Source organism: Tamandua tetradactyla, chromosome X (assembly GCF_023851605.1).
Source record: "Tamandua tetradactyla isolate mTamTet1 chromosome X, mTamTet1.pri, whole genome shotgun sequence".
Classification (NCBI taxonomy): domain Eukaryota; kingdom Metazoa; phylum Chordata; class Mammalia; order Pilosa; family Myrmecophagidae; genus Tamandua; species Tamandua tetradactyla.
In genome coordinates this window covers 24,967,944-25,027,769 of record NC_135353.1, presented here as the reverse complement: position 1 = coordinate 25,027,769, position 59,826 = coordinate 24,967,944, and the positions used below count along the sequence as shown (strand labels likewise).

Genomic DNA, 59,826 nt, shown 5'->3' with positions numbered 1-59,826 from the left:
TGCCATGCGGGAGAAACCGGGTTCGATTCCTGGCCCATGCACTTCCCAAACAAACAAACAAATGAAAAACAAACCATACAAACAAAGAAATAAAAAATTCAACAAATGGTGCTGCAATAAGGGGATACTCCCATGGAGAAAGAAAGAAATGTCACCCCCACCATTCAGCATATGAAAAAAGAAAGAGAGAAAAATAGTGGCTTCATAGAATTATCTGGGAATTATTTACAAGAAAATAGAAAATGACAGCCTATAATCCTTATTAATATAGATGCAAAAATAATTATCATAAACTAGCAAATTTCACCTGGCACTATGTTAGAAAGATTATACACCAGGACCACTGGGATATATAGCAAGAATACAAGAGTGATTAAACATAGGAAAAGCAATTAATATACCATGCTAATGTTATCACAATGTGATAACCTGAGTAAAATGGAAAATGTTTATTCCACAGTATTTGCAACCTATAAAACCACCTTGGCAGACATTGAAGCACTTTTTTAATAAGTATGAAACTCTCCACATTTTCTCTAGCACTTGCATCTTTCTGCTTATTATTTATTTTGAATCTGTAGCGTTTGTTGAAATGTTTCCATATAGCATATATTGTATTCAAAGTAAACAATCCATGTTTCACAATATCCTCACTTAGCAATACAATCATCATCACCCTCAATTTTAGACAATTTCCATTGCTCCAAAGGGAAAAATAACAGATAGACATATCCACAGCAAACAGAAAATCCCCAACTCCCCTTAACTGTTGTCTCCAACCCCCCTCCAATTATTTACCCCAGTATTGTCGTGGGCCTAGTGATGCATTCCTGTAAATATAGATCATACCATGCAGAAAGTAGTTTTCCCCACATACCGTTCTATTACTGACTTTCGGGTCAAGTGTTGTGCTTTTGGAGTAGTTCATTAAATAACTCACTTATATTTGTAGTGCTAATCAGTGAGGGTACATGGCTCCAACAACCCCTTCCAATCATATTCTCATTCACTAGGGCACGATTACTCATAAACCCACTAATGAACTACTGTCACCTCTATCCATTCCCATACTTTCAAATTCAAACTCATTTACTAGTCTGTACATTTTAGGTAACGGTTCCCCCTTATGTAGCTTCTGTCTATCTCTAGGTCCCCTATATTTTACATTTTAACACTCCGCATTGATCTTTTCCAGAGGATTCATATTAGTGAGATCGTACAGTATCTATCCATTTCTGTCTGGCTTATTTCGCCTAGTACTACGTCTTCAAGGATCATCCATGTATTCATATGCTTCAGGACTTCATTTCTTCTTACTGCTGCACAATATTCCATCATATGTACGTACCACATTTGTTTCTCCATTCTGTCTTGATGGACACATGGGCTGCTTCCATCTCTTGACAACTGTGAATAATATCGAGGCATTTGTAAGCATTCTTCTTACCCCGGAAGAAAACGTGGCTGGTAAATGAGAAAGCCAAAGTAGAAAGCAGGTCTTTGCACGAATTACAACCCAACAGCGCGGTTCAGGCTCCAGGAGCAATACTACTCAGCTTCTTAGCTACACTGGAACCCCAGTGAATACACTGACTGAGCCAAATTAGACCAGTATAAAAGTTTCATAATGAGAGGGCTGCAGAGGCGGGCCCCGAACCAAAAAAAAATGGTAAGAAAAATCCAAAACATACTGCAGGGGCCAAAAGAGAACCCCCTCGTTTTACTTCAGAGAATTTTTGAGGCTGTTCAGCCAGATACTGACACAGACCCAGAACATCCCGATAACATGAGACTACTAAGTGTGACTTTCATCAACCAGAGGGCCCCAGACATCAGAAACAAAAGTGCAGAAATCGGGGGCGGGCCACGGTGGCTCAGCAGGTAAGACTGCTTGCCTGCCATGCCCGAGGACCCGGGTTCGATTTCTGGTGCCTGCCCATGTAAAAAAAAAAAAGAAAGAAAAGTGCAGAAATCGGAAGGAGAGCTAGGAATGCCAATCTCACAGCTAATTGAGACCGTCTTCAAGGTTCTCAATAATAGTGATCAATTCCAGGAAACACAACTGAAGCAGCGATGGACCTAGTAGGCTGGTTTCTATAATGGGAATTCATTAAGTTTCAAGTTCACGGTTCTAAGGCTGTAATAATGTCCAAACTGAGGCATGCAGGGAAAGATTCCTTGATTCAGGAGAGGCCGATTCATGCAGAACACCTCTGTCAGCTGGGAGGGCACGTGGCTGGGATCTGCTCATCCTTTGGCTTTTGGTTTCAAACAGCTTCCTCAGGGATGGTTTCGTTCTGCATCGCCAAATGTCTCTTTGTTGGCTCTGAACTCTTTCCAAAATGTTGTCCCTTTCAAAGGACTCCGGTAAACGAATCAAGACCCACTCTAAACGGGCAGACTTCCTATCTCTATCTAATCAACCGCTCAGACCCACTATTGGGTGTGTCAGTCTCCCTGGAAACAATCTAATGGAGTCCTATTCTATGATATTGAATCAGGATTAAGGAAAGATGTCCTTCTTGGGTACATAACAGTTTCAAACCAGCGCAGGTACTTTTCTCCTTTAGCCAAAACATCACCATTTCCCACCAGGTACCCCAGATATTTATCCTGGGTGAAAAAGACCTGGGGACTTTCTTATCGGGAAAGGAGCTGCTCACTTCGTCTTAATTTGAAAGCTAGGGGTGCTATCTCCAAAGCCTCCAGCAGTAGTAGGACTTTCTGGAGCCTCAAATAACAAACCATTCTTACAGACCCTTGAATGCCAGATGGGAAATACATCTCTAAAACGCAGTTTTGTCTACATGCCTGAATGTCCTGGGCCTCTGCTTGGTTGAGACCTCTAGTCAAAGAAAATGCACAGGTGTTATACATCTTTTGTCAAATTTGTTCCCATGATTTTCATATTTTTCATGCCATTGTAAATGATATTTTTATTTTATTTCAATGTCTTCCCATTTATTGCTAACATACAGAGATACAATTATTTTAATATAATGATCTTGTATCCTCCAACCTTGCTAAACTTATGTTGTTAGTTATAATTGTGGTTTTGAAGGTTCCTTAGGATTTTCTAGATAAACATTTCAACCAGGAGCATATAGGGTTTTCCTTCATCCTTTCCAGTTGGGAACTGTTTCTTTTTTTTCCCTCCTTGTAATGGAAAAGATTAACGTCTAAAAAATACAGAATCTTCCACTCATGGTACACATCTACGTCTACTTAATTTTTTATTTGCTTTTATCAGAATTTTGTAGATTTCTGCATTTAGTTCTTGCACATTTTCTTAGATTTACTATTGTGCTGTTTTAAATGATACTGCTTTTGAAATTTTCCAACTTCTTGTGCGTTGTTCATATATAATAAGATATATTTTAGTATATTTATCCTGTATCCTGTATAACTGCTAAACTTAGGTCCTGATTCTATTAGCTTTTTGTAACATCTTTTAGGATTTTCGGTGTAGACAGTGAAGTCATCTATGAATACAGTCCGCTTTATTTCCTTTCCTTTACAAACTGTATGCTTTTTCATTCTTTTTTCTTGTTGAACCACTGCCTGTGACATCCAGCATGATGGTGAATCACAGTGCTGAGAACAGAGATCCTTGCCTTATGCCTAATCTTATGGGGAAAAAGTCAATACTTCTATTCCAAGCTTGCTGAGAGTTTTTATTAGTAATTGTTGTTGAATTATATCAAATACTTTTTCTACATCTCTTGAGATGTTTTTTCTTCCTTAATCTGTTGATCTAATGATTTGCATTCATTGGTATCTGAATTAAAATTTTCATTTTGACTTAATTGTAGGTTCACATGCAGTAGTGTGAAATAATATGGATACTCTTTTACCATTCACCCAATACTAACATCTTACAGAAATACTGTGCAATATTTATTCAGGATGTTGGCACTGATACAGTCAAGATCCAGAAGAGTTCCTTTATCACAAAGAGTCCTTGTGTTGCCCAAGATCCAGAACCACACTCATCTCTTTCCTCACAGCCCTGACCCTAACTACTGGAAACCACTAGTATGGTCTCCAATTCTGTAATTTTGTCATCACAAGTATGATATATAAATTAAGTCGTTCAGAATGTAACCTTAGGGGGTTGGCTTTTTTTTACTCATCATAATTCTCTGTATGTGCATTCACAGTGATGCATATATCAGTAGTTTATTCTTTTGTAATTGTTGAGTAGTGCTCCATGACAGCTAAATTAAGTGGTTAAAGTTAACGTAGAATGGAACCACTGAAGGATGTTTCAGAGAACAGAAGGAATAACGTGGATATTGGTGAGCCACCAGGAGCCCTGGCACCTGAGACTTGTTGCACAATAGCATGGGTGAGGGTACACTTTATACAATTTACAGCCCCACCTGGACTCAGGCCGAACGCTGCCCTGCAATGGTGACGCCACCATCCATCAATGATGATGCCACCTCCCACTCTAAATAAGTGGTTGTATCCTGCCTAGCCCCCAGCCCCGCCATGCTGCTGCCCCAGAGGCTGCTAAGGACACAGGAGACCTCTCTATCTGAAGTGTCCTCTGACAGAACACAAAGGGAAAATTAAAGTCCCTATTTCCTCCAGACCGCCTTTCTCAGTTTCTGTGGGGGCCACTTCCCCCTTCCTCAGTCTCTACTGCAAAGTCACCCTCTCCTGCCACTGTGGGGAGTGAAGCTGTGCGCCCCTGCTCCTCTGAGGGAGGCAGTATTCCAGACACACTGTCTGGCAGGGGCCTTGGAGAATCAGGCCGGCACTCGGCCCCTCCCTCATTCCATGGGATCTCTCCTCAAACCACCATTCTTGAGTGGCAGTTTACGGACTGGGCACCAAACGGTAAAGATCTGATTCAAGGTCGAGGGGCTTGTCTTCTTCAGTCTTTAACAAGGTGCACATTCTGACAGAAACTTTTCCCATATACCTGGCATTTAAAGGGAATCTTTCCTGCATGAGTTCTTTGATGTGCATGGAGGTTTATGGTATGACTGAAGCTTTTCCAACACCAGGAGCATCTATATGGTTTTATTCTTTGGTGTGTCATTAAGTGCTTATTTAGATATAAACTACAACTAAAACCTCTAAAACATTATTGACACTTATGGGGTTTCTCTTCCGTGTGAACTCCCTGGTGCTTAATAATTTCCACCTAACTTCCACCTAACTGTGGAGTCTAAGTACAGCAGAAGTGGGGCTGCCACAGGGCTTCTTCACTTCACTGAGAAGCCGGTCTCCCTCAGAAATCGTCTCCAGGCCCACCTCCAGGCTAGAATAGGCCCAGAACCAACTCCCTCTGTGGATGCGATGGAAAATACCAACTCCAGGGCCTTGGGCTTCTAGCTTAGCCCTTAGGGGCGCAGGGTGTCCTTACTGCATCTGCCCCATAAAAGGCAGCTACCAGAGGTGTGAGGTCCTAGCATCCTCCTGGGGAATGGCCATCCCTGGTTGTTGTGGGGCCCACGAGAATATGCACGTTGGTTGGGACCGCCTCCCCACTGTGCTTGCTCTCTATGCTCCCTTCCTTCCTGGGGGCCCTCCAAGAGAACTGGCGCTGTCACTCACGGGCTTATAGGATGCCTCCTCCTGAAGGAAGCCGATTGTTTCCCATCAGTCCCTTGCTAGATCAGAGCCACAACTTCAATTTTTCAAAGCTATTATGCTCTGCAGGAGCTTCACTCACAACTATGTTCCTGTTTTATTCCTCTCAGCCAGGCATGTTTTAATCTTGTGAAGTAGCCGACATCCACAATTCCCTTCAGAGAACCCACGAAAATCATGCCTTCCACCAGTGGATATGTCTGTGACTTTCCACAGGGTGTGGAGTTGCCAAGAGTGAAATAGTTCATCTTCCAAGAAGGAGACTTCCAAACATCCTGTAGAAATGAACTGAAGCAAAATCAAACCAGAATCCCAGCAAGGACCACTAAGAGGGACTGATTGCAACTACGAACCTATCTCAGATCCAAAATTCCTTTTTAAGTGCAAATAAGTAATATTTCATATAGATGGTTCTGTTTACTGTATATTCTTTAATTTCTTATTGGTTGGATAATAGTTATAATTTTTGTAGTTTAATGTTCGCTTGTGCACTCCCTAGTGGTGGGAATCATTTTTGCTATAGCCAGAAGCTGCAAAAATTCATAAAAAATAGTTTCCTTTGTTTTAATGATTATAATTCTGTTACAATGTAGCCTCCTTGGCTGATAAAGAAGTGGAAAAAGAAGTTCACTGCAAAAACACCTCAAACCAAATTGAACTGAATTTTAGAAAGCTGTACAATCCCCCTACTAAGTATATAACCAAAAGCATTGAGAGCAGGAACTTGAACAAATCTTTGCACAATGATCTTAACAGAGGCACTATTCACAATTGCAAAAAGATGGGCACAGCCCAAGTGTCCTTCAACACTTGGTGTTGATACACAGTGATGGATTCAGTGCTTAACACCCTGCAACTTGAGTGAGTTGCAAGTAGAACCTGGGAAGTCCCTTCCCATTGGCTTTGCACTTGACTATTGGAATGTTGAGCTTTCCAGCTCTTTAATAGTACTCAGTCTCTAGGGTTTATGTAATGCAAAGGTACATCAGAGGGAGATGCAAGTGTATCAGAAGCATCCTGATACATAGTGGAAATGCTGAGACCTAAAGATTTAAGATATTTAATAGTATTTAATGAATGGAGAAACAAAGTATTGAATACACATACCGTGGAATATTATTCACCCCTAAAAAAGGAATGAAGTCCTGATACATGCAACAGCATGGACAAGCCTTGAAGACATATGTTGAGTTAAAGAAGGCAGACATAAAAGGAAAACTATTGTTTGATCTCACTGATTTGAGATCATTAGAAGAAGCAAATTCATAGAGCCAGAATCTAGAATATAGGTTACCAGGGGAAGGGAGGGGGTGGAGCTAGGGAATGGGGAGTTCAAATTTAAAATATACAGGGTTCCTGTTTGGAATAAAAGAAATGTTTTTGTATTGGATGATGGTGATCGTAGCACAACATTATAAACAAAATTAACAGCACTGAAATACATATCTGATTATGATTAAAGGAGAAAATGTTAGTCATTATATATAGTAAAAAAATAAATTTTGTTAAAGAAATCCATGGGGCTACATTGCACAAAGAGGGAATGCTAAGTTAAGCTATGGATTTAATGACTAGTACAATTATAAAACCGTGCTGTCGTCAATTGTAGGAAATGTTCCACGCCAAAGCAATGGGTTGTTTGAGGGGTGGTATTTGGAATTCATCTGCATTTCCCTTCTAGCGAATGAAAATGAGCCTTCATGTACCTTTTAGCCATCTGTGTTTGCTCTTCAGAAAAATGTCTATTTATATCTTTAGCCCATTTTGTAATTGGGCTGTGTGTTCTTTTGTTGTTGAACTGTATGATTTCTTTATGTATTCAGGATATCAAATCTTTATCTGATATTTGATTTCTAAATATTTTCTCCCATTTAGTTGGCTGCCTCTTCACCTTTTTGAAAAGTCCCTTGAAGCCCTGAAGCATTTGAATTTGAGGAGTGCCCATTTATCTTTTCTTTCATTCCTTGTACTTTCGGTGTGAAGTTTAAGAAACTGCCTCGTATTTATTACGTTGAAGATGTTTCCCTATATTTTCTTCTAGGAGTTTCATGGTACTGGCTCTTATATTTAGGTGTTTGATCCACTTTGAGTTGATTTTTGTATAAGGTATAGGTAAGGGTCCTCTTTCATTCTTTGGACTATTGATATCCAGTTCTCCCATGTCCATTTAATGAAAAGACTATTCTGTCCCAGTTCAGTGGAAATGGGGACCTTGTCGAAGATCAACTGACCATAGATTTCATGGTCTATCTCCACACTCTGGATTCAATTCCATTGGCCATACTTCTACCTTTGTGCCGCTATGGCTTTATAATATGCTTTAAAATCAGTAAGGGTTAGTCCTCCTCTTTTGTTCTTTTTTTTAAGAATATTTTTAGCTATTCAAGGTCTCTTTCCCTTCCAAATGAATTTGATAACTAGCTTTTCAAAGTCTTCAAAGTAGTCTGTTGGAATTTTGATTGGTATTGCATTGAATTTTTAGATCATTTTTGGTTTAATGATGTCTTAACTACATTTCACCTTTTTATTCATGAGTACGGGCTGCCTTTCCAGTTGTTTAGATCTTCTTTTTTTGTTTCGGCAATTCTTTGAACTTTTCTGTGTACAGGTCCTTTACATCCATGGTTAAGCTTATTGCTAGAGAGCTGATTCTTTTATTTGCTATTTTGAATGGAATTTTTTCCTTAATTGAGTCCTCAGTTAAGTCATTGCTTGGGTATATAAGTGTTACTGTTTTTTGTACTTTAATCTTGTATCACACCACTTTGCTGAATTTGTTTATTAGCTCAAGAATCTTTGTCATAGATTTCTCAGGACTTTCTGAGCACAGCATCCTGTCATTTGTAGGTATTAAAAGTGTTACCTCTTCCTTTCCTATTTGGATGCCTTTTATTTATTTTTCCTGCCTGATTGTTTTAGCCATTTAACATTCTAATACAATGTTAAATAACAGTGGTTACAAAGGGCATCCTTCTCTTGTTCCTGATCTTAGGGGGAAGTCTTTCAGTCTCTCACCATTGAATACAGTGCTTGCTATGGGTTGTTCATATATGCCCTGTATCATATTGAGGAAACTTCCTTTGAGTCCTACCTTTTAACATGTCTTTATCAGAAAAGGATGCTGAATTTTGTTGAATGCTTTTGCAGCATCAACTGTGGTGATCATATGATTTTTCCCTTTGGATTTGTTAAGGTGCCATGTTGTATTGATTGATCTCGTGTTGAAGCCGCCCCCTTGCATTTCTGGTATATTTTCCACTTGGGCGTGGTGTATGATTTTCTTAATATATCAATGGATTCAATTTGATAGTAGTTTTTACTGTGATTTTTGCATCCATATTCATGAGGGAGATTGGCCGATAGATTTTCATTGTTGTAGCTTCTTTATTCAGTTTTGTATTAGAGTGATATTAGCTTCATAAAATGAGAGAGGTAGCCTTCCTTTTTCCTTATTTTTTTGGAAGAGTTTGAGCAGGATTGATGTCAGCTCTTTTTGGAATGTTTGATAATATTCCCCTGTGAAGCCATCTGGCCCTGGGCTTTTCTTTCTAGAAAGGTTTTTGATCAGTGATTGATTCTCTTTACTTACGATTGGTTTGTTTAGCTCTTCTAATTCTTGAGTCAGTGGCAGTTGTTCATGTGTTTCTAGGAATTTGTCCATTTCATCTAAGTTCATAGTGGCCTCTTATGATTTTTTTTTATTTCTTCAGGTTCTAGGGTAACAACTCGCCATCTCATTTCTGATTTCATTTATTTTCAACCTCTCTCTCTCTCTCTTTTCAGCCTAGCTACGTGTCCATCGAGTTTATTAGCTTTTCTGGAAGAACCAGCTTTTGGTGTTATTGATTCTTTCTATTTTATTTTCCATTTCATTTCTTTCTATTTAATCTTTGTTATTTTTTGTCTTCTGTTTGCACTGGGGTTAGTTTGCTATTCTTTCTCTAGGTCTACCAGGTGAGCAGTTTAGACCTCAATTTTTGCTCTTTCTTCTTTTTTAATATAGGCATTTAGGGCAATAAATTTCCCTCTCAGCACTGCCTTTAATACATCCCATTAGTTCTGATATATCGTATTCTCATTTTCATTCATTTCCAGAGATTTACTAATTTTTATAGCAAATGCTTCTCTTACGCACAGATTCTTTAAGAGTGTGTATTTAATCTCCATATATTTGTGAGAGGTCTGCTTTTTTGATGCTTATTGATATCGTTTTTCATTCCGTTTTGAGCAGAGAATGTGCTTGGTATAATTTCAGTGTTTTTAAATCTCTAAAGACTTCCTTTATGCCGCAGCATATCATCTATCCTGAAGAATGTTACATGTTCGCTAGAGAAGAATGGATTTCCTGGTGCTTTGCGGGTAAAAATCTATAAATGTCTGTTTGATCCAATCCATTTTTCAAATTGTTTAAGTTCTCTCTTTCCTTGTTGATCCTCTATCCATTTGTTCTATCTGTAAAGGACAGTGGTGCATTGAAGTCTGTCACTATAATTGTTGAAAGAGCTATTGCTCCCTTCAGTTTGGCAATAATTGTCTCATGTTCAATGGAGCTCCTTGGCTGGGAGCATAAACATTTATGATTGTTATTTCTTCTTGGTGAATTGTCACGTTTATGAATATGTAGTGTCCTTCCTTGTCTCTTGTGAAGTCTTTACCTTTAAAGTTTATTTTGCCTGATATAAGTATACCCAATTCTACTTTCTTTTGGTCACAGCTTGCATGGATCATCTTTTTCCATCCTTTCACTTTCAATCTGTTTGTATGGATGGGTCTAAAACGAGTGTCCTTTAAGCAGCTGATAGATGGATCATATTTCTTAATCCATTCTGCCAATCTGTATCTTTAAATTGGTGAGTTTAGTCCATTAATATTCAAAGTTATTACTGTAAAGGCAGTTCTTGAATCTACCATCTTATCTTTTGGTTTTTATTTATCAGATCTATATATTCTTTTCCCTCTTTCTCTTTTTATCCTTTGAGTTATCCTTGCTGGTAGTCTTCAACTTTCTGCCCTCTTTCAGACCTCCCACTCTTGTGTTTTTCTTTTTTCAGCTGACAGGTCTCCCTTTAGTATTTCTTGTAAGGCTGGAAATCCTAAATTACCTCAAACTCTGTCTGTGAAAATTATAATCTCTCCCTCACTTTTGAGGGACAACTTAGCTGGACAAAGAATTCTTGGCTGGAACTCTTTCTCTACAGGGTCTTAAATATATCCTACCCCTGCCTTCTCACTTCCATGGTGCCTGTTGAATAGCCTGCACTCAGTCTTCTGTGGAGTCCATTGCTTGTGGTGAGTTGTTTTATTCTTGCCGCTTTCAGGACTTTCTGCTTCTCTTCAACGTTTGACAAACTGATTAGTATGTGTCTTGGAGTAGGCCTATTTGAATTTAATCTATTTGAGGTTTGTTGGGCTTCTTTGATTTGCATAGTTGTGTCTCTTATAAATGCTGGGAAGTTTCCCCCATAATCTCCTCAACCAATCTTCCCTTCCCCTTCAGGGACACTGATGATTCTTATATTGGCATTTTTTGCTTTGTCTGTCACTTCCCTGCGATCCAATTCAAAATTTTCTATCTTTTCTTTATTTTTTTTTTGCCATTTATTCTTTGTACATTCAAATTCTATTGTCCATTCTCTGGTTCACTTTTTCATTCTTCTGCCCCTTCAAATATGCTGTTGCATGTCTCTCTTTGTAATTGTATTTTTAAATATTTTGAATAAAATATAAAATATAAAAAATGTAAAATATAATTGTATTTAATTATTTTTTAATTTGGTCTTCAGTTTCTTTCATCTCTGTGATACCCACTATTTTTCTTTTATTCTTTAAAATTCTTCTTTATGCTCTTTGACTGTATTCTTTTTTTTTTTTTACAGAATATTAAGATTTTATTCCTTATTCTAGATTTATCAAATAAGGCTGAATTAAATGAGTATGGAACATACAATACAAGTAAGACACTCAAGACTGGTATAATAGTATAATCACAGAAAGCTAAATTTCACTTAAAAATTACAAGACAAAAAGTACATTATTTTAACAAAGAGCAAACTAAACTTTAGTTTTGTATGAATACACAGTTCAACGCTTTAAAAATATATATTATAAACAGGCTTACTGAATTGGTGGTTACCATTCACTACAACAGAGATAATTCACTTTTATAAACAACTTTCCATATCCACTGAGGGTTTTTAGACAGCAGTGACTACAACAAACAAAATTCAATTCCTCAGATCTTCTTCAACTTTCATATCCATTCAGGGCTTGTAGTCGAATACAAACAAAATTTATTTTAGTCAGAAAATATAGTCATCTTAGTATGGAAAATAATAAAAATTCTATCCATACCACCTATAGTTTTTTATTTATCCTGACTATGTACAAATATAAGTAAATTTGATAACAAATTCTTTTTTTTTTCACTTTGATCGCCTTAATTTTTACCACCTTTTGTTAACAGGCATAAAGAGAAACAGTAAACACTGCTCTAGCAGCGAGGGTGCCATCAGCCAAGAAGTAGCAGGTCCCTGCCGTGCCTATTATAACATTTCTATAAATCCTCTCTGCATGGCGAGCTCTTCCCTGTGCCAACAGGCTCCATTTTACCACGTCTGCTCTGCCATAAACACACTTTGCACCCTGCAGGCTTGTGACCTGAACGTGAGGTATGGATGCTTGGCTTTCTTTAAAACCCCTTCCGGAACTTGAGGCATCACTAGGTAAGCATCATCACATAGATGCATGATCATCGTTTCTTAGTACATTTGCATTGGTTTAGAAGAACCTGGTTCTAACTCCTGCTGGACTCTGTTACCAGTGACATATTCCAAGTTTATTCTCGAATGTCGGTTCACATCAGTGGGACCATACAGTATTTGTCCTTTAGTTTTTGGCTAGACTCACTCAGCATAATGTTCTCCAGGTCCATCCATGTTATTACATGCTTCATGAGTTTATTCTGTCTTAAAGCTGCATAATATTCCATCGTATGTATATACCACAGTTTGTTTTGCCACTCTTCTGTTGATGGACATTTTGGCTGTTTCCATCTCTTTGCAATTGTAAATAACGCTGCTATAAACTTTGGTGTGAAAATGTCTGTTTGTGCCTTTGCCCTTAAGTCCTTTGAGTAGATACCCAGCAATGGTATTGCTGGGTCGTATGGCAATTCTGTATTCTGCTTTTTGAGGAACCGCCAAACTGCCTTGCACAGTGGTTGCACCCTTTGACATTACCACCAACAGTGCATAAGTGTGCCTCTTTCTCCGCATCCTCTCCAGCACTTGACATTTTCTGTTTTGTTGATAATGGCCATTCTGGTGGGTGTGAGATGATATCTCATTGTGGTTTTGATTTGCATTTCTCTAATGGCCAGGGACATTGAGCATCTCTTCATGTGCCTTTTGGCCATTTGTATTTCGTCTTCTGGTAGGTGTCTGTTCAAGTCTTTTTCCCATTTTGTAATTGGGTTGGCTGTCTTTTTGTTGTTGAGTTGAACAATCTCTTTATAAATTCTAGATACTAGACCTTTATCTGATATGTCGTTTCCAAATATTGTCTCCCATTGTGTAGGCTGTCTTTCTACTTTCTTGATGAAGTTCTTTGATGTATAAAAGTGTTTAGTTTTGAGGAGCTCCCATTTATTTATTTCATTCTTCAGTGCTCTTCCTTTAGGTTTAAGGTCCATAAAACCGCCTCCAATTGTAAGTTTCATAAGATATCTCCCTACATTTTCCTGTAACTGTTTTATGGTGTTAGACCTAATGTTTAGATCTTTGATCCATTTTGAGTTAACTTTTATATAGGGTGTGAGATATGGGTCTTCTTTCATTCTTTTGCATATGGATATCCAGTTCTCTAGGCACCATTTACTGAAGAGACTGTTCGGTCCCAGGTGAGTTGGCTTGACTGCCTTATCAAAGATCAAATGTCCATAGATGAGAGGGTCTATATCTGAGCACTCTATTCGATTCCATTGGTCGATATATCTGTCTTTATGCCAATACCATGCTGTTTTGATCACTGTGGCTTCATAATATGCCTTAAAGTCAGGCAGCGCGAGACCTCCAGCTTCGTTTTTTTCCCTCAAGATGTTTTTGGCAATTCGGGGCACCCTGCCCTTCCAGATAAATTTGCTTATTGGTTTTTCTATTTCTGAAAAATAAGTTGTTGGGATTTTGATTGGTATTGCATTGAATCTGTAAATCAATTTAGGTAGGATTGACATCTTAACTATATTTAGTCTTCCAATCCATGAACACGGCATGCCCTTCCATCTATTTAGGTCTTCTGTGATTTCTTTTAACAGTTTTTTGTAGTTTTCTTTATATAGGTTTTTTGTCTCTTTAGTTAAGTTTATTCCTAGGTATTTTATTCTTTTAGTTGCAATTGTAAATGGGATTCGTTTCTTGATTTCCCCCTCAGCTTGTTCATTACTAGTGTATAGAAATGCTACAGATTTTTGAATGTTGATCTTGTAACCTGCTACTTTGCTGTACTCATTTATTAGCTCTAGTAGTTTTTTTGTGGATTTTTCCGGGTTTTCGACGTATAGTATCATATCGTCTGCAAACAGTGATAGTTTTACTTCTTCCTTTCCAATTTTGATGCCTTGTATTTCTTTTTCTTGTCTAATTGCTCTGGCTAGAACCTCCAACACAGTGTTGAATAATAGTGGTATAGTGGACATCCTTGTCTTCTTCCTGATCTTAGGGGGAAAGTTTTCAATTTTTCCCCATTGAGGATGATATTAGCTGTGGGTTTTTCATATATTCCCTCTATCATTTTAAGGAAGTTCCCTTGTATTCCTATCTTTTGAAGTGTTTTCAACAGGAAGGGATGTTTAATCTTGTCAAATGCCTTCTCTGCATCAATTGAGATGATCATGTGATTTTTCTGCTTTGATTTGTTGATATGGTGTATTACATTAATTGATTTTCTTATGTTGAACCATCCTTGCATACCTGGGATGAATCCTACTTGGTCATGATGTATAATTCTTTTAATGTGTTGTTGGATACGATTTGCTAGAATTTTATTGAGGATTTTTGCATCTATATTCATTAGAGAGATTGGTCTGTAGTTTTCTTTTTTTGTAATATCTTTGCCTTGTTTTGGTATGAGGGTGATGTTGGCTTCATAGAATGAATTAGGTAGTTTTCCCGTGCACTTCGATTTTTTTGAAGAGTTTGAGGAGAGTAGGTACTAATTCTTTTTGGAATGTTTGATAGAATTCACATGTGAAGCCGTCTGGTCCTGGACTTTTCTTTTTAGGTAGCTTTTGTATGACTAATTCAATTTCTTTACTTGTGATTGGTTTGTTGAGGTCATCTATGTCTTCTTGAGTCAAAGTTGGTTGTTCATGTCTTTCCAGGAACCCGTCCATTTCATCTAAATTGTTGTATTTATTAGCGTAAAGTTGTTCATAGTATCCTGTTATTACCTCCTTTATTTCTGTGAGGTCAGTAGTTATGTCTCCTCTTCCATTTCTGATCTTATTTATTTGCATCCTCTCTCTTCTTCTTTTTGTCAATCTTGATAAGGGCCCATCAATCTTATTGATTTTCTCATAGAACCAACTTCTGGTCTTATTGATTTTCTCTATTGTTTTCATGTTTTCAATTTCATTTATTTCTGCTCTGATCTTTGTTATTTCTTTCCTTTTGCTTGCTTTGGAATTAGTTTGCTGTTCTTTCTCCAGTTCTTCCAAGTGGACAGTTAATTCCTGCAATTTTGCCTTTTCTTCTTTTCTGATATAGGCATTTAGGGCAATAAATTTCCCTCTTAGCACTGCCTTTGCTGCGTCCCATAAGTTTAGGTATGTTGTGTTTTCATTTTCATTCACCTCGAGGTATTTACTAATTTCTCTTGCAATTTCTTCTTTGACCCACTCGTTGTCTAAGAGTGTGTTGTTGAGCCTCCAAGTATTTGTGAATTTTCTGGCACTCTGCCTATTATGGATTTCCAACTTCATTCCTTTATGATCTGAGAAAGTGTTGTGTATGATTTCAATCTGTTTAAATTTGTTAAGACTTGCTTTGTGACCCAGCATATGGTCTACCTTTGAGAATGGTCCATGGGCACTTGAGAAAAAGGTGTATCCTGCTGTTGTGGGATGTAATGTCCTATAAATGTCTGTTAAGTCTAGCTCATTTATAGTAATATTCAGATTCTCTATTTCTTTATTGATCCTCTGTCTAGATGTTCTGTCCATTGATGAGAGTGGTGAATTGAAGTCTCCAACTATTATGATATATGAGTCTATTTCCCTTTTCAGTGTTTGCAGTGTATTCCTCACGTATTTGGGGGCATTCTGGTTCGGTGCGTAAATATTTATGATTGTTTTGTCTTCTTGTTTAATTTTTCCTTTTATTAGTATATAGTGTCCTTCTTTGTCTCTTTTCACTGTTTTACATTTGAAGTCTAACTTGTTGGATATTAGTATAGCCACTCTTGCTCTTTTCTGGTTGTTATTTGCATGAGATATCTTTTCCCAACCTTTCACTTTCAGCCTATGTTTATCTTTGGGTCTAAGATGTGTTTCCTGTAGACAGCATATAGAAGGATTCTTTTTTTTTAATCCATTCTGCCAGTCTATGTCTTTTGATTGGGGAATTCAGTCCATTAACATTTAGTGTTATTACTGTTTGGATAATATTTTCCTCTACCATTTTCCCTTTTGTATTATATATATCATATCCGATTTTTCTTCTTTCTACACTCTTCTCCATACCTCTCTCTTCTGTCTTTTTGTATCTGATTCTAGTGATCCCTTTAGCATTTCTTGCAGAGCTGGTCCCTTGGTCACAAATTCTCTCAGTGACTTTTTGTCTGAGAATGTTTTAATTTCTCCCTCATTTTTGAAGGACAGTTTGGCTGGATATAGGAGTCTTGGTTGGCAGTTTTTCTGTTTTAGTAATTTAAATATATCATCCCACTGTCTTCTAGCTTCCATGGTTTCTGCTGAGAAATCTACACATAGTCTTATTGGGTTTCCCTTGTATGTGATGGATTATTTTTCTCTTGCTGCTTTCAAGATCCTCTCTTTCTCTTTGACCTCTGACATTCTAACTACTAAGTGTCTTGGAGAACGCCTATTTGGGTCTAATCTCTTTGGGGTGTGCTGCACTTCTTGGATCTGTAATTTTAGGTCTTTCATAAGAGTTGGGAAATTTTCAGTGATAATTTCTTCCATTAGGTTTTCTCCTCCTTTTCCCTTCTCTTCTTCTTCTGGGACACCCATAACACGTATATTTGTGCGGTTCATATTGTCCTTCAGTTCCCTGATACCCTGTTCAAATTTTTCCATTCTTTTCCCGATAGTTTCTGTTTCTTTTTGGAATTCAGATGTGCCATCCTCCAAATCACTAATTCTATCTTCTGTCTCTTTAAATCTATCATTGTAGGTATCCATTGTTTTTTCCATCTTTTCTACTTTATCCTTCACTTCCATAAGTTCTGTGATTTGTTTTTTCAGTTTTTGTATTTTTTCTTTTTGTTCAGCCCATGTCTTCTGCAGTCCTCCCTCAATTTATCGATTTCGTTTTTGAAGAGGTTTTCCATTTCTGTTCATATATTCAGCATTAGTTGTCTCAGCTCCTGTATCTCATTTGAACTATTGGTTTGTTCCTTTGACTGGGCCATATTTTCAATTTTCTGAGCGTGATCCATTATCTTCTGCTGGCGTCTGGGCATTTAGTCAGATTTCCCTGGGTGTTGGACCCAACAGGTTGAAAGATTTTTCTGTGAAATCTCTGGGTTCTGTTTTTCTTATCCTGCCCAGTAGGTGGCGATCGTGGCACACGTTTGTTTGCGGGTCCCACCAGTAAAAGGTGTTGTGGGTCCTTTAACTTTGGAAAACTCTCGCCGTGGGGGAGGTTCGCCAGCCGAAGCGGCTTGGAAGTGTGCCAGCCGGCTCGGGGGTCCGAACGCGGGGAGGGTCGCCAGCTGCTGCAGCCCGGGAGAGCACCCTTTCGAATTTCCTAGTCGGCCCGGGGCGCCAAGCATGGCGGGAGGGTGCCAGCCGCCGCGGCCCGGGAGAGTGCACCATTCCCAGCCGGACCGGGGTGTCACGTGTTTGGAAGGGACCCCCCCGGTCACCGTTCTTCGCGGCTTGGGGACTTCCCATTCAATTCTCTCAGTTGGTCCGGGGGGCCGCGCGTGGTGGGGGCACCAGCCGCCGCAGCTTGAGGGGACCGCCTTCCCAATTCTGCCAGCTGGCCCGGGAAGTAGGAGGTTAGGGACTCCGGCCACTTGCCGCTCCGCATGGGGAAGCCCGCGCCCCTCGGCGATATCACTGGCGTGGGTTCTCCCAGCCAGTCAGCCGTTCCAGAATGGGGTACACTGTCTTTTTGATCTCTGTCGTGGCTCCTGGAGCTGTTCTGTATCGTTTCTACTCCCCTAGTAGCTGTTCCCTTCCCGTGCCTGATGCGTAAATTTAAGGGTCTGGTAAGAAAGCTCCATCAGACCCTGTGTTCAGGCCCCGAGAGAAGGGAGAAAAGGCTTTGACTGTATTCTTCATATCCTTTATATCATCAGCCAACCCATTGAATTTATTTAGGAGATTTGTATGATGATTTAGCTTGCAAGCTGCCAGAATGCGATTTATTAGAAATGGAATATATATTAGAAATGGAATGGCTTTTAAAAAGTAGCTCTGAAGCTAGAAAGCTTTCTGTATCTTCCAAGCAGATGGCGATCTTGGGCTTCCTCTTACCCTCAGGCCCACCTCTCCCTGACTGCGATTATGAGCCGAGCTGGCTGGAGACTGGGCGCCATTCCAGCCAGGTCTTCAGGTCCCAGTGCATGCTATAAGCCACCAACCCTGAGGCTGGGGGTGGGAGGGGTACACATCAGCAGAGATCTGCTTGTGGGCCTGAAGTTTCTTGTGGACCCCAGGCTCCCACTTGGAATGACCTTGAGCTGTGGGATTGGGTATTTCAACTTCCCCTGTCCATAGGCACTCCAGACTTGCCTGATGGCTAGGCCTGGTGCTGTGCGTGGGGCAGTTCAGTGCATGGGTGCCAGGCATAGGGCAGTGCAGTATGTAGGGGTGGAGCATGGAGTGGGGCAGTTGGCGGGGCACGGTTCTGGGGCAGGTGGTGTGCAGCACAGGGGTGTGGGGGCCTGTGGCGTGGAGGCTTGCTTCTTTGTCCCCACCTCCCCATCTGTGACTTCTGAGGGCTTGGGGCCTCCGCGTGGAAAGGGGAGTGGTAGGCTCTGTGTACTAGCTGGATGGTCTCCATGACCAGGGAAAGCCAGTTTGCTGGTTTCCGGCTTCCCCCATGGGTACTCCCAGCTGCATAGCTGATGTGGCTGATTTCCAGCCTAGCTGCAGGGGCAGGTACTTTCCTGGGCATGGCCTCTTGTCCCCAGTGGAAACATGACCGAGCCCACTCACCCCATTCTCTGTAACCCAATTCCTCTGCTTTTTCATCCAACACTTCTCTATATAGTGTAGAACATACTCAGAGGTCACTTGCACCCTGAAACTGCTGTCCAGGTCGTTTTTCTGTCATTTCTCTAGTTGTTCTTTGGAGCAGGGGTGAGCTCACCCTATCTTATTCTGCCATCGTCCTGGACAAATGACACTTTTTAGATGTTTCAAATGCAAGTACTAATTTCAAACGAGTTCTTACAGTGAAGCCTGATACATAAAACAAATTAAACCCTTAGCAATTGTTGTGACTTTAACTCATAATGATAGACCACAAAATTCAGTTATTATAAAAACATTAATAAAGAAGTATTTGGGGCTTTGATCTGTGCCTTGAACTTCAGCCACAAATTTATTTTATTTTATTTTTTTTTTGGTTTCATGGCTTGAAGAAAATATTAAGCTACACAAACATTTTAAGGAAATATAATCGATAATCATTTTCCTTTTTGTATTTAAGCATTTTCTGTGAAAATTTTGGGGCACTGTTTAATTAATTAGACATTTCCTGAATGTCTTAATCCCAAGGTCTACATATTAGAGCATATGATATCACACTGATAGATGCCAATATTTTAAAATATGGTTAAGGGAACATTCCAATATACTTATGTTTATAATTAGTTTTATGAGTAAAAAAAATAATATTTGAATGAAATGTTGTTGTAATTCCTGACAAATGCCTGAAATAATTCCCTGCGATAGAATTTGAAAACTATCACTATAATATGGAAATGAATGTAACTCACTCCTGGCACCTCAATTTTTCACCTGAAAAAGCCTTTATTAAAATTATTTTAAAGCTGTTTCAAACAGTTTCTTTTGACTTCCTAGGAAAATTTAAGTGACCACAATTAGCTCAAGAAATGCTGAGAAATCCCGAACATTCAATAACAAGATGTTAAAGCATGGAAGGGCATTTAATAAAATTTTCTCATCAAATTACACAAGGCTTAGACAGTTTAAGATCTAGTTCCATTATTCCTTCAAGGAATAGAGAATGGATATATGTTTGAGAGTGTTCTACCTCATATGAACACATGCAAGGATTTCTAATTTTAAAAATATATAGAACAAATGAATACTTCACACAGGCAAAAATGTGGATATTGAAGCTGAGTATGTATTAGGCCCAAAACAAATTTCAGTTTTTTCAAAGCAAGAAGTGATATAGGCCACAAGCTTTCATATCCCTATAATAAAACTGTAAAGTCCCAACAAATGTGTGACAAAAGATGAAAAAGGGCAATATAAGGGCAAAGGAGAGACAAGAAAGAGATGGAAGGAAAGAAGGAAAACAGGAAGGGACAATGGAAAGGCAGAATGGAAGGAGAGAGGAAAAGAGTAGAAGGAAGGGAGGTAGGGAGAGAGGGAGGGAGGGAGAGGGACAGTGAGAGAGAAAGGAAGAAGGGAAAGAAAGGAAGGAAGACAAGGAGGGAAAGAGGAAGGGAAAGTGGAAGGGAGGGAGGGAAAGAATAAGGGACGGAGGCAGATAGAGAGAGAAGGAAGGAAGGAGGAAGGAAGGAAGGAAGGAAGGCCGCCAGGTGGGCAGGCAAGAGAGAGAATGGAAGGAGAGATGGAGGGGGGAGGGAAGATAAGAAAGAAGGAAGGAAGGGAAAGAAGAAATCTTTTATGTGTATTCGTAAACTCCACTTTGAAGGGTGTTAAAGAAATCATGAAAGCTGAAATTATTTGGCAAATTGTGAGAAATTAGCTATCAACCCTGAAGATTATTATCATCAACGTAATAATATTATAATTTTAATTAATATCATAGTATTTGTTGAGAACACAATGAAACTTGCCTGCACGAGTGTTAATCACAATGAAATGAAGAATTATCAAAGATATGATCTTCTGGCTCCTTCCTTTCCTGCCTTTCCTGGCTATAACCTGTCCTGATTCTGACAGTAGCTAGAGTCCCTGCTATGCATTTTTTTTGTTTGTTTTTGGACTAGCCTACCTCCAAAGACCGAGCATGGAAGAGGGACTTGCTTGGCCAAGGTCATTCCAGTTGTGGCAGGCCTGGAATTTCTAACTCCCAGATCAGAATTGCACTCATTTGAACATGCATCCTCTGGATTCCTGCAGAACAGCTCCGTACCTTCCACATTATCCCCACAAACAGCCTCCAGCTAGCACTGAGAAGGGAGGGTTTAGGTGCCCCACCTTACCCCAACATGTTGCCCTGTGACACTCCTCTTCTGGGAGGAGCTGGTTGATGGCCTGCTGAGCCTGGAGGGTTATCCACGTGGCAGATGCCTGCACACAGGGTTTGACCAACATGGTGGTGCTCTGGAGGAGGTCCCTAGATTCTCAACATCCCAGACAAGTGGTTCTTCAGACTCCTTCTGGCTAGGCTGCACAGACCTGGGTATGTCTATAATAGGGGTGGGGGAGAGGGTTCAGGGGTTGGATTCAAGATTCTTGACCCTTCGATGGGGACTCAGATACTTCATTTTCTCTTTCTCCCAGAATAAGGGGATGGGGTGGGGTGGGGTGGGTAACAGTAACGGGGTCCCATGCTGGAAAACACCATGATGAGTGCCAATTCCTCTGTACAAACTGGGGTTTAATAGGCTCTCCAGAGCCAATGGTATGAGGGAGGGGCATTGCCATTCTAAGCCCAAGAAGGAAGGTGTGGCCGAGATGGCATTGCTGGGTGACAATCCCTGGCCAAAGATAATGAAGATACACAGAGATAGCTCTCTCGATGCAGTTCTACATGTCTGGTTCTTCCAGAAACACGAAGGCTTTGAAATGTGATACCTAGGAACACCATTTTGATGTGTTTGCTCCCACAGTTGTCTGTATGTTTGCTTCATGGAAGTATGCCCTGGAAAGAAGGCACTCGCCCACCCACATTTAACAAAAACACATTCTGAACAGTGTGCCAGGATCCTGGAGAGCAATTGTGAGGAGGGCGTAAAGCCCCTCCAGAGCTCACACAGGCCAATTTGAGCCCCAGAGATGGCTCTGAAGCTAGTGAAAGATATGTGCATAGGGAGAAGACTTCTGACACCTGTTTTTGTCTTCTGCATACCCTGATTTTTCCTCCAGTTTTTTTTTTTATATTCAGACCAGTAGGAAAGTTGAGAGTGCCACAATGAACACCAGTATATCCTTTACTATGTTCAAAATTTGTTTCAGTTTTACTCTACTTGATGTTTTCTTTTTCAATCGGCCCCTCCCCCCTTTCATTCTCTCACTGTTTTACTGTTACAATACTATCATCGATCCAATAGAAAATATACAAATTTTCCCAGTAGTGTCCATTAAGGCTTGCTTCTAATCAATGATCATGAGATGATTTTGTCTCTAAAGTCTCATTTCAACGGGAATGCTGCCACACTTCCCCAACCTGTTTTTGTCTTTCAAGACGTTGAAAAGTTCAGTCCAAGCAGGCTGGCTCATGATTTATATCTGTTTGCTGGTTTCTTCATTATTAGGCTGAAGCTGAAGAATTGTAACTGAGCACTAACAAATAGAATTATGTTACCGAATCATTATCTAAAGGCTTTCTAACTTTCTGATATGTTGTGACATACCCAGAAGCAATCATCTGTCCCTGTTGTAATTCGTTTAACTGTAACCCAGGTGACTAGTTTTTTGATGATGATGCTATATTTTATAACTGCATAAGCTCTACCCTGTAACTGGGCAGTAATGAAGTAACTCGCGACTGGCCCAGCATGTATCCCCTTGTTTTGTGACTATGAAGTCTGATAATCCTGCACATAGCCTCGAGATGTTATTCATGAAGTACCAGGAGTCAGCTGAGAACTGACAAAATCAATTCTAACCAGAGTTGGCCCCGTTTAAATGAGCTGAGTTTGTGGTGAATCGGCGCATACTCAGAGATTAGACCACCTCTAACCTCCTCATCTAGACCTGCCTGCCTTTGTTTGAATGATACACAATACTGAAAATTTCTCCAGTTCACGGAGACAGATTTGAAGAACCGTCGTCTTATTTTCATGAGGCTAGACTTTGCTAAATAAACGTTTCCTCTTCTGAAACTCCCGGTGTCACTTAATTGGCTCTGGTGCACATGGGGCAAGGACTCAATATTCAGTGGCAACACAGCAGAGTGGTTTAGATCATACTACCTTGTGTGCGGTATGGTGAGGCCAAATGCAGACCAAGAGAGAGATCTGAAGAGTTTGAGATATTTACTATGCACACGGTTCCCTGGACAGAGGAAAACACCCGACACTGGGCTACATGGGGAAAACACCAGGGTCAGTCACAAGGCAGAGAGAACAGGTGGGGCTGAGCAACTATCTTCATCATGGTTTCTGTGATAAGCGTGGGCTCTGTGGGGCAGGGGCCCACCAATGTGTGAGAGGCTGAAGATATGTGAAAGTGGAGCTCCTGCAACTGAGGTCGGCGTTACCTAGAATTAACAGATATACAGGTGGGGCTTGGCTACCTGGAGATGCCTGTAGATGTGAGAGCTCCGATGTACAGAAGCTATAAAAGGCAGTTAATACAGAAATGTCAGTAAGATTTCTCCAATGAAATGGGATCTTTCCCTCTTCGTAATGAATATGAAATCTGAGAGTGTGTAAATGCCTTCTTTTACCACAATTTTTCACCCAACGGCTTTAGCATCTATTCATGGCCCTTTTCTAAACCAATGATTACAAGGCTGGTTAATAATGATGACATTTCCACGGTGGTCTTTTTCTTCTCCATCTGTTAGCTGGGGTTATCACACACCGTTGTTTAAACATTGGCCCTTCTCAAGAACCACTCAGCTTACAGATGTCTTGTTGATAGTACAAGTACTGTCCCCAAAGCGCTTACCTTGGACCACATGTTTGGATTATACATCATCTCCTAAAATCTCTGCGGCACCCTGCAAGCAGTGGCTATTGTCCCAATTTTACAGCCAGAATAGTGACACTGAATGACTTGCCCAGAGACAGACTTCAAACCGAGACCCATCTGATTTCTGATGCTTGTCTATTAACTATTACACAATGTCTCTCTGCGTGAGAATGCCATTATTTTAATATTAGCCACTGATAATGGGTGTCACATTTTCAGCTGGAAGTGTGGGGCATAATGTGGTTGTTTTAGTTTTTCCACATCCTCACAAAAACCTTACTCTCTGGGTTTTCATCCTAAGTTGTGTGAAGTAGTATCTCATTGTGGATTTCACTTGTGTGTCTCTGAAGAAAAACGGTGTTGATTCAGCATTTTTCATGTTTGTTTAACATTCCTATGTCTGTTTTGTAAAAGGTTCCTTGCATTCCCATGCCTGGGTTTAATTGGGTTCTTTGTATTTTTATTGCTTGAGTTTAAGGCTTCTTTACATATTCTTGACCCTAGTCAGAGATATGATTTGCAAATATTGTCCCCATTATATGGCTTCCCTTTTCACTTTCTTGATAGTGGCCTTCATTTGTTTACGTTTACATCAAATGTTTATTGACTGCCTCCTGGGTTCCACTCACTGTGTCAGACAGGAAGTGTTCAACAGATACGACAGTGAACATGTCAGGCAAGATTTCTTCCCCCAAGAGCTTATCTCCCATAGTGGGGGAAATGGGCACACAGGGTTAAATATAAGAAATAATTCCCAACTACAATAAGAAATGTACAAGATATCAGCCATTCACCCCCAAATCAGCAATCGAGCCTCCTAACTGAAACAGAAAATCAGTTTTCAAAATTTGCACTGGGAAACCTAGAGAACAAACTGACAAAGTTGCGTGTATCAAGGTTCCTTTTAAAATTCTGCAAAAATATATACGGCCCTAGGGAAAACAATTTGCTGATCAAAAAACACATACATTGACAACACATTATATCCTTTCAGGAGGTTCATGAGCTTCTTGAAGTCACGTGGCTGAAACAGTATGAGTGGTTCTAAGCTTAGACTCCCTTTCAGCTAGAGAAGCCCCAACATTTTCACTGTTTTACATAGTGTGCCTTCAAGAAAGATTTTCACTGATCCAAGCATTTTGAAGCTCCTCCATCCCCAACAAGAAAAGTTGAGAATCACCCAGATAGCTGATCTATCCCTATTTCTAATTCCCACTACCCACTTGCAAAGAACTCTATCCCTCAGAATGCTTTCCCTTTTACATTCATTGGTGAAACATAACCAGACTGTATTTCCCTGCTCTTTTTCAAACAGTTTTGTAGAAGTCTGAGGTGGCACTTTTCTTTTTCTTCACCCAGATCACCACGCTCCTCCTGGAATGTTCCCTTGCATGCCCCACTCAATAATTAGTTACACATTGAGAACAACTGAAATGCCCATCCGCAGGGGCCTGACTCCATAACCGGTGGTGGTGTAATCACTCCACGGACTACACTAGAGCCACTGAAATCAGTGTGGTGGTCTTCTGTGCACTAATGTGTAAAGATAAACAGCATATATCATTAGGTGAAGTAAGCAGGTTTCTGGTAAAGAACTTTTTTTGTAAAACCCAGAAAGCATTTTAAGGGTCACATATCTGGAAGAATATATGAGAAATAATCTGTTCACATTTAGAGTGGAAATGGAGGAGTTAGGGGTGTGGGGGCAATTGTGTTTCCCCTGTATGTCCTCTATACAACTTGATAATTTTTCCAATAAGCATGTTAAATTTCAGTTCCACAATAAACGTATTACATGAAGCAATTCTCAAGGTAAATTAAAAAAGAAAAAATAGAGCAAGCAAAATGTTAGGGAGAGACTTCCGTGTTTGCTTGCTTGTTTCTGTAACTTGTGTAGCCAAAAACTGTTAAATATCAGAAGGTGAGATATTTGTTACCATGGGGTGTGGAGGTTTCAGAATGTGATATTGAATAGCAGACTGTGCCCATAGAGAGACAGATACGTGAGGTCTCCAAACTAGGATGCGATTAAATTCACAAGTCAAATGAGCAGCCTTAGGCCAACATTGAAGCAAAGCACACGACAGACCTACTCTCAAAGGAAATACACACACTGAGGCAGGCAGCAAATTGATGTAGGCACGGACTCTTTCACCAGGGCACAAAGTCTTTCCACAAACAGCGTGGAAGCTGCAAGGTCTTTGAAGATCTCAACTTGGATTTCACACAGCATCACTTCTGCTGCACTCAATTAGCATCAGACTCAAGCCTGCCCAGATTGGAGCAGCGGGGACACAGAACTCACCTCTTGTTGGGAGGAACATGTGTTTCCTATTGCTGCTGTAACAAACAACCACACACTTAGTGGCTTAAACAACACAAGTTTATTAACTTACAATCTCTGGAGGTGACATGTCCAAAACGGGTCTCACTAGGCTGAAATCAAGGTTTGGATAGGACTGTGCCCCTCTGGAGTTTTAGGGAAGAGCTCCTTCCTTGAATGTTCCATCTTCTCGAGTCTGCCCACTTGCTTTGTCTTGTGGCCCCTTACAGATCATGTTGCACTCCAACCTCTCTTTCTGTCGTACACACTTCTGTCACACTCCTACCTCCGACTCTTTCCCAAAACCCTTCTCCTAATGCCGGACCCACCCAGATAATGCAGGATAACCTTGCTCCGTTAAGATTCTTCATTCATCACACCTGCAAAGGCACGTTGGCCGTGGAAGGTAACATATTCACAGGTTAGGATGGGGTCAACTTTGTGGGGGAGGGGGCCATTATGCTGCCAACAAATGGACTGACAAAACATTTGCAACCGTGTTTTAGAACTGTCTAAATATAGGTATATTTAGATACCTATAGGTAAAGGAACCATGACTTGGAGGAGTGTCAAGGTCATTTATTTGGGAAACATTATGGAAGCCCTTCTCAAAGCTGAAATATCCATCTCTCAGTTTGAATGTGGAATCACTGGCATGAAAATTCAGACTTCCTTGTCTCTTTCTTCTTCCCTTGGTGTATGTGTGTAGGGGACATTTTAACATTTGTGCGAGCACCCTGACGGAAACATCTTAGGAGGAGGGACTGCCCAGGGTGAACTATACTGCCTCAGGACATAAGGCAGTGAAAGCTTTTCCTCCCTGAAGGCAGACCAAGAAGTAGAAGCTCGAGGCCTCTACTTCTTTGCTGCATACCCACTACTGCTACTCTCCGGCCTTCCTTAGGAAGGCAGCCTCAGTGGGAAGAAATGGTTGAAGAATGACTATAGTATGCAATGCAAAGCAGGAGTGAGACAGCCACTCCAGGGCCAATAGGTATGGTCTGACCTTCACGAAAGGACTCAGGGTTTAGCTTTCTGAAGTCATCTCCAAGAATTCATACATTCCAGTTCTTAGGTTTCGTGTGAAAAACATTCATTAAATGCAACTATTTAGAACATATCAACACTTTGTTATATTTTAATATTCTAGATTCCTAAAAAGTATGGGATAGACTTTGCTAGGCCTCTGAAAACTTTTGTCTGGCAACGCCAAATGGAAAAGTCTGGGTGGAGGCTGACATAGGCATGACTCTGGTGAGAAAACTGCCTGCCACACCCAGGCCTACCAGTTGTTAAAATCCCCTGAAATGGGGCAGAGGGAGATGATTACAATTGTTAATGAGAGGCTAAGAGATGAGTGCTCTTCCTATCTCATTCCATAGCTGTTACGGAGATGAAGCAAGGCCTATGCCCAAGGCTGAAGGGTAAGATATGACTAATTGTGAGATCCTTCAGAATGTGTCACTAGGCTGGAAATGGGAGAGTGTTTCAGGAATAATTAGCATGCAGTTTCCTGGAGGATCCTGACTGTTTCTCTTGGGAATGTCATGGGGACAGCAGGTCCAAAGGACAAAGAATTCTCTCTCTCCTCCCCCACCTGATTTTGAGCCGTTTGGGGGATGGGTTACTTGAATTCCCTAATTGCCTTAGTTTATCCTAGAGAGCATACCCAGCACACTATGAAATATTCTCTGCTGATTCTGGAGTGTCTCTGTCACGAAAAAAAATTTAACATGCCCCCCCTGCAGTTCTGTCTCTGTTTTCAGGAGGACAGAGAATTATGAAACACTTCGGTGGTGCTTTCTCAGCCTGGTTGGGAGAGACTAGGTCTTTCCTATGTCCTGTAGCCTCCTGTTTTTACTGTCAGACTTAAGCCGGCCTGCTGTTAGCAGTCTACATATAAACTCCATATTGTGTGTGTGTGCGTATGTATTCATAAAACTTATAAAAAGGGGGTGGGGGAAGAGCACAAAAATTCAGAGAGACAGAATGGGGAGAAACCCAATTGCCTCTGCACAACTGGCCCTTCGTAAGCATCAAGGATTTTTCTGAAGATGTAAAAGTACTTGAGAGATCCAAGACTGCCTTTTAGATTTTTGCCCTACAAATAGAAACCTACTATTCTAGGGTCTTTAGAAAAATTAACAACGTTATCAACTTGTATATGTGTTCAAGAAACCTAAATGAACAAGAAGACTAAAATAGAATGACCCTCTATTTCTAATCACAATGCAGTAGACCAAGAATTAGGAGGAAGATGTCAACATTCCCCAATACTTGGGTCAGAGGAAATAACAAGAAAACAGCAATAACAAATGATCTTGAAATCATCCATAAGAATAATACATGAAAAATCATGCAATGTCAGCAACCTACAGCTAGGGGAAAATTCATAGCCTTAAATGCATAGCCTTAAAGGAGGCCAACAACAAAAAAATACAATATGCTTATATTTCATGAAGCTAATTGGGGGTAATGCCTGACTCTAAATATATTTCATCTTGGCAACACTTATTAGGTAGGTACTTTTATTTCCCCTTCATAATACTTATGAAGTGGGTACTCATTTTATCCTCCTCTTTTAAAAACGTTCATAAGTATAACTATAAATAGCTATGCAAACTTCTAACTAGGTTAATGCTTCCAAAAGCTGTTTCACATGTTTCTGGATGCTAGTCCATAAATATATATTAAAGCTTAGCATAGACAGGGCACAGTAAGGGATGAATATATGAGGAATAGATGTCCTCTGCTCTGTAAAATTGCAGATGTGCGTTTATGATAAAACTGGGCGAAAGGGGAATAAAGCTCATGTTACGTTTGCAACTACTCCAGCCAGCTAAAACAGACTGTTCAAATGCTAAAACTGATGCATAAACACAGCACGGGGGTTGAACAGAGGAGAGTGATTCTGACTTGGGGTGGTTCCAGGAGTGAGCTGCTGTCCTACTGTTCAGATGAACTAATCTCTAATAGTTAATGAGATTGAAACAGGAAAGGCTGTTTCATACATTTCCACTGGATGAAAATACTGCAGAGGTACAGATCGATTGGGCACAACTATTGTTACTGGGATTATCCATTATATTGGGTCTGGACCTGAAAGGAATGTAATCATAAAGGCTTTATGCTTACCGTTATGATATGATTAGCTGGGGCAGAAAGCTTTCATTGTAGTGAAGAAATTAGGGTTGGTGAGGCAGAACAAATCAAACCTAGGTCAGTGGCAAGAATAGGTGGATCCTTGAGAGCTCATATGCTTAGATATGGGTTTCAATTAGCAGAAGGGAAAAAAAAAAAAGCAAAACTGTGGGGTGGGCCACAGTGGCTCAGCAGGCAGAGTTCTCACCTGCCATGCTGGACCCTGGGTTCGATTCCAGGTGCCTGCCCATGCAAAACAAATAAGCAAAGAAACAGAAAAAAAAAATGTGTTCATAAGCTGTGAGAAAACTGTTCTTTCAAATCAAACAGGCTACTGCAGTGTAACACTTTTAAGAGTTAGTGTCCATTCTAAATGGACCTGTTTCCCTCAACAATTCTTAAAGAGGTCTTTGCTGAACCGAGTGACTTGGTGCATATTAAGGGCAGCTCTCTCTGAAACTTTTAGAACAATGACTATAAACTTGTGTGCCTTCTCCCCTGTCTAAAAATCCTCAATGAATCACAAGGCAGCTGGGTCACTGTCTAAGGCTTTTCCCACAATAATAGGAAGTAAAAGGTGCCACCTATGTGTGCGTTCTCTGGTGCAAGTAAGAGCTGTCATTCGAATAAAACTTTTCCAACAACTACGATAACTATAAAATTTTACAACTGTATGAGTCTTCATATAAGTTTTAAGAGTACCTGTGAATGAAAGTTTTCCCACCCTCAAGACACTTGTATGTTTCTTTTTAGAATGGGTTTCCTGGTGCCCTATAAGGTGTGACCATGGAATAAATCACTTTCTATAGGTAGTACCTTCATCAGGTGTTTCCCCTGTGTGAAGCTGTTGGTGACTCCCGAGGTGAGAACTACAAAGGACACTTTCCCCACATTCAGGGCACTTGGGAGGTTCCTCTCTTGAATGAATTATCAGGTGCATGGTTAATTGTGACTTTTCAGCAAAACAATTTCCACACAGAGGACACTGGTGAGAATTCTCTCCTGGACTATTTTCCCCAGGGGTTATAAGATTGAGAGGCTCCTCCATGTAGGAGCTCTCGGAATACTCTCCTAGAAAGCGGTTCTGATCATCTTCAACCTTTGTGAAATCTGTGTGTAGCTCATCTGGGGGCACTTCCCACTGACTCTCTACTGGTTCACAGTCTTTTTGTGATGTGGGGTCATGGACAGCATTCCCCTCTAAGGTAAAAACGAATGAATGCTTATCCTCCAATTCTTTCTGCTTCAAAGTATTTTCTTCCTTTTCTTCCCCGATATCAAAACCTGAGAGAAGAAATAGAAATTGCAGCTGTCACCTGGTAGAAAGCGAGGGAATTACACACGTTATATAAACTCTGAAATTAGAATCTCAAAGATCTTTACCCTGAATAAGGCTGAATTTTTCTTTGCCTCCTTCTCTAGTAGTCAACGGACAATAACTTACCTGTTTTGGAGTCAAGGAGTTGTTGTCTTTCTTTGGCATTCTGTAATTCCTTCTCCCACAAATACTTACTAAGGTCCAATGAGAAGCTCACATCAGGCTTTGGGATTGGATATTCTGGCCATAGGAGAGATAGGAAGCAAAACAATGAGTCACAGCAGTTGCTTTTCTTGGTTTCTGGTCAATTTCTTGGACAAATGGCCTCTCGATATCTATTTTGTTCTCAATTACAATTGCTTCACCTGCAGCATCTCACTAGAGTATTATTTTTTTTAAATAAAGGGACAAAACCCAAACGAAAGGAAGATCCTTTTGAGTGTGACTCAAGACTCTTCTCCTCAAATCCATGGAAAGGGACTGAATCAATTTTGCACTTACATCAATGTGCTGAACTATTTCTACATCTATTTGGAGTATAGAATTATTCAGGTTACAGCCAAAACAGAAATGTATCTTCCTAAAGTTTCTCATATTGAAACTGATAAACATTGTGTTAAAGAACACCAAGAAGAGAGAGAGAGGTAGAAATGAGAGTGATAAAACTGCTTACTGGAATAATTCCAGTTAGATCTTCAAATTAAAATGAGAAATAAACAGGGTTGGCAACCAGCAAGAGCTGGCATTACGTATTTGTTTCAGCTGAAGTCTATAGAGCATTATCTTGAAATCAGCCTACATAACTACCAACTGGTATTCTGATCTGTCAACCTATGGAAAACAAGAAAAACCTTCCACGACTCCTGTCCCCCTCTCCTCATTGACAGCAGTTGAGTTTTGTATCCTCTTTCCTATATCCGTTTCCCTGCTTCCTCATCTCTGGAAAAGTTTACTGGTTTACAATAAAATGTGGGTTGGAAAATTCTAATTTAGGACCAACTTGTGGTAGGAACATGTTGATGCATTGACATTGACAATAAAATCATCCAGTTAGCTTGGCTCAGATTAATTCAAAGAAAAATTTCAACTTCAGAATATTGCATCAAAATGTAGGAAGTGGAGTAAAATACATTATTTCATAATTTTGTGAACAAAAAGTCAAGCTATTAGATTTCCAGGAAAATAAAATGAATTACAAATAAAGTGCTTTTACAGTCACTGTTCTGTTCATCTTTGGATTTCAAAGCTAAGAGTGGGATGGAAAATGAATGTGTTTCAAGTAAAGTAAAACTAGAGGTCCTAGATGAAGGAAAGCTGCCATCGAGTAAATGTGTGAGGGAGCTGAATCGTGGGACAGTGGAAATTATCAAAGTATTAGGGTGGCAGAAACTTGGAGGCCTAGAATATCCCACTATGGGAGACAGAAGAAAACAATCCAAGCTACAGGATCTGTTCATATGGCTATTCCATTCCCACAGAGTATGGGGATGAAACAAGGGATGCTGTAGATTTCATAAAATGCCCACTGGAAAACCAGGCCCATGAAATTTCCCCTTGGGTGAACGAGTAGCTATAAGACCTTCTCAGAGATGAAAGCAGCTCTAGAGTCAAAATCTAGTACCCATGAGAAATAAGACCAGAAATATTCTTCCTGGGAAAAGAGTCTCATGGATTTCTCATGAGCTTCTGCCCTCGGGTCCAGCTGCTATGTTCGAGACAGCACCAACTCAAAGAAGCCCGAGAACTTTCACCTTAGTGCTTCTGCCCCAACGGAGTACTTCTTGGTGGCAGCTTTCAAAGCTCCTGGCCCCAAATGGGTGCATCAGGAACATCCCACGCCCTAGGTGCACAGAACATGTGTTCAAACTTGAGCTTGTAATGGACATTTCAATTCTGTACTAACCTCTTCAATGTTGCCTGTGCGACATTCAGTTCCATGGGTGTTCTACTTTGCTAGCTGCTGGAATGCAACACACCAGAGATGGATTGGCTTTCGATAAAAGGGGATTTATTTAGTTAACGTATAGTTCTTCAGAGGAAAGGCAGCTAACTTTAAACTGAGGTTCTTTCTTACGTGGGAAGGCACAGGGCGATCTCCGCTGGCCTTTACTTCAGGCCTCTGAGTTCCAACAACTTTCCCCTGGGTGATTCCTTTCTGCATCTCCAAAGGCCTGGGCTAAGCTGCGAGTGTGGAGATGAGGTATGCTGAACTGCTTTGGCCGTGCGACGTTGCGCTCTCTCATTTAAGCACCAGCCAATTAAATCAAACATCATTCATCGCAGCAGACACACTTCCCAGCCAACCGCAGATGTAATTACCAACAGATGAGGTTCACATGCCATTGGCTCATGTCCACAGCAATACAACTAGGCACCTTCACCTAGCCAAGTTGACACCCGAATCTAACCACCACAATGGGCATCAGGTGTACCTCATCCTGGCCTCCTTGTTCTATTAAAGCCCTACTCCTGCAACTACCACCCATTTCTGTTCCTCTACCTTATACTCCCAGCATTTGTTGGCCAGGCTATTTCCCATTTCCCTTTGACCAATCTTACAATTTTATGACCCTGGTATCTGTATGCTACTATTATATATTGAATAAAATACCATCACTAAAGAGTAATCAAGGAACACGCTTTAAAAAGTGTTCACAGATGTTAGCCCTAATTTCCCAGTGATGATAATGCATTGCCCAGGGTATGCAATATTTAACCTAATAAATGGAAGGAAAAAAGCAAAACACTAGCAGAAACCGGGAAGCATGGGGTGTGTAACTGTTTGAAATATGTTCAAGAATTCTTTGCTGTTCCTCACTTCAAGAGGTGAATCTTAATTCTCCTTTCATTACACATCGCTGCGTGGGACTCAGTAATTTTCTCCTAAAGAATTGACCGTGGGGAAAGGGATGTTGTATTGTGACTCGGCTATAAAAAGCATTGCCGCTTCCTCCTTCGTCTCCCTTGGATTGCTGGCTATGCCGTTGAGGACACTAGAGCAGCTTATGGAAGGGCCCTCACACCAAGGCACTGAGACCTTCTGCCAACAGAGCGGAGAGCGATCTTCTGAATGGATGCTCTGGCCCAGTTAATCTTTTCAGATAACTGCAGAGCCTCTTGTCCTCCTGAAAGTAAACAAGTTGCCTCTACTTTCTAAAAATGCAGAAGCTTTAGGGTAACATTTGAGTTATTTGTTACGCAGCAATAGACACCAGCAGAGAAGAAGCACTTTAAGTTGCGCAGAGAAGGTGGTTTGATGATGAATGTTCCGCCGACCACATGCTCAGGTAGTATCTTTAACACAGTTCCATTAACAAAGACTCTGTGCTATTAAGGTGCCAATGGGCCATGAAAAAAATTCCACATTTTCAAATGCTTGATAGATTTTATACTTTTAGGACCAGCACTTCTTCCACTGACTTCTCTCAGTGTGTACAGGAATTCTGACATTACTGTATAATTCTGGCAACTAGAAGTGTCTGGCTTGAGTTCCCATGAGGTTTCATTTGCTTGTTTTAAGCTAATGTCTTTCATAGATCATTTTCTACTTCAGAAATGAAATTCTTCACAGGTTACATGGGATTCAGCTCGGTTCCTTCTACTGAGCTGTTTAGGTAGGCAAGTAAGTGTATTTTGTATTATTTATATTTCATAGCCTTCTTGCTAGTGACCCCTTCAAACACTTGAACATGTTTTCTCTTCCTTTCTGATACTTCCATTATCTGATATCCTAAGTTGTCATCCTGCAATATTTCAGGGATCTTGTTTCTCACTTACTAAGACTTCCTGTACATAAGGAGCACAATGATAATCCTATTTTAAAACCAAAGCCTCCTATGGCTAGATCCGCCCTCTCTCCAAATAGATAGAACAGAGGATCAATCAAGAAACAGAGAACCTAAATAATATGATAAATTAACTAGACCTAACAGACGTATATGGACTGCTGCCTCCCAAAACAGCAGGATACACATTCTTCTCAAGTGTTCAAGGAACATTCTCAAAGACAGACCGTATGATGGGGCACAAAACAGGTCTTAATAAATGTAGAAATATGGAAATTATGCAAAGTACTTTCTCTGACCAAAATGGAATGAAGGTAGAAATCAATAACAAATGGAGAACCAGAATGTACACAGAGATATGGAAGTTAAAAAACATGCTCTTAAACAATCAGTGGGTCAAAGAAGTAATCACAAGACAAATCGGTAAATATCTTGTGATGAATGAAAATAAGAACAGCATGTTCTAGTTTTCTAGCTGCCAGAATGCAATGTACCGGAAACGGAATGGCTTTTAAATAGGGGAATTTAATAAGTTGCAAATTTACATGTTCTAAGGCTGTGAATATGTCCAAATTAAAGCAAGTCCATAGAAATGTCCAATCTAAGGCACCAAGGGAAAGATACCTTGGTTCAAGAAGGCCGATGATGCCCCGGGTTTCTCGCTCAACTGGAAAGGCACATGGTGAACATGACGACGTCTGGTTGCTTTCTCTCCAGGCTTCTTGCTGCATGAAGCTCCCCCAGGGACTTTTTACTCTTCATCTCCAAAGGTCTCTGCTGCATGGCCTCCCAGCCTTGTGGCTCTTGTGGTTCTCGGGCCTCTAAAAAGGGACTCTCTCGAAAATGCTTCCTCTTTAAAAGGATTCCAGTAAACTAATCAAGACCCACCCGGAATGGGCAAAGCCACATTTTGTGGAGATAATCTAATCAAGGTTCCAATGCAAAAAGCTATGTATGTTTAAAAGAAACAGCTGCCTCCACATGATGGGATCAGGATTAAATCACAGCTTTTCTTGGGTACATAATCCTTTCAAACAAGCACACACCATATCAAAACTCATGGGATGCAGTGAAGGCAGTGCCGAGAGGGAAATCTATAGCTGCAAATGCCTACATTAAAAAGGAGGAAAGCGATAAAATCGACGTCCTAACTGAAGAGCTGGAGGAACTGGAGAAAGAATAAAAACTAATGCCAAAACAAACTGAAGGAAATAAATAACAGGGATCAGAGCAGAAATTAATGAAATGGAGAATAATATAGATAGACCCAACCTTGTTTTTTTGATAAGATCAATAAAACTGACAATCCTTTAGCTAGACTGACAAAGACAAAAAGAAATAAAATCAAAAATGGGGGGGGGGGGATTACCACAAACCCTGAAGAAATAAAAAAAAAATGGTAAGTGGTTTCTATGAACAACTACATGCCAACAAGCTAGGCAATTAAGATGAAATGGACAACTTCCTACAAATACAAGAACAACCTATATTGACTCAAGAAGAAACAGGAGACCTCACAAAACCAATCACAGTTAAAGAGATTGAATCAGTCATCAACAATCTATAAACAAAGAATAGCCCAGGACCAAACGACTTCACAAGCAAGTTTTACCAAGCATTCCAAGAAGAATTAATATCATTTCTGCTCAAATTCTTCCAAAAAAATGGAGAAGAGTGTGCTGGTTTGAAAGAATGTATGGACCCTAGAAAAGCCATGTTTTAATCAAAATCCCATTTGGTAAAGGCAGAATAATCCTTATTCAATACTGTATTGTTTGAAACTGTAATCAGATCATCTCCCTGGAGATGTGATTTAGTCAAGAGTGGTTGTTAAGCTGGATTAGGTGACGACCTGTCTCCACCCATTGGGGTGGGTCTTGATAAGTTTCTCAAGTCCTATCAGAGAGGAAACATTTTGGAGAATAAGGGGTTTGGAGAGAGCAGAAAATGCTACAGTACCACGAAGGAGAGTCCATGAGCCAGTGATCTTTGGAGATAAAGAAGGAAAACGCCTCCTGGGGAGCTTCATGAAACCGGAAGCCAGAAGAGAAAGCTAGCAGATGATGCCATGTTTGCCATGTGCCCTTCCAGCTGAGAGAGAAGCCCTGACTGTGTTTGCCATGTGCCTTCTCACTTGAGAGATAAACCCTGAACTTCATTGGCCTTCTTGAACCAAGGTATCTTTTCCTGGATGCCTTTGATCGGACATTTCTATAGACTTGTTGTAATTGGGACATTTTCTCAGCCTTAGAACTGTAAACTAGAAAATTACTAAATTCTCCTTCTTAAAAGCCATTCCGTTTCTGGTATATTGCATTAAGGTAGCTAGAAAACTAGAACAAAGAAGGAACACTACCTAACTCATTCTATGAAGTCAACATCAATCACCCTATCGTCAAAGGTGGAGAAAGACACTACAAGAAAAGAAAACTTCAGACAAATCTCTCTAATGAATATAGATGCAAAAATCTTCAAATGCTTGCAAGTAGAATCCAACAGCATAAAAGAGTTATACACTGTCACCAAGTGGATTTTATTCCAGGTATGTAAGAGAGGTTCAACACAAGAAAATCAATGAATGTAATACACCACATTAACAAATTTAAAGGGGGAAAACCACTTTAAATGATTTAATGATCATTTTCATTGACACAGTAAGGCATTTAACAATATTCAGCAACCTTTCATGATAATAACACTTCAAGTTGTAAGAATCAAAGGAAACCTCCTCAACATGATAAAGGGGATACATGAAAAATCCACAGCTAACATCATACTCAGTGGTGAGAGACTAAAAGCAGTTTCCCTCTAAGATTGGGGACAAGCTAAGGATGCCCTCCGTCACCACTGCTATTCAACGTTGTGCTAGAATATCTAGCGAGAGCAATGAGGCAAGAAAAAGAAAGAAGAGGCATCCAAATTGGAAAGGAAGTAGAAAAATTGTTGCTATTTCAGATGACATGATCCTATATTTTGAAAATCCAGAAAAATATGACAGCAAGGCTACTTGAGCTAATAAGCGAGTTCAGCAAAGTGGCGGGATACAAGATCAACACGCAAAAATCAATGGTGTTTGTTTCTATACACTAACAATGAGCTATAATCAATAAAGAAATTCCATTTACAATAGCAGCTAAAATAATCAAATTATCTAGGAATAAACTTAACCAAGGATATTAAAGACTTGTACATAGAAAACTACAAAACATTGCTAAAAGAAAGCAAAGAAGATCTGAATAAATGGAAAGACATTCCATGTTCATGGACAGGAAGGCCAGATGTCATAAAATGTCAATTCTACCCAAATTGATCTGGAGATTCAATGCAATGCCAATCAAAATTCCAACAGACTATTTTGCAGAAATGGAGAAACTAATTATCGATTTTATTTGGGAGGGTAAGGGGCCTCAAATAGTCAAAAACATCTTGAAAAAAAGAATGAAGTGGGATCTATCACCCTTCCTGATTTTAAAGCATATTGTAAAGCCATAATGGTCAAAACAGCATGGTACTAGCATAATAGTAGACATACTAATCAACAAATCAAACTGAGAGCTCAGAATAGACCCTCAGATCTATGATCAATTGATTTTCAATAAGGCTCCCAAGCCCATTCAACTGGGACAGAACAGGCTATTAAATAAATGGTGTTCAGAGACCTGGATACCCATGACCAAAAGAATGAAAGAGGACTCCTATCTCACACCGTATTAAAAAATTAACTCAAAATGGATCAAAGACCTAAATACAAGAGCAAATGCATGAAACTGCTAGAAGAAAATGTAGTGAAACATCTTCAAGTGATAGGCAGTAGTTTCTTTGACTTTACACCCAAAGCACAAGCAATGACAAAAAAAATGGCATCTCCTCAATATTGAAGACTCCAGTGCTTCAAGGACTTTGTCAAAAGGCTGAGAAGGCAACCGAGTCAATAGTAGAAAATATTTGGAAACACATATCTGATAACAGTTTGATATCCAGCATATATAAAGAAGTCCTACAACTCAACAATAAAAAGATAAGCAACCCAATTAGGAAATGGGCAAAGAATATGAATAGACGTTCATCCAAAGAGGAAATACAGATGGCTAAGAGGCACATGAAAAGATATTCAGCTTCACTAGCTACTAAGGAAATGCAAATAAAAACCACAATGAGATATCATCTCACACCTACTAGAATGGCTTCAAAGAGGCAACTACAAGTGTTGGAGAGGATGTGGAGAAACTGGAAGACTTATTCATTGCTGCTGGGAATGTAAACTGGTATAGCCACTGTGGAGGACAGTTTGACGGTTCCTCAGGAAGCCGAGTGTAGAGTTGCCTTATGAGCCGGCAATCCCACCATGCAGGATATACCCAGAAGATCTGAAAGCAGGGCCATGAACAGGTATTTGTACACTGATGTTCATAGTGGCAATATTCACAATTGCCAAAAGAAGGAAACAACCCAAGTGTACGTCAACAGATGAATGGATAAACACAACGCAGTATATATATATATATATATATATATATATATATATGATGGACTATTATTAAGCAGTAGGAAAGAATGTAGTCCTGAAGCATGCGAAAACATGGATGAACCTTGTGGACATGATGTTGAGTGAAATAAGTCGGACACAAATGGACAAATTTTATATGATCTTACTGATATTGGCTAATTATAATACGTAAACTCATAGGCATAAAACATATAATAGAGGTTACAAGAAAATATAATGGGTTAAAGAATGGGCAGCGATTGGTTAACATGTGCAAAATGGTTACCTTGGGTAAACTTACGTTTGGGAATGGACAGAGGTGATGGGAGCACGTTACTGTGAGAATTATTAACAGTGATGAATGGTGTGTGAGTGTGGTGGAAAGGGGAACTTAGAATCATGTATGTCACTAGAAGAAAAGTTGGAGGCTAATACATAGGAATGTATAACACAGTGACCAGTGTTGGACAATGTCTGTGATTAACTGTAGAAACTCAAAAAGTTCTTTCATGAACTAGAGCAGATGTATGACAGTAATGTAAGGAGTTAATGATCGGTGGGTATATGGGGAAAATGTACCTATTGCAAACCATGGACTATAATTTGAATACTCTTTCACTAACAGTAACAAATGTCCCACACCAATAATATGGGACAATCATATGGGGTGATAAGGAGTATGGAGGGATTAAAATTTTCTTTTTTCTTTTCATTTCATTTCCGGAGTATTGAAAATGTTCTAAATTTGATCATGGGGCTTTATGCACTACTATGTGATGAGACTGTGAACCAGTAATTGCACACTTTGATGGTTTCTACGCTGTATAAATATATCTCAATAAAATTGCATTAAAATACAGTGTTAATTTAAGTAATCATGCAGGAATGGAACAGTAAGTCTCATGTCATTTTGCAAAGCATAATATATCACTTTAAACTGTGACGAGAAAGGGATCATTACCTCTCTCCCCAGTTGTACATTTTACTTGTTTAATTAATCTTTCTTACTATCCCCTGTGGAATACACTAAATTACCCCCATGCTTTAGCGAGTACAACCGTAAAACCAAGATGATGATTGCTGCTTGCATCATGCGGGATTTTCTATATAGCACCATTGATAAGGAGATCAAGTAAGAATTGTAATGCATATGAAGGAAACATTATATTAAAGACTACCACCTGAGTTCTTCCACTTGTTGCAGGCAAAAAATATGGATTTTTAAATTCTTCATACACTATGAAATGTAGGCTTTGTAAAGACTGGAATATAAATGACAACACTTTATACAGTTCCGCTTTGATTATAGTTTCTATACATAGGTACTTGTTGGATTTCCTATATATTACCTCTCTTTAAAAATAAAAGAGTCCATGCCTTTTACATGGGCAACACTTGGTAAAGTAGGCTACAAAAAATGGTGGGTGGACAGAATGATTAAATGCAGAAAGAGGGACCATTTTCTTGACAAAGAGCTACCCTGTACATTATGATATGTATTCGCATTCTATTGGTGCTAAGGCACTGTGCCTCATATTCTCTCCAAATATGAGGTGGAGTCTCACATGAGAGGTGAGATGACTGACTGTGCCCTTCCCCATAGTCTGCCTGGCACCAGCAGAAGAGAGATGGCTCTCCGAATGAAAAGCAGCAGGGATGGGAACAGCCTTAGGGAAGCATCAGAGCTAGCATAGCTCTAGGCTTCCAATGCAAACAGGTCACAGTATCTAGGGTATCAGTTCTCAAGTGGCTAGTTTCAAAAGCAAGAAACTCAGGCAAGGTCTCCAAAAGGTTTTCCAAATCTTTAAATTCATACAATGATCTTGCGTGACATGATGTCTCCCAGGGCCTGCCCATTGGTTCTTGTGCTTTCTCACTGGATGCAATCCTGGTTTAATCGCAACCTCCCTCAAGACGTCAATGACCATCTATAAACCTTTGACTTGCAAACCTCTATCTCAAGCCCTGATCTCTCAAATTCCAGATTGGCCACTTCCATCTCAAGACCTATAAGCACTTAAAAAAAACCCCACATTTCAATCTACGCTCACCTTCTCCAAGCAAATCTGCTCCTCCTCCAGTGTTCTCTGTTTCAGTGAACAGTACACCCTCTACCCAGTTTGCTGGCTAAAAAGTCTGGATGCCACTCTTAACCCTTTCTTCTTCCTCATTCCAACACCCAATCTATCACTCAGTCCTATAAGTTTTATCTCCTAAAGAGCTTGTGAGTCAGACCTTTTCTCTCCATCATCCCTGCCATGATCCTACTTTTCAAAACGGTCCTCTCTCACCTTGATGAATACGATTATAGCAACCTCCTGAATGGGGATCCCTCATTCCAGTCTTACTCATTCATACTGCAGCCAGAGTGATCTTCTAAAATGCAAGGCTGTGCATTATCTACCCCTTCTGAAAGAATTGCCAATGGATCCCCACTGCCCTGGTAAGAAGGCAAAAGCTCCTCAACAGACTGAAGAAGTTTTTTTATGATCCAGGCCCTATTCTCTCTACAGGCTCATCTTTGCCAACCCCCTCATCTCCTCCTCACTGCCACTCACACGGGTAGCTGGATTGACATACTTTTCACATCTCCTCTGCCCAGAGCCCTCTCCCCTCTCCACTTCCACCGCTCACCATGCAAACTCCGACTCCTCATACGGATTAGAACCTAGATCCCCTCTTCCTCCAAGAAGTCTTCACTCTCTGTCAAAGGCTGGTTAGGTGGTCCTCCAGTGCACTCCCCCAGAATTCTGCTCCCTCTGCCACATCTTTGTACAGATCCCTGTTTACATATCTGAATCCTCCACAGGGTTATAAGCTCCGAGAGAGCCGGGGCTGGGTCTGTTCTGTATACTGCTGAATCCCCAGGGTCGGCACAGTGCCTGGCTATGTATGGGGGCCCTTATATATTCATTGAGTGAATAAAAGTTAAAACGTGGGGAGGGAAAAAGTTGCTAAGCCCTAGTAGTAAGCTTGTTATGGGTAGATCAGAAATGGCTATCTTGTACCTTAGATTCTTTCTGACTTAGTTTTACTTTTTACGTCTCCTTTGTTCTCTCAATGTTTCATCGCCTCTTGAAAGTGGCAGTCTCTCCCACCTGTGCGTAGAGGCTAAGAAGTGAGAGTTCTGGCTACATTTGGGCCAGAGTTAGTGGGGAGGGGACCACTGGGAGCAATGTATGAAAATCCCAAAGGGAAGTGAAACACAGGAGCAACCCAGCTATGTGGTGCATGTACCTTTCTGCAACGGAACTTTCACCTCTAGTGCTAACTGTGTAGCGTCTCGGTCAGAGGTTCTCAAAAATTTAACTTGCATCACACTCACTTGGGGAGCTTGTTAAAAACGCACCCCACAGTGTTCAGAAATAGATCCTCTCATCTATGGACAGTTGTTCTTTCATAAGTCAGTCAAGCCAACTCAGCTAGAACAGAACAGTCTCTTCAACAAATGGTGCTTGCAGAACTGGATATCCATATGCAAAAGAATGAAAGAGGATCCATGTTTCATACCTTATACAAAAATTTACTCAAAATGGGGTGGGCCACGGTGGCGCAGCAGGCAGAGTTCTCGCCTGCATGCCAGAGACCCGGGTTCGATTCCCGGTGCCTGCACGTGCAATAAATAAATAAATAAATAAATAAATAAATAAATAAATAGATTCAAAATGGATCAAAGACCTAATAAACATTAGAGCTAAGACCATAAGACTTTAAGAAAAAAGTGTAGAGAAATATCTTATACAACTTGTAATAAGAGATGATTTCCTAGATCTTACACCCAAAGCATGAGCATTGAAGAAAGAAATAGATAAGTGGGAACTCCTGAAAATTAAACACTGTTGTGCATCGTAGAAGTTTATCAAGAAAGTAAAAAGGCAGCCTACACAATGGTAGATAATATTTGGAAACCACATATCAGATAAGTGTCTAGTATCCAGAATATATAAAGAGATTGTCCAGCTCCACAACAAAAAGACAAACAACCCAATTACAAAAGGGCCAAAAGACATGGATAGACACTTCTCAGAAGTGGAAATACAAAATAGCTAAAAGGCACATGAAAAGATGCCCAACATCCCTGGCTAATAGGGAAATGCACATCAAAACCACCATAAAATATCATCTCACACCCTCCAGAATGGCCATTATCAATAAAACAGAAAACGACAAGTGCTTGTGAGGATGTGGAGAAAGAGGCACACTTATGCACTGTTGGTGGGAAGGTAAGCTGGTACAACTGCTGTGGAAGGCAGTTTGGCGGTTCCTCAGGAACCTAAGTATAAAATTGCCATATGATCCAGCAATACCATCGCTAGGTATCGATTCAGAAGACATGAGGGCAAAGACACAAGCAGACATTTGCACACCAATGTTTATAGCAGCATTATTTACAATTGCCAAGAGATGGAAACAGCCCAAACGTCCATCAACAGACAAGTGGTTAAACAAGCTGTGGTATATAGATACGATGGAATATTATGCAGCTATAAGACAGAATAAAGTCATGAAACATGTAACCACGTGGATGGACATTGAGGACGTTATGCTGAGTGAGATGAACCAGAAACAAAAAAGGACAAATCCTGTATGGTCTCACTGATATGAACCGACAATAATGAGTGAACTTGGAGAATTTCAGTTTAAGAACTGAGGTTATCAGGAGATAGAAATAGGGCAGATATTGGGTAATTGGAGCTGCAGGGATATAGTTTGTGCAACAGGACTGATTGTAAAAATTCAGAAATGGATAGCACAATAATACCTGACTGTAGCACAATACTGTAAGTACACTGAATGAAGCTGAATGTGAGAATGATAGAGGGAGGAGGGCTGCGGGCACATATGAAACCAGAAGGAACGATAGATGATAAAGACTGAGATGGTATAATCTAGGAATGCCTAGAGTGTACAATGATAGTGACTAAACGTACAAATTAAAAAAGTTTTACATGAAGAAGAACAAAGGAAAGTCAATATTGCAGGGTGTTGAAAACAGATTGTCATTCCCATGTTAAAACTTCAAATTCTGTGTGAGACTAAAGCAAGAAATGTTTATTTGGTACAAAATTTTGTTTTGACTACTGCATTTCCTAATTTAACTCATACGGACAGTTTAATTGAACACCACAAATACATGGAACCTTGAAGAGGGCATGAGATTTTGTAGGTCTGTCCAGGTTAGTGTGATGCCCCGATAAATTTCAGAGCGATTTGAACAGTGAAGAAAGAAGTATTTGCTAAGTCCCCTTGGGGGAATGGGGAGAAAGAGGGAAAATTCAACTGCTGCATTTGAAGAGTTCCTAATACTCTCACAAGCAGTGGGGACAAACAAATCAATAGGCTGAGCCCTCAAACTTGGGGTTGGTTCCTAGGAAACTTATCCCTACAAAGACAGGCTCAGCCCACTTAAAATTAGGCCTAAGAGTCACCCCCAGAAAACCTCTTCTGTTGCTCAGATGTGGCCTCTCTCTCTTTACCTCAGCCAACACGGCAAGCGAACTCACTGGCCTCCCCCTCTCTATGTGGGACATGACTCCCAGGGGTGTAAACCTTCCTGACAACGTGGGACAGAAATTTTAGAATGAGCAGGGACTCAGCATCAAGGGATTAAGAAAATCTTCCTGACTGAAAGGGGGAAGAGTGAAGTGAGACAAAATAAAATGTGAGTGGCTGAGAGATTACAAAGAGTCGAGAGTTTATCCTGGAGGTTATTCTTACGCATCATATAGATATTCCCTTTTTATTTATGGTGTATTAGAAAAAAAATGCACCCCAGGTGAATTGGAGACAGAGAGTCTCGTTACTGTACTTTGATAAATACTGTTTCAGGTTAAGATTTAACAAGATCAATATTTGGTTCGTAAGTTTGCAAGTGATTCAACCATTTTGAGTGCTCAGAAGCGAGTGTATATTGCTTAAAACAGTAGGTTTGATAACGCTTCTCCTATAAAAGGAATCAAGGAGGACCCTAGAGTGGTAGAAACCCCTCAGGACCCACAACGTTACAGATCACATTGATTAAAATTTGCTGAGGGAAAGGAGTCCTTATCCACAGTACCCATCTTCCTAAAGCCTCCCTGCATACCACACCTGATCAAACGCCTTGAGTCAGGATCATTAGCTTAAGGGGCGCAGGGGTGCCTAATCTCATTTGCTCTAACCTGCTTTTTTCCTTGCTGTGCAGGAGAGCTTCCCCCCTCCTGTGCCTATGGATCAGGGTGGCTAATTGGTGTTTCTAACTCTGACCACAAGGCCAACCCTTCAGAGTCCTTGCTCTCTCAAAACAGAAACAAAAGACGTGAAATAAAACCCTTGACTTACCAGGCTCCAGGAAGGGTTGATATTCCCCAGCAGCACTGTAGGTCGTCTCCTGTGGCTCATCCTGTAGGAGCCACTCCCCTGCCAGTGTGGTGTCCTGCGAAGGTTCCACATCCTGGATTGCAGAGGACTCCAGTTTGATGTGTGGTGGTATATGGGCTGTTTCCACTGGTTCCTGTTTTTCTGAGAGTGTTTCTTGCTTATGAGCCTGGGGGAAATGCCAGAAAACATCACTCTAACTGCTAGACCAGCACTACCCAGTAGAAATATAATGATATCCACCCCTGCAATTGTAAATTTCGTAGTGTCCATAGGAAAAAAGAAAACTGGCCTGAGAGCTCAACCTTAATAGTATGTCTTATTTAATGAAATATATTCAAAATATCCTGAGTTCAAGCTGTGAACAAAACAAACAATTGTTAATAGGCTATTTCACATATAACATTTCACGTGGAGACTTTGGAATATGGTGTACCTTTTTAACCTACAGTATGTCCCAATTTGGACAAGCCATAGTTCACAGGCTCAAGAGCCTGACGTGGCTAGTGGCTACTGTATTGGGCAGCATAAGTCTAAAACCATAAGTATCTCATGTGATAAACAGTGCCAAGACGAGAGAGAAAGGACAGAAAACTACAAACGTACTATATCCAAGGGTAGCAGGGCATTTAGGAAGCTTCTGCTCAGGTAGGCCAAGTGCCTGGACTCGAACAGCTCCCGAGGAGCCCCAGCAACACACAGCCCTGGAGTGCCCTTCATGGCCACCTAGAAGCTCTTCCTCGCATCTCCCAAAGATTCTTCCCTGTGCACAGCTAAAGTACATTAAAACAGAGGGTCTCCATGGTGGTTCTTAACAGCGGCCAGTGCCACCCCTCATGCGGTACTTAGGATGCAATGGCATGTGGAGAGTACTTGAATTTGGAGGGCCAGACATGGGAGAGTAACTCACAAGACAGAACTGTCCACATCATAAGCAACACTTGGGTGTCTCGCTCAAATACACATGTAGGTGAACAAAATATGCCAGGACAGCACCCTGTTAAGCATATGCATACAAAATACTTCCATGTACTTTCAGACCACCTTGAATTTTCTAGGAATCCACTACAGTGAAAACTGAGGAAGACTATACTATTATTTGTTCAGAATTTTGGCAGGCATTCATTCTCACTTTGGAAATTCCCACAACTAGCAGCAACACTGCTGATAATATTTGACCTCTCTCAGTGTGAATTTTTGGCAGTTGCATTCACAGTGATTCTATGCATAAAGTCAAGCATCAGGACACATCATTATGTCTTCAGTTGCAGTCAAGCCCAAATGTGTATATACTGCTTTCCTCTCAAACTTCCCCTCCTATTTCAACCATACTCAAACTGATCAGGGCTTTGCAAAATTTGTCTTTTGCAAAGGGACAGAGAGTAAATATTTTAGGCTTTCTGGGCCCTTTATGTCTGCCTCCTAGCCTTTATTTCTCCTCAGTTTTTAAACTATCCTGTGAAAGGGTAAAAGCCACCATTAAATCATGGTAGTTGTACAAAAGCAAGAAGTTGTCTGAATTTGGCCTGTCAGATGTGCAGCACTATTTTTTTATTTTATATATGACGGTAGATGGATTATACTATCTATGAATTTTATTTTCAGACAGTAGGGGGCATTAGAAATTACATATTATAAAAGGGGGATTGGGTCTGATACTGTCTGACAACGGCTGGCCCATATGGTGACTCTAGCAGTAGAAAAAAAAAAAGAACTGTGCTTCGGAGAAATCTTGGAGATGAGGAATAATGCCAAGGCAAAATGTCTGATCTAGTCCCAGCTCTTGCTCTCTAACTGCAAACATCCCTAACGATGATCTCACCTGCTTCTTTGGGCTCTCAAGTTCTTTCTCTAAGTCTTCTATCAGTGACAAAATTCTTTCTCTTTTCTCTGGCCTGTACAGCCTCACCCAGGTCTCTATCTTCGTGGGCAGAATATTTAGGAATTGCTCCAACACTAGAAGCTCTAAGATTTGTTCCTTAGAACGTTTCCATGGCTGCAGCCATTGATGGCACAACTCGGTCAGTTTGTTGAAAGCTTCACGAGGCCCGGCTGCCTCTTTGTACTGGAACTGCCTGAAGCGCTGACGGAAGACTTCATAGTCAGGGTCATACTCTTGAAGCGTGGAGCCCTCGTTCAGGGAGGCCTGCATCGCACAACCTAGGATCACAGCCATCGCCTCCTTCCAGCAATTTAGAATTGATTTGGGAACTGAAGTTTGAGATTCGGATTCAAAGCCACCTACAGTTGAGGACAGGAAAATAAATGTCAGAAGAAACAGCAGTGGTTAGAGATGGAATCCTTGCCTCCCATATTTCTTGTTAACCAAAGCCTTAAGGCAGCAATTCTTAATCTTTTTGATGGTTTTGAGAATCTGTTGAAAGCTATGAACTCCATAGAAAATACACCTACACATCCAATTCTGCATAGAATTTCAAACAGTTTACAATATCTCCAAGCCCATCCATGATTCCTCAAATATGGTGTCATCTAATACAGTGGCCACTAGCCCCATATGGCTATTTGGTTGAAACTGATTAAAAATAGGGCGTTGCAATGGTGGCTCCGTGGCAGAATTCTCACCTGCCATACCAGAGACCTGGGTTTGGTTCCCAGTGCTTGCCCATGCCAAAAACAGAAAAATAAAACTGCTTCAATCACGCTAGCCTCATTCCATATGCTCAGTCCCTGTATTGCAGAAAGTTCTGTCTGACAGCTCTGCTCTAAAATTCAACCGAACTCAGGAAAAGAACACCTGCCCTTCAGATGTGTTGGCTTCTAATGCCGTTCCCAATCCACTAAACACTGTTTAGTGTTTCTGAGTACAGAAAGACTCAAAGGGACAGGAGGAGGAATGCTAACAAAACTTTTGAATAACCCTCAAGTCCATCGGCTTGAATACCCCTTAATAGCCTTCAATCAAATGGACCTTGGCTAGAGCTGGGCTCTGTGAGAACATCCAACCATCAATCCCTCATTCGTCTTACCTCGGGGTATGCGTAGTTCTGCTACCATCCCCACTCCCCCTGCCTGCATGACATTCCAAGTGGCCTTCCTCTGAGAAAAATCCACTGCAGTAGGCAAGCTATCAGGAATCTGCTCTGCATCCATAAAAATGGACATTTCTTGAGTTCATACTACTTGTCAGGTACTATCCTCAGCATCCTGCACACATTAGCTCATGTAATCCTCACTCATTTTTAGCAGGTGAGTACTACTATTATCCCCTGAATGCACTTTAGCAGAACTGAGGTTTGAATCTAAGCAGGGTTGAATAATTTGTCCAATCTATATAGCACATTAGAGAGAAAAATCACAATGAGTTTAGAATTCACAGTCCCATTAACATTCCATGTCTAAAACAATCAAAATGGACTCAGTGGAGACTCTGAGGTCGAGGAGGCAGACACACACATGCCTACATAAGTGCTAAGGCCTAGAACTGCCCAGGTGTGCTCTGGGCTCTCTATGTCTGCCTGTGGTCTCCTGGACTGGAAGAACGAAAATCAAATGCTCAGGCCTCTCCTTGACTATGAGGAGGCGATACATCATCTCGGCATATGGAACCTGCTAGCTGCCCGACCCTCAGCAAGTTATTTAACTGCTCACCCGAGCCGTTAACTTAGGAACAGAATAATAGCGTCTACTTTTAAAAATCTGCTGCTTAGATGCAGTGCTAGGAAAGCAAATGGCAGTGTGCCTGGTATAGTGCAAACGCTCCAGAAAAGTTTTATTGGTTGTCACGACTGATCTTAGGACGCTTACATTCCCCTGATACTCTGGGTTTCCTTTCACAGGCCCTTTCAAAAGAAAAGTTCCCTGCACACCTTCAATGAAAAGGTCCCTTCACACCTGTACTGAAAAGTTTTCTTCACACCCCCAAATGAATAGATCCCTTCACACCACGATGAAAAGTTCTCCTCATATCTCCAGTGAGAAGTTCCCCTCACGCCCTGAAGGAAAATTCTCCTCAAATCGCCCGTGAGAAGTTCCCCCCGGCGCCCCGAAGAGAAATCCCCCTCAAATCTCCCGTGAGAAGTTCCCCTCGCACCCCGAAGAGAAATTCCCCTCAAATCTCCAGTGAGAAGTTCCCCCCGGCGCCCCGAAGAGATATTCCCCTCAAATCTCCCGTGAGAAGTTCCCCCTGGCGCCCCGAAGAAAAATTCCCCTCCAATCTCCCGTGAGAAGCTCCCCTCGCGCCCCGAAGAGAAATTCCCCTCCAATCTCCCGTGAGAAGCTCCCCTCGCGCCCCGAAGAGAAATTCCCCTCCAATCTCCCGTGAGAAGCTCCCCTCGCACCCCACTGAAAGTTCCCAAGAGGCTGGGGGTTTCCTCTCCCAACCATCCCTGTCGTGATCCCGCCGTCAGGGGCCAAGGAATAAGGCGGTGCGTGAGCCACAGGGCACTTGGGGAAAGGTCAGAGGGACCTTCCTCGGAAAGTTCAAAATCTGGGTTCAGTCGAAGCCGAGGCGCAGGCTGTGGTCCCCCGCGCCCTTCCGCGACGTCGCGCTGCCCGCAGGGGCGTCCCGGCCCCAGAACCACCCGGGGAAGGCGCCGCGGGGAAGCCGGGACCGAGGCCCATGGGGGCCTCACCAAGGTCGCTCCTCCCCGGCTCGTCAGTCAGGGCAGGGCTGCAGGTGGTCAGTGGGCGCAGCCCTGGAGGAGGAAGAGTCCAGTCAACGCGCGCCCTCTGGGCAGTGCCGGCCCCACCCTCCGTCTGGTCCCTCGGGACTCACCTCCTCAGCTGCCGGCTCTGCCCAGCTCACCCGCGCAGGACCCACGTGGCTGCGGACGAGAGCGGGACCTCCAGAGGGCGCCAAGCCCTGAGGGAAGTGCCCCTGTTTCCGGTCCCTCCTCCTCAGTGGCCCCCAGGGGAGGGGCGGGGCCAGGCGGTGTCACCCCAGGGGGGGCTGCTCCCCCATCAGCCCCTGCGGAGCCTGAGCAGCTGGGAACCCTCTTTCCACCTGCTCCGAGCCCAGTCGGTCGTCCCCAAGCTTCTCAGTTTCTGTGGATTTTCCGCGCAATTCAGGTATCCGGGCACCACCCGGCGCTCCCATGTGTGGTTTGCTTTGTGTTTATCCTCTTTGGGGTTCACCCCGCTCATGACTCTCTGGGTTTATATTTCACCAAAGATGGAAAGGTTTCGCACATTGTTCCTTCTGACGCTCACCAGACACCCTCTGTTTCCCCCACTCCTTCCAGGACTCTAATGACCTGATGTTGGCTTCTGATACCATCCCACGCGGATGAGGGCACTGGGACTTATTGAGTTCTTGTGTGTCTTTGTCTCTGGTTTTCAGATTGGGTAGGTGTTGTTGATGTGCCCTCAAGTTCACAACTCTGTCCTCTTGTCACGTCCGCTCTACTAATGAGGCTGTCCAATGAGGTGGTTGTTCCCTCTTACTGTATTTTTCAGTTCTATGGTTTCCAGTTCGATTCTTTTTAAGAAAGTCTGTTTATTTTGTGAAATGGTCAAGAGAATTTTTAACTACTTGGTGAATCCTTTTTTTTTTAATGCAACTCCTTTCAATTCCTTGCTCAGTAATTGACATCAGATTCCTCTTTTTCCATTCTTCCTCAGTTGATTGACTTTCCTCATTCAAATTGTAATTTTCCTGGGGTTTTGTATGAAGGATGATTTTCGACTATATCCTGAACCTTTTAGCTAGAAAACTGAGGTCCTGTTTCGAGTTTTATTTTATCACACACACAGCATGTTTAGATTTGCATGCAGGTCCTGGCCTTGTGTCGTGGGCTGTAGGTTTCATGACGATCTGATTTTCCAAGCCCATGGGTGTTATATTGTTATGCTTGGTTTATCTCATGCGGCTGGGGCTTCCACTCATCCTTGATGATGCAGCTACTGGGTACCAGAAGGCGTCTCTGCAGGTCAGGCTCCTATGTGTCCCTAGGTGAGGAAAGGGATTCTGCTGCCCTCTGGATGTCGGTACTTCCAGTGTTGAGAGCTACTTGTGGCAGGAAACCCCTGCATTGATTAGACTGGACTCTTGTGGCATAATCCCCTTTGCTAGGGCCTCTGAGCAACACAGTGTCTCTGGGTAGACAATGGCAGTCCCAGGCCCAGTGATGTGGGACAGTACGCCTAGACCAAGATCTCTGTCGTCAGGGGCTTCCCCCCTGCAGAGTTCCTTGGTCTGACAGTGTCTCTCTCTCTCTCTCTCTCTCTCTGTGTGTGTGTGTGTGTGTGTGTCTGTGTGAGAGAGAGAGAGAGAGAGAGAGAGAGAGAGAGAGAGAGAGAGAGCCTAAGACCTGCTGGGGAATGGAGTCCATTTCCATGTGGAGTGGAGATTATCTAACTTCAGTGGGAGCCTTTGCTGAAGGATGAGGGCCGTGGAGCACTGCAGACCAGCAGGGAAAGACTGCTGATATAAGTTTACTGTGACCCTACCGTTCTGGATATCATGATGCCTCTGTTGCCTTCTTTCCTTTAGAGTGTTTAGTCCTGAGGACAAGGGACTGGTTTTAAGGAATGGATACTATGGTGCAGTCATTCATGAGATGCCATGAATTGGAGGTGCTGTTTTCTTTGTGTTTTCACCTGTTCTCAGCCCCCTCATCCACGTTTGTGCCGCTGTAATCCATGTTCCTGATGTGAAATTGTTATTGATGCATCTGGGTCTAAAGGAGGTCTTGTGCTGTTTTAATCACCTGAATGCTTAGAAGATATTGCCATGTACATCTTAAAGAATAGTGGGGACATCAGGGTACCAGTATGAGGGCCTCTACAAGGACAGGGCCCAGAAGAGTTATGAGATTGTGGTCTCAGTGAATAAGGAGTTATTTTTCAGGGCTGAAGCCTGAGACACTTATGCCCAAGGTCCTCTCCCTTAGACACTCACCTTCCCCACATAAGCTCCACTGGGAGCCTACCTTGATCTAAAGTTCCCTTGACGAGGATCAGTTAGATGTTTGCCAAGTGGTACAGTCAGCACTCTAATGTTTGACTCTGGACTCAAGCCTGGGGCATCTGAGCCCATCAGGCAGGGGCGGCTGAACCATAGTGGGATCCCTAGAGCAGAACAAATAGACTCCGGGGACAGCCCACCCCCCCATGGATACACATGAGGGCATGCATGCTCTGAGCTTTTTATTCCTTCCAACTTGTTCTTTTAAGCTCTCTTATACATTGTATTCTCCATTGAATCTTTAATCCCCTGCCAAAGATCGATTAAAAAGTTTAGGGGCAGTGGCACAAACATCCCTGCCTACAAGCTGTCATAGCCCTTAATAATTCCACAAACAGCATATGTGTGCTCAGAGGTTTTCTTCAGTCATTATTTATAACTTGGGGTATTTTGAACCAATGAGTACTTCCAAAATAGGGGACTGTTTATCTAAATTAACCCATGCATCAGTGAGAGGAGATACTGGGCAGAGATTTTAAATGATTCCTACAATGTTAAAAAAAAAAAAAAACACTAACGTTTGGATTGTCATGCAGAATCTAGAGGTAGTCAATGTGCAACTTTTTAGAAACTTTTTTCTATGTACAAAATTTCTCATGAGAAAATGTTAGACAAATGTCTTCAAATAACAAAGAACATAGATGAAGGCCATATATATGTCACAATCACAACTATGTTGAAGCACACGTCAGAAGAACCATCCTGTATTTTGATTTCATCTATCAGTTTTGGGTAAAGAAAATCACAACCATAAACATATTTACAGTGATTCAGCAAAAGGTTTACTGCTGTTTGTTTGTTTGTTTTCTGTTGCTGCAAGAATCTTCATGTTCTCCATATCACTTTGCCAGAGCTGTGGTGCCCAAAATTGATCACAGCTGTTCCGATAAGGGCTGAATATGGAGAAAAAGTAATTTATAAAAATTCTGGATTGAGATTTCTGTTTATGTCTGTGTTTTCTTGAGGTGGTTGAGGTTTGGGTTTTGATTTCTTTTTTCAGCACAGAACATGAAGTAGACTTCATTTCTAACCTCATATTCCTCTGATCCCCAAATCTTTTCTCATTATCCTTCATTGTATTTATTTATTTTTTGTCCTTTGGAGTTGCCCAGTCAAAAGTGGTTCTATTTTATGTTTATACATTAGAATCAAGGCTCTTTTAGATTATTAAACTCGTTCTTTGCTTAAGTTTGCTAAAGCTGCCAGAATGTAATATACCAGAAATTAGTTGGCTTTTACAAAGGGGATTTTATAAGTTTACAAATTTGCAGCTCTAAAGTAATGAAAATGTCCAAATTAAGGTATGAAGGGGGAAATACCTTCTTTGAAAAAAGGTTGCCAGCATCCGGAGTTCCTCTGCCCCATGGGAATGCACATGGCTGGCATCTGCTTGTCCTTTACTCCCAGGTTCCATTGCTTTCAACATCTGATTCCAGTGGCTTTGCCTCTAGAATTCTGTTCTAATTTGGAACAGAATTCCAAAGCTGTTCTGAGCTCTGTCTGTGTGTCATTTTTAGCATCTCTCTGGGGCTATTTTTTCTCTCCTCCCTCCCACTGTTTTTCTGCCTTTTACCCTCTCATAAAGGGCTCCAGTAAAGTGTTAGGATCTGACTTGAATTGGGTTGGTCACATCCCAATTGAAACAATGTAACCAGAATGTCCCACCCACAATAGGTGTGTACCCATATGAATGGATTAAAAGGATATGGCCTTTACTGGGGTACATAGCAGATACTTTTCAAGGATCTGACAAAAACAAACGTGTACTTTTTATAGTTGTTTTAATGAGAAAAGTACAAATCTCATCACAGAAATATCAGAGGACCACATAAATATGTGTAAAAAGGAAAAGAAGTATGTCTATAGTTAAGGTTAGTAAAGAAGACTACCTTGTTTACCATGCTTGGTAAAGGAAAGTGTTGATTTAGAAATCTGTTTCTTTCTATGTGAACAGTCTCATATTCCAAATGAGGAGATGATAAGCACCCTGATGGAACAAGGAGGAAAAACACAGATCTCAGTGTCTAAAATTGCAAGAGTGCTGAGCCCCAGAATCCCAGCTTCAGGTAAGGATGAAGATGAGAGGTCTCCCCAGCAAGGCTCCCAACTGTTGGGACGGAGTCATTTGGGTTTTGGGTGGTAGGTCCCTGGGGGTAGTTCTACTTTCCCACTGCTGCCAAGGAGTTACATTTTTTCCATGTCCACACTGTCCATTCTCCTTCCTCACTGGCATCAGGAAACTGAGGGACGCAGGGTATGAAATTTAAGGTGGCACACACTCTCAGCCATGCTTGCCTTACACTAACATGGCCCCTGTTCCATCCCACCCATTTCTGAAGGACCTAAGCCAGAGGCTTATCAGATAAGTGGGTGCTCAGCCTACTGGAGAATTCCAAAGCTGTTCTGAGCTCTGATTCTTAGTATGTTGTACCCTATAGAGGGTTAATGTAAAACTGAGGCACTATAAGTCCCTGTCTGCATTTCTGACATTCAGTAGAGGAAGCTTATGTTTTCCTTTTTTCCAGGATAGGAAAAACATAAGGGTTTGCTTCCTCTTGCTTTACTAGGGGAAGATAGATTGGAGAACTTGGAGAAATTTCCACACTCCCTTTCTGCTGGCAACACCTATGCTAAAAGCTCCTCCCTGGCTATGCCAGCATGGAGTATCCTTCAAGTCCTGGCAGAGAGAACATCATGGCAAATCAGAAGGACATAGGGTGTCTCCCCCAGAGGATCAAATGGAACTGTCCTTAGTGGAGGCCCCAAGTTGCAGAGAACTTGGGAGACTGAAGGAAATACAGTCAAGGAAGCCCATTTATGTTCCTTGTATGGAATGAAAATTCTCTGATTTCTTGAACCTGGGACAAAGTGAAATTGCATTGTTTCTATGCAGTGTGAGTTCTCTGATGACTTAGAAGGCACAAACTCGAGGAAAACTTTCGCCACTTTTGAACATTTATAGGTTCTCTATCTTGAAAGGGTTCTGAAGTGATGAAACTGACTGGAGCTGAGAAAGAGACTGCTGCACACCTATGGGAGGTGTAGGGTTTCTTTGCTGTGTGAACCAGAGGGCAGAAGCAATACAAGAAAATCAGTGTATTAGTGTAGAATGTGGCAAAAATTTGGTGGGAACATACAATTTCTGTCACTACACCCCGCAAACATGGGAGCAGAGGCTCACAAATGTCTTGAATGAAGAAAAAGGTTCAGTCAAAATACCCCTGTTACTCACCGTCAGCATAAACCCATAGGCCAGACGCTCTAGCAACGTAATGAACATGAGAAAATTTTCTCTTATAACTCCAACATGCACCAGAGAGGACACTCAGGTGAAAATCCTTAAAAGTGTTAGTAGACTGTTGCTCAAGGTCTACCTTTCTTAGAGACACCAGGTAATTGACATGGGAGAGATTCATTCAAGTGCCCCAACAGTGGAAAAAGTTTCTCAAGTTGTTCAAAGTTTGTTGTGCTAGAAAGGCTACATGAGTGAGGGAGCTCACCCTTCTCTGAGTGTGGGGAAGCCATCGTGAGTGATAGGAGGACCCATTGTTTTACAGACCAAGGACCTCACAAGGCAGAGAAGAAACTAAATTGCAAGCAAAACTTCCAGCAGGGCATGAACTTCAGCAGATACCAGAGGACTCCCCCCCAAGTATAAATCCATATAAATGTACCCATTTGGGGGAAATATCCCTCAAAAATCAAACCTAATAAGGCACCAGAGAATTCACACAGCAAAGAAACCCTACACCTCCCATAGGTGTGCAGCAGTCTCTTTCTCAGCTCCAGTCAGTTTCATCACTTCAGAACCCTTTCAAGATAGAGAACCTATAAATGTTCAAAAGTGGCAAAAGTTTTCCTCGAGTTTGTGCCTTCTAAGTCATCAGAGAACTCACACTGCATAGAAACAATGCAATTTCACTTTGTCCCAGGTAAGTCGGCATATTCAGAGTCTTGATTTTTTAAATATGAGATGAAATTTACATAGGATAAAACTGACGTTACATTTTAGTATATTCAAAATTGTTTGCACCACCTCATCTACCTATTTCCAGAACATTTTCACCACCCCAAAGGATATTTCTTACCCATTAAACAGTCATTCTCCTTTTCCCTGTCTCCTCAACCCCTGGCATCACTAATCTACTTCTTGTCTGCGTGGATTTATTGTATATGATAAGGGGAATCATGTACAATATGTGGCCATTTGTGGCTGACTTCATTCACTTAGCATAATGGACTTAAGTTTTATCAACATAGTTTGCTTATAACAGTAGTTCGTTCTTTTTACGGATGAATAATATTCCTTAGTGTTGATACATCACATTTGGCGTGTCCGTTTGTCAATTGATGGACATCAGGGCTGTTCTCATCTTTTTGCTATTGTGAATAATGCAGCTGTGATTATTCATGTTTGCTCAAATACCTGTTTTCAATTCTTTTGTATGCATATATATATGTGTGTGTATGTGTTTATGTGTGTATATATGTGTGTGTGTATATATATATATATATATATATCCAGGTGTGATGGTTAAATCCATGTGTCACCTTGGCCAAGTTTTGTTGTCCAGTTGTTTGGTTAAGCAAGTATTGGCCTAATTGTTACTGTGAGGATATTTTGTGAACTTATATCATCAGAAAGTTCATTGCACCTATGGCTGGTTACATCTACAATCAACTGAAGATACTGTCTTCAACAATAAGAGAAGCTGGAAGACTGTAACCGTAATATCTTAATATTCTTTCATTAACAATAACAAATCTACCATACCAATAATGGGGGGTGGGGTATGGAATGTTTTTATTTATTTTAATTTTTATGAGTAATGAAAATGCTCTACAATTGATCATGGTGATGAATGCACAGCTATGTAATGATACTGTGAGCCAGATTGTGTATTTTGAATGGATTGTATGGTTTATGACTATATGTCAATAAAATTGCATAAGAAGTGATGATTTCAGCAGTCAGAAGAGAGAATTTCCTTCTCTACATCATCCTGCATATTTCTTAGGGAATTCATTGAAAACCCTCTTCGAATTTCCCAGTTTGCCTGCCCTACAGAATTTGTATTTGCACATTCCTTCAGTTGTGTGAGATAATTCTTATTAAAATCTCATAATATTTACAGATAGCTCCTGTCAGTTCTGTTTCCCTACAGTACCATGACTAATACACTAGAAGTGGAAACAGAACTGACAGGAGCTATCTGTTTAAATTACTTTAGATTTGTAGTTTGTTTTGAAAATGGGAAGTGTGTGAGTCCGTCAGTTTTATTCTTCTTTTTCAAGGTTGCTTTGTCCATATGAATTTTAAGTAAATCCTTTCCATGTATACAAAAATAATCCATAGGATTTTGATATATGCTATATTGAATCTGTAGATAACTTTGAGGAGTATTGTCATTTTAACTATATTAAGTCTTCCAATCCATGAACACAGGATTTTGTTCATTTACTACATTGCATTTACTTTCTTCAGCAATATTTTGTATTTTTCAGTTGGGAGGTGTTGTACTTCCTTGTCTAAATGTATTCTTATGTATTTAATTTCTTTTGCAATTGTAAATGGAATTATTCACTAACTTTCATTTTTGGGTTGGTCATTGCTAGTAAGTAGAATTCCAACTAATTTTGTGTGTTGATGTTGTATCCATAAACAGTGTTGAATTCTTTTTTTATTAGATCTTTTAGTTCTTTAGAATTTTATATAAATAAGATCATGTCAACTGAACAAATAAATAGCTTTATTTCTTCCTTTATAATCTGGATGCCTTTCTTTTTCTCTTGGCAAGTTTCTCTGGCTAGAACACACACTACTGTGTTGAAAAGAAATGGTGAAAGAATCATCCTTGTCTTATTCCTGATCTTAGGGGAGAAAGCTTTCAGTATTTCACCATTGAGTATGAAATTATATGTGGATTTTACATAAATGACTTCTATCAGATTGAAGAAGTTCTCTTCTTTTATTGGTTTAAGTGATTTTTAGCATGAAAGGATGATTCATTTTGTCAAATGCTTTTCTGTATCAATTATGAAGTTCATTTTGTTTTATTCCTTCATTGTACTAAAGTGGTATATTACATTGATTAATTTCCATATATTCAACCACTCTTGCATTCCTGGTTTAAATCCCACTTGGTCCTGTATATAATCTTTTTAATATATTGCTGGATGCAGTTTGCTACTATTTTGATGACGACTTCTGCATCTATATTCATAAGGGATATAGACCTGGAGTTCTTTATTTTTCTTAGAATTCCTATAAATAATTCCCAAATCATGTTATGAGGCTACTATTATTAAATACAAAACCAAACAAAGACATCACATGGAAAGGAAATAGACCAATATTTATTATGGATATAGAAACAGAAATCATTAAGAAAACATTATCAAATCAAACCAGATACATGTAAAAAGTATTACACAGACGGCCCAAGTATATTTATTTCAGCAATGCATAGGGTGGTTCAACATACAGGTATTATCAATTATTACCACAGTAAGAGCTCAAATGACAAAATCAACACAATCACCTCAATAAACCCAGAAGTTTGAAGACAACCAACATAATTCTGAGCTAAAAACACTAAATTAGGAATAGAAATGGAATTCTTCAATTTGAAAAGAAAAAACACCCATGAAAATCACACATGTAAGAGAATAATTTCCCCCTAAGGCCAGGAATGGCACAATGATACCTGCTCTCACCATTCCAATTCCACATTGTACTAGTGCTTGTAGCCAGGACAATTGGACAAAAGAAAAAAATTTTAAAAACTTCTAGATTGGAAAAAGAATATATATCTTCCGTATACATATATATTTTTTCACAGATAACATGATCTTGTTTATAGAAAACTGTAAGGAATTCACTAAAAATTATTAGAACTATTAAATGTATGCAGCAAGTTTGTAGGATCCAAATTCAGAACACAAAAAATAATTTTATCTCTATAACTAACAATGAAAATTCTGAAAATTTTATTTTGAGAAAACAGTTCCATTTAAAATAGAATCAAAACAACAAAGTACTTAGGAATAAATTTAACAAATGGAGTCCAAAACTTATATACTGAAAACTACCAAACATATTTGACAGAAATATTTATATAAATCTAATAAATGGAAAGACATATGTGGTCATGCATTTGCAGACTTAATATTTTTATGATGGCAATATCTCAAAATTAATTTACTGATAGAATCCATGCAATATTCCAGCTGTCCTTCTATGCAGAAATTTACCAGCCGTTCCTAAAATTCATATGGAAAGGCTAGAGACATAGAATAGCCAAAAACAAAAATTCTTAAAAACAAAGAAAAACTGAGAGGACTCAAACTGACCAAATTCAAAAATTACACAAAACTGCATATTAAGTTAGAAAGTGTATATTGGATTAGTACAGAAATATAGATCAATGGAATATAAATTGAATATTCAGAAAAAAACACATTCAATTATTTGCAAAGAAAGCATAGAAGTCCTCATGAACTTGAAGTATGCAATGCTTTATGAGATATGTCATCAAAACCCCAAATAACAAAAAATACATATGAAAGTCCCAGGCTGGGTGGAAGTCGGAGACAAGAAACAGAGAGAGACACAG

General features: G+C 40.6%; 1 pseudogene across 1 annotated transcript; it reads right to left on the bottom strand.

Annotated features, from left to right (window-relative positions):
• Positions 1-27,350: 27,350 nt before the first annotated feature.
• Positions 27,351-50,152, bottom strand: LOC143671644 (zinc finger protein 449-like; annotated as a pseudogene). Its single transcript, XR_013169627.1, has 5 exons — positions 50,021-50,152; positions 47,108-47,526; positions 45,250-45,454; positions 30,784-30,897; positions 27,351-30,623 (listed from the first exon to the last, which is right to left on the bottom strand). The product of XR_013169627.1 is annotated as a zinc finger protein 449-like (transcript).
• Between the last annotated feature and the right edge of the window lie 9,674 nt (positions 50,153-59,826).